The 72089-nt window shown below is 39.5% G+C and overlaps 1 protein-coding gene across 1 annotated transcript; it reads left to right on the top strand.

Moving 5' to 3' along the window:
* Positions 1-39842: 39842 nt before the first annotated feature.
* Positions 39843-47648, top strand: hand2 (heart and neural crest derivatives expressed 2). Its single transcript, XM_035947554.2, has 2 exons — positions 39843-40979; positions 46475-47648. Exons 1-2 carry the CDS (start codon positions 40353-40355, stop codon positions 46604-46606), a joined length of 759 nt encoding a protein of 252 aa, XP_035803447.1. The 5' UTR covers positions 39843-40352; the 3' UTR covers positions 46607-47648.
* The last annotated feature ends 24441 nt before the right edge of the window (positions 47649-72089 follow it).

Below are 72089 nucleotides of genomic sequence, written 5' to 3'. Positions count from 1 at the left end.
ATTTTTTTTTTTATGTTGGGAGAATTGCAAAGCTGTGAGCCAAAATGGCTCAATAGCGCCACCTGGAAAATTTCAACCAGGAACTACAGCCACTACATGTCACCTACAGCTATGAAATTTGGTTGGCATACGTAACTTGTCAAGATGCACAGAAATGTACTGACAGCTATACCTAAAACACAACAAGAAGTCAGCCATTTTGAATTGTGAGTAATATTTTGGACGATTTTGGATCAATTTTTGCACATATTCAAAAGCTATAAACTCAAATGGGGTAACCTTGACAGAGGTCAGGATGTTCACCAGACATGGGTGATCAAAAGTTATCAAAATGCTCCACAAAAGTCTGAAGGCATGGAAATGGCGGCCGGCAGAATTTCAATGTCAACAGGAAATGCTGTGTATCTTGCCTGTATATGCTACAATCTGCAGATGGGTATTGTACAGATCTTTGAGATGAAATTAAATTTCTCATTACTGTGTCCAGAAAAAATGGCGATCAGCAGACCTTCAACTCATCCTGAAAAATGATTTTGAATTAAAAAATACTCTCATCTACATCTGCTCTTGTGACATTAGAATTATGTGACTTTAAAAAACGACAGGAGAACAATAAATTATCTCTAAAATTGAAAAGGATTGATAAACTGTCAGTGCATGATGACTTGGAATGAAAGCAGTGAATGCAACCAGATTTCTGAGTTCACAAAAATGATGTAACCTCAGAGTCAAAGAATCTACACAGACATATTTAGAGTAAAATATGTTTTTAATTTATTTTTCTTGAAATGATCTGTGGCAGCACTGTGCTGCCATGGTTTGTACTGTTGCCTCCCAGCAAGAATGGAATTAAAGCTGCTGGTTACCTGTAAACTGTGTAGAGTTAAATGGTCTCCCTGGACCTGTATGGGTTCTCACCAGGTGCTCCAGCTTCCTTCCACAGTCCAAAGACATACAGCATAAATTTATTACTGATTCTAAAATGGCAGTAGGCGTAAGCATGAATGTGCATGGTTGTTTGTCTCTTTGTGTTAGTGCTGTGATGAACTACTCTTGCCAAATGTCAGCAGGAATAAGCTCCAGCCCTCCGCAACCTTCTACAGGATAAAGCATGTATATGTAAAGGATGGATAGATGAAATGTTCTGACATTAATCTGTAATAAATTACGAGTTTTTCCAGAACCTATCATGGTGTGTGCTACAGATGTTTGTTCACCATACCTGCACCATAGCTCTAACATGCTGCCATGTATAAAGGACCTTTCAGTGTGAGAGAAACGTGGAAGTTGCTATAGGTAGAGTTGCATAGTTTTCACCTGGAAACAATGAAATATGAAGTGTAACTGAAATAACAACTGACCTGCAACTAAGAAACTACACTCAGAACACTCAAATATCTTCATTCCCCACTCTGTCTTTAGAAACAGCTGTCTTTCTGATGTTTCAGCAACCAATAAAACTACTTTCCTCTCTCCAAAATACACCTCTCACTTCACGTGTGTGTGTGTGTGTGTGTGTGTGTGTGTGTGTGCGTGTGTGTGTGTGTGTGTGTGTGTGTGTGTGTGTGTGTGTGTGTGTGTGTGTGTGTGTGTGTGTGTGTGTGTGTGTGTGTGTGTGTGTGTGTACGCAATAAATCACCACCTGGATTTGGTATCCAGAGTTGTCAGACTCCCTTATGACAAGGACTTCCTGCTACTAAAACAACTGATACTCTCCCCATCTTTCTACACACACACACACACACACACACACATACATGCACTTAAGCCATAAAGAAACACACATTTACATGAAAGCAGTGTAATGCTGGCTTGTGTTTTTATCTCCGTGCCTCAGTAGGAGGGAGAGAACTAGCTAGCATGGCACACACACACACAAACTCTCCCAGTGTAGTTGACGAGTTGTGTGGCAGATATATGGGCTGGAATGTGGCCATAAAAAATAGTGCGAAATCACCCTGAGCTTTTCCACGCACAGAAACAAGATTGGGGTTAGGGCGAGTGGGGGCAGAAAAGTGGGAAATAGGCTGTATGGGGTGAGCAGATGTGGCTGGGGAGGTGGCATTGTAGAGCTGTTAGGGTGGTCTGTGGGTATCTGCTGAAACCCAACAATTCTGTGTAGTTGAAGCTCCTCAGAGACTTGCTTTTTTTGTCATCAGCATTTGTTGTTGGGATATTAATGTAATAAAGTCAGTGTCATCTTAAAGCAGATGTCAAATTCACATTTTGATGTAATTCATCTTAACATTTCCACATTATTTCATCTCCTGGGTTTAGTCAATAGAGCATTTTTGGATGCCTTGGTTATACTCTGGTGCAGACACAAACATGGACAGCTGTGGACATCTATAGCTGCATAGCTATTGTTCATATATTGCTTTTCTAATATGTTGGAATCGTCTTCTTAACTCTGTCTCATACATGCACAGTAGATCATATGTATGTTTTCCACACATTCAGGTGACTGCACAATATCCCTTGTAGTATAGCATCAATGCAAATTTTGGACTTCATGTGGACATGAGCAAATCGTCCATGTGGATCCTCACAGACTTGGGTGGAAGACAAAATTTACATTGCATGCAAGGCATGATAACAGCTAAACCACTGGTCTTTACAATCTTAAAATAACCCACATTGCCCAATTGTATGAACATACAATGATGAGGTAGTTTTTTTTAATGAAAAAACAAAACACACCTACAATACTGCATACTGAAATCTCTACAAGCAGATTTTTGTTACATCATCTTATCTCATTATTTAGAATCTATAAATTGTCTATGAGTTGTAGTAATAACAGTAAAATAATTTATTAAGGCTAAATAATGCTTTCCATGTCCATGCTTTTGCAAGGGTACTTCTTCAGTTTGAAGAAAGCCAGAATTGTGAAAGTTTCTTGGATAGGAAATGAAATGTTTTCAAGAGCCAAAAAAGTCAAATTGCCTTCTACTAATGCACTTAAACTGACCGCGACCTGGATGACTGAGGATCTACACAGACAAAGAAGAAGCATTTTGCACCAATATATTACCATCACAGCAAAGGTGTAGAAATGACTTTTGACATGAGTTCAATGAAGAAACACTTAGGAAGCCTACTTAAAGTTACAACTACAAACACAACACACTTCATGTGCTGATTTTCCTATATAACAGCTAATATCATACTTGGCTGGAACAAAAACTGAAAAGGACAGTGCCGTCTGTAGGTACAGTTTTGACAGAGCAAACAAGCCTGGTTTGGCTTCATGCATTGCAGTTGTACTGGGTAAGAAGTGTTTTCTGTTTTGTAGTGCTTACACAGCACCTCATTGTTAAAATGTCTAAAATGCTGCTACTTCAGAGGATCATGGACCAGAGTTTCTGCAAGTCAAATAATAGTAACCAAACAACTCACTGCCTGTCTAGCTGCTCTTTGCTATGCTATCAAGCTGTGCCTCCCCAGAAGAAATCACTCACAGTCCAGTTGTCCATCTTTGTCATCAAGTTGGGTTGCCTACGCTGTTATTTTTGTTGAGAAGACATGAAAAATACAACCAGGGCAGACATGTGTTCAATATAGTAGTAAACAAAGGAAAAAATATTCTGAATTTAAATAAAAAACAAGAAAAGCACTTAGAGAGCGCAGTACTCTGCCAAGGCTGCTCAGTCGTTGTATGATTTCCAATGGATGAGTTCTGATAAGTCCACAGTGATCGATTTGTAGTAGGATCACAATCATGTGATCATCATCAGGCAGCTGACGTAGTGTTCACTTGTTGTCATAGTTACAGTGACACCGTGCCGCTATCTCACAATGATACAGAAATCTGTAACAAATCTGTGGATCCAGACTATAAGCTGCATCACTGCCAAAATCTAGTCACTTGATCCTTGTGTCATTTCTGACCTTCCCTGAAAATTTCATCCAAATCCATTTATCCGTTTTTGAGTAGTTTTGCGAACAGACAGACAAACCAACCCCGATCGTCACATAACTCCACCGCGTTCCTTGGCAGAGTAAAGAAAAGTAAATAATGAGTTCACCATGAAGTTTGACAGTCTACTTCTACTTGTTTTTTTTGTTTGTTTGTTTTAGTTTGTACTTTATAAGTTTGAGAGTCATTATATTTAAATTTACAAACTGGATGTAACCGCTTGTTTTGCATTTATGTTTAAATTGTCTGTATTGAAGGATAAATAGGTTTACAATAAATTTAGTGTTAATCCTGTTTAAAATGTGCTCACAATTAAACCTTTCCACTCAAATATTAACATAATGATTTGTTTAAAATAATATAGCCTGTTTAAAAGTCACCTGAATGTAGATAAAGGTATAATACATTTGTTTCAGATTTCAAGTTTATGTTCAGGTTCATATCGCAGAAAAAATGCAGTCATATACAATGTACTTTTAAAATCTTATTGGAAATACAGAATTTATATGGTAATAACACTGACTGTAGATGGAACTAATGTCTGAAAAGTGGAGACATCATGAAAGTGCCTTAAACCTGCATTCTTTCAAACAGCCAACAGAGGGTGACTTCTCTGGTTGCAAAAGAAGTCTAGCTGTATAGAAGTCAATGAGAAAACGATCCTCTTCTACCTTGATTTATTACCTCAGTAAACATTTTCCTAACGAGATTTTGGTCTCAAATGCTACTTTCAATACTCCGTCATTACAGCATGTTATTCATTTTTGTAAACTATGGTCCCATTTAGGAGAAAATAATAAGACATAGAGTTCTCTGTCAGATCCACAGCTCACTCGCTGCTTTAAAAAAAGATGTCAAATACCAATCTCAAGGCTTCAAAGCCCATGGGTGGCGTTATAGTGGCTACTTCCACCCTATAACCCTTTGATGTGCAACATGGGTCAAAAGTGACCCAAATCCAATGGAAAATGGGTATCTCCTGACCCACACTGCGCATCAAAGGGTTAAATGCTCTGAGTTATACCTGTGGCCTCTGTCATTTGGTACCTGAACAACCGTTCTCTCAAAAATGTTTTACTTTTTTTTTCTTTAGTAGAATGCTTTGTGTATAATATGTTTATTCTTATATTTTGCATTCATATTGTCTTTTTTTCTATTTTAGTCAGTAAGTTTTAATTATCAAATAAATCTGTTCATTTTATCCAACTTGTCTGTACTTTACATTTTGATGTCAGTTTAGTGTGATCCCAACATACAGTATATATATATATATATATATATATATATATATATATATATATATATATATATATATATATATATATATATATATATATATATGTATATATATATATACACACACACACACATATATATATATATATGTATATATATATATATATATATATATATATATATATATATATATATATATATATATATATATATATATATATGCCACCCCCTACAATGTATCTGTCACCCCTTTACCACCGCATTAATTTTTCTCTAGCTCCGCCCCTGAGGACAGGCAACCAACTCTATGACAACTAATGATAATTTAATAATCAACTTCACAGTTATTAAGTCCACCATGTTCCTGGAAAAACTCAAAGCTTTAGAAAAGTTTGTGTTTTTACAACTTGAAATCTACAATATCACAAGCAGTCAAAGATATTTTACAATCTAATTGCTTGCACAAACTCTTGAGATTCATGGTATTTAGCCAATATATGTTAATAAGTAATACCATGACTTTTCTGGTACATACAATTAGTCATTATTACATAAAATGATCTCTTTATTATCCAACTAGCGCCATCATCAGACCAGTATTTTCAATACTTTGTTTTAAAGGCAACTACTAGTGAAACTATTAATTTCCCTCAGTCTCAGTGTTATATCTACCTTGTAATTTTGACCATTTTAGTATATATTAGCATGCTAATATGATAAACTAATATTGTAAAATTTATACATCAGGGTAGATAGATAGATAGATAGATAGATAGATAGATAGATAGATAGATAGATAGATAGATAGATAGATAGATAGATAGATAGATAGATAGACAGATAGACAGACAGACAGACAGACAGACAGACAGACAGACAGACAGACAGACAGACAGACAGACAGACAGACAGACAGACAGACAGACAGATAGAATTAAATTCCTCCTGTTTGGGGAGGGAGCACTTGCGTTATTTATTAATACTAAATACATTCGCCATTAAAGTGAATTAATGTGGATAAATAATTGGCATCTTGAAGACTAAATGCACCGCTGTACCAGCTTTAATCAGACTTGCACAAGGAAGATTTGACCTGCAGTGCCAAATCAGACATTACAAACCAACTGGTCATGGAACAGCAGTAAAACTCCCGGGGGAAAAAAACTGCCGTCTGTCTCACATTCATCTTCCCCTCCTCTATCATTCCACCATCTTAGCAGTCAGAGAAGGGTCACTGTAGGTCACTGTGAGGATGAGTCACCCCTGCTGGAAGACAGCAGTAACTAACTGAAACAGGGCGTGCATGTGTGTACCTTTGTCATTGAATTGTCATTGAAAGCTGCAATTTTAGATGAAATGGAAACTAACCTATCAATAAATAATTTACATTATTTTGAATGACTGTCCATTTTACTGCTTTTTTGTGATAACTGACATCACATTAGCTGTTAGGCAGCTATGCTAAACATTTTATGTTACTGCCTCATTAAAAAGAAGAGGAGAAGCAGTCAACGTTTGATAATAATGGTGTAGTATCAACACTAAGGACAAAGGCTTGCACAAAAGTGAAAATGCATGAATGTGAACACACATCTGCCTTACTGTTTCTCATGTTATTTTTTCTCACGCAGACAGTTGGGAGGAGAATGAGGACAGTAGGAGGAGAGGCTTATAGTATTAATCATATAAATGAATGTCCTCCCTCATACACAGAGATCCCAAAAGAGAATAAAGAAACATGGGAAATGGAAGCTGAAGAGAAGACAAATAGCCAGAGTTGCTGATAAAAGCAAATATCTGTGATGCAATGTGTGATTCAGATGAATTCCAGGAAAAGTCAACTTGTTCAAATATTCCGATCCTCTGTGAGCAGAAGACAGACACATACAGTACAGCATGTTTCTGCTCTGGAAGAGATTTTGTTTATTTTAACTGCACATGTGTAGCTGTGGCATAAATAACCGTCATCCAGCACGGAACTGTCACTTTTCTGCATGGGCAGTTCAAATCCTGGAAGCAACTACAGCACTAATGTACTGGTAGCAGAGAATGGCTTCAGTTATCTGTGATTTCTCTCCATATGCAAAAAATACAGAAAACACAGAAAAGCTGATTTGCAAAATGATTTTTTAAAAAAAAGAATAAATCTGAATAACAAACATGTTACTTCTTAGACACTACTGAGAGTGAAAGGATGGATGATTTTTAATTTGTAGTTTAATTTTATAAAAACAACAAATAGAATGTTACATAGCTGTTCAAAAACAAGGGCTGCACAGTGGCTTGGTGGTTAGCACTTTTGCCTTGCAGCTAGAAGATCCCCGGTTCATGTTCCAGCCTTCCCTGGATCTTTCTGAATGAAGTTTGCATGTTCTCTGTGTGCATGTGTGAGTTTTCTCCAGTTACTCCAGCTTCCTCCCACAGTCCAAAAACATGCTGAGGTTAACTGGTAACTCTGAATTATCCATAGGTATGAAGGTGAATGCGACTGTTTGTCTAGACTCCAGCCCCCCATGACCCTACAGAGGATAAAGTGGTGTATAGATAACAGATGGATGGATGAACGTTTAAAAACAGGTATATGTAATATGTAAATTCCAAAAGAAAGAAATCTAAAAATAGAAATTAATCTTTTCAGAAATTGTCTTTGAAGATGTTAGCAAAATAACTTTTCAATGCATGACTGTTTCTGAGTGTACTATCCTTTCTTGCCCCGAAGACTGCTGGTCAGCAGATCAGGGAAATAATGTGACACCTATTGGATGAACACTGGAAAGGGGACCAAATGAAATATAATTTGAGTGAGGTGCTGATGGACAAAAGCGTTCCTCGGTGTAATGTGAGAATGACATGCTGCTGCGCTTGAAAAAAGTCGAACAAATTGCAGACAGGGGTGAGACAGTTTCAGGAACATCTCAGGAAGCCAAAATTGGACTTTTCCTGTGTTATGTTTCCAGACTGGAAAGTGACTTTTCATGCCATGGTCCTCTAGTAGTAATACAAACCAAGAAAGTACATACAGTTTTTTATATAATAGTTTTCAAAAGGAGTATACAACAGCACGTAATATATATTTTATTGATTCAGTACATAGCAGTTAACTACAACAGACTGATTCACTTTATGGCAGAAAAACAGAAAAAAAAACATGAAGGAAAATGAAGATGTTTGAATTTTGACCAAAGGGAAAAAATAAAAAGTAAATTTAAGGTGGGACGCATGGGACGTTATTTTAAAGAAAACGTGCATGGTGACAACATGATTTAGGCCACACATCCACAAAGGTGACCCCTACCTAACCCATTTACTAATACCAGCTGACACTAACGCTGCCTATTTCTGTGTCCTAATTGGCTGTTCAAACACTTTCTTGTCCAGTCAGATTTAGGGACGGGATGAGGGTGACACACAGACAAACTGGCAGCGCAATTACAATAATAACACTACTACTACTACTACCCTACTACCGCTCATTATGTATCTCTGTGTGTGTGTGTGTGTGTGTGCGTGTGTGTGTGTGTGTGTGTGTGTGTGTGATAGAGAGAGAGAGAGAGAGAGAAAGAAGGCAGCTTTAAGCAATTACCAGGCTTTTGGGGATCTATTTTTCTCTCTCGGTGAGACCCTGACCTGAGTGGTGTCTCCACACTGACACACATCCTGTGTTTCTGCAAGTAACTGCAGCAGCACCTATAGAACAGAAAACTGTTTAAATACAGTGACAGCAACCTGGTAGTCGGTAGTGTGTAATGATGATTCTGCTCTATTCCTCTCTAAATTTGATCCCTTTGCCTACACCTCTTACTACACTGTCCACCTGCTTTCATCAGTTTCTTTAATAGTACATAAATATATGCTGTGTTCTTTTTGTGTTCTCTATTTTTTCATAATAACATAATACACTTGAGAAAACAGTAATGCAATTCTGTTGATTCATGAATTTCCATATCACCCTCCTGTCTGTAATGTTTCCCAAGTTCTGTTTGTTGCCCAGTCTTATCTGCTGATTGTCAGAAGGATGTTAGATGACACTAATGCAGAGTTCTCTATGAAGCCCACCTCTTTATAGTTTAGTCTTATTCTTTTTTCTATTAAGCATGCTATTGTTTTCCTGTAAACATATCAGCTTATCTTTTTGATTCATTTTGCACTCATGTAAATGCTTGAATTAGAATTAACAATCAGAAGAGGTTCCATTTGAACATAAATGACACTGATTCATGTCGGCACAGTGAGGGAGGTCGCTGGTGGAAACAGGGCTCTAACACCATAATGACCTGCTAAGACTCTGCTCATTGCACATCATCCTTCTCTCTTTCTATAAGGGGGATCTGGGCGTTTGTGAGTCTGTCTGGGTGAGGGAGTCTTGTGTGTGAGTGACAAATATGAACACTGATATCTGCCTTCAGTACAATCTCTCAGATACGGGGACAGTAGAGGAGTTCGTGAACAAAGGAAGGATGATTTTTAAAAGACTGTTGCCTCTGTCCAATGTGTGCCTTTTAAAATGTTTTTAGTTGTACTTCAGGTTTGACAAAATTTCATGATACACTGTGTGACAATAAAGATTAAATCATTATTTTATTTACAAAAATTAAAAAATCTGGAATCAAGAAGTATGACAACAATACTGGTGTTACCAGTACTGTGAAAAATATGAAACTAATTACCATAGATATATTGCGACTTATATTTTACGTACTTTTCCATTGTTATGCAGATGACACCCAGCTTTCTATGTAACCAGATGAAACAAATCAGTTTGTCAAACTTCAAACTTGTCTTCAGGACACAAAAGCCTGAATGACTTGTAATTTCCTTCTCCCAAAATTCAGACAAAATAAAAGTAACTACTGTGACAAGCTTTGAAGATATTTTTGATGAGGACATAAAGCAGATTGGTAGGACAGCCTTCTTTTGGAACATCTTGTTTCAGAGTGATGCTGAAAAACAAGTGTGTGCATTTGTTACTTCCTGGCTGGACTACTGTAAGTCCTTCCATTCAGGATGTTCCAAAAACATTCAATTGATTACTCTGCCAAGGAACGCAGCAGTTATGTGACGATCATCATGTGTTTGTCTGTCTGTTCACAACATTACTCGCAAATCGACAAACGGATTTGGATGAAACTTTCAGGGAAGGTCAGAAATGACACAAGGACCAAGTGATTAGATTTTGGCAGTCATGTAGCTTATAGTCTGGATCCATGGATTTGCTACAGATTTCTGTATCATTGTGAGATAGTGGCACAGCGTCACTGTAATTATGACTACAAATGAACACTACGTCAGCTGCCTGCTGATGATCACATGTAGGGTTGCCACCCGTCCCTTAAAATACGGAATCGTCCTTTATTTGACAATTAACTGTTGCGTCCCGTATTGAATCGATACGGGACGCAAGTTGTTCCGTATTTTCATAAACGTCCCGTACACGTCTGTCACACACTCATCAAAACTGTATAAGGAACAAAATAAAACACAGGAAATACTAAGGGCAGCCAATTTAAACTTCGTAGGACCCATGTAGCGAGGACCCAATGCCAGGTCCAGCAGATCACGCTGCACCCATGTGTTTAAAAAGGTTTACACCCGAAACTCTACCATGTCCAAAGAAGCAAAAACGTTTGCAAATGTACAGACGTGAGTGGAAAGAGTGGAACCCCTGGCAATGAGAACAAGGCAAACTGTGTTTTTTGTTGTTCATGGACTGGCTGAAGTAAGGCAGCATCAGGGGACCAACATGTAAAAAGCATGAGAATAGAGAGAACCCAACCAGCAGGTCACAGTTTATCATCATCTAATCATCTCCTGAAGTAGATCTAGTAAGGGACATCACTATATGGTTGTGAATTTACTAGAGGATGCTTATAATCATGCTGATGTGGTCATGGACTCTAGAGTATTTTAGTGACTCAATAAATGCTTAAGTTGTTTAGTATTTTTTAATGCCTTTTAGTTTTTAATAAACATTTATATAATAGCCAATATGTAATCAATAAATGGCCTTTGCCTATCTAAAGAAAAACTCATTCAGAACTCTGATATGCTAACAGTACTAAATAAATCAATAAATACATGCATACACACATAAATAAGTTAACACATTAACTGTGTTAAGATAAGATTTACATTTAGATTTTAAAAATGTCTGTAGAGAATTTCTTTGTCCAGTATTCTGCATTCAGTTGTTTATGTTTTTGCACACTGGTTGCTCATTACATTTTATTTCATTAGAATGGTTTCACTGTTTAAAATGATGCCACTTCTGTTCAGGCAGAACCTGTGATCATAAAACAATACAAAACTCTTAGTTTCATGTTAATAAAGCACTTAAAGCTTTAAGTATGGCTAAATGCTTTTTCAAAATTAAATATATCACTCCTTAGGTGGTAGTGGCCCCGAGTTCGGTAAAGTTGGAAAGATATTCACAGATTTGGACTTCTGACATCAATAACTTGTTAGAAATAGGTTATCAAATCATAAACGATGCCTCTTTCCCATCGTTGTAAGGTAGACAATGTGCTACAAGCCCAGTTTTATCAAAAGTAGCTGTCTTTCAAGCTGCACCAATAACATTGATGTGTATGTGCAGCCAGCTGAGTGACGAATGCACACTGTCTGCAAAACCACTGCAACAGCGAAGAGACACACAAATATTCAATAACTTCAATCTTGTTCTCTGTAGGTACACAATGTGCTACAAGCCCAGTTTTATCAAGTAGTACATTGTGTACCTTATAATGATGGAAAAGAGGCATAGTTTATGTTTTCACAACATATATCTAATGAGTTATTGATGCTGGAAGTGTGAATCTGTGAATATCTTTTCAACTTTACTGAACTGTGGCCCCGAGGAGCCGTGGTGGGCATCATTTATTTTCATTTCTGAAAGGTGGCAACCCTAATCTCAGGATTGCTATCTTACAACGAATCCCCTGCTGCGGACTTATCCGTTGGAAATCATACAACAATTGAGCAGCCTTGGCAGAGTACAGCACTCTCTGAGTGCTCTTCTTGTTAAAAATACTGCAGCCAGTTTTGACAGGAACCAGAGTGAGGGATCATATTTATCTCATATATTTAACCTCTGCCCTCTGATTTGTCATTCACAACCAGAAACATTCTGTACACAAGAGTCAAAAAATAATTCTGCTACAACTATTAGACCATGCTAGCATTCTAAAATACATCAAATCTTCAAAAGAAGTTGTTGTTAACGCTTGTCAGTTATTTTAACTTGACCTGTCCTCTGCTTCAGTCCTGTCTGCTCTGCAATGTGGAGACACATATGATGAAAACAAGTGCAGACAAAAGCCCTGCAAAGGTGGCCGAAGACTGTCACACTGAGCTGAATAAAAATGAGTGCAAATAAATGATGTCAATTGCATGTATGAATTTTTTTTTTTTTTTTTCTAATTCTTTGGGTATTTGGGACACCAAGTAAACCTTCTGGACTGCAATCCCAACTGCACTGCTATTTCACTTCTCCAATGCAGTGTGGGAAGTCACCCACTGAACAGAACAGTGCACAGCAGAAGCTCAGTTAGATTTAGAGCAACAGACACTAGAACAGAGCTGAGACCAGAGGTATTCTACACTTAGCAGAATTATTTTGTACTGAAACTTCAAATATACATTCTGGGGACATTTGAGAATTGCATTAACTTGTTAAAAAGGGGAGGAATATGGGACGTTCAAAGAGCGTGGTGAGGTCCAATCACATGATGCTTAGCGGTACAAACATCGGACTAATATTTGAACGATGTTCATTTTGTCGTTGACTATCATAGGATAACGTTATTTCTTTTTCACCGACAAATCAAAGATAAGATGGTTTTTACCTTAGCTGACATGTTTCAACTGCAACCACAGTCTTCTTCAGAGCTTCTTCAGAGGTGACCGGTCTGACAGATCTGTCAGAATCTGTCAGACAGGCCACGCCCCCCGCCGCCCGGTGGTCTCTGGAGGATGGAATCCCAGGTATTAGAGGGTGTAGGCCCGCTCGTCCCGGTTCATGGAGCAGCTCGCCCGCTTCCTGATCTCGATGACCTCCTTGATCCATCGTTTATGCTTGTTGGTCTCTGATGTTACAATCCTCCCCCTGTCCCAGTCCATGATATGATTATTTCTTTTGCAGTGATCCCTGATGGCTGATTTTTTGTTTTCTTGTTCGCCTTTTTCTTTTTGTGCTCTTGTGAGTCGTCCGATTGTTTCCTTTTCGCATTCTGTCTAGTGTTCTTTTCGTCTTGTGTTGAATGTTCTGCCTGTTTCTCCAATGTATGTTTTCTCGCAAGATTTGCAGGGAATTTCATAAATGATGTTGCATTTCTTGTCCGGTTCTGTTTTGTCTTTGGGATGGACTAATAGCTGCCGGAGTTTTGTATGTGGTTTTACTGCTGTATTGATGTTGTGTTTTTTCATTATGCGCTGTATGGGTTCTTTTATCCCACGGATATATGGGATGGTGATTAGGTGTCTTTGTTTTTATTGTCCGGTTGTTGTGTGCGTTTTGTTTGTGTTTCCTTTTGTTTATTTACTTTGTTTTTAGCTTGTTGTTTTCCTTTGTTGATGGCCCATGTCGGGTATTGGCAGTGTGTGAGTGCGTTCTTCATGTGTTTTTCCTCCTCCTGTTTGTTTTTATCGTCTGTTATGATACTGGTCCGTTCATAGAGTGTTCTAACTACTGATAGTTTGTAAACTGTGGGATGTTCTGATGTCCAGAGGAGGTTCTGGTCTGTATGTGTAGGTTTCCTGTAAACTGTGATCTTAATGCTGCCGTCTTCTCTGTGGTGTACGTTTAAGTCCAAAAATGAAATGGTCCTGTTTATTTCTTCTTCATGCGTGAATTTTGTTTCTTGCTTGGTGATGTTACTGTGCGGAAGTTTTGCCGATTTTAAAATGCCTGCTATTGTGTTTCGGAGTTCCGATTTGTGTCCCTGATCCTGTAATTTCTGGCATGCTAATTCTGTTGCTAGTATGAAATCTTCGTGAGGTATTGTGGTGGGTGTGATGGCGAAATTGAGGCCTCTTGTCAAAACTGTTCATGTTCCGTGAGTGTGCGTTGTGATAAGTTTCGTACCCATTTGTTCTTGAATTGTGTGTGTGCGTGTGTGTTTGTTTCTGTTTTTTCTTTCTCTTAGTTTGCTCAGTTTTTGGATGTGGCGATTTTTCGTTGTAATGAATTCTTCTTCGTGTGTGCGTTTTAAATGTGAACTTATTTCTTTGTGTGTCTGGCTCCGAAGTGAGGCGTTCTTTGAGTTCGTTTGAATAATCTTGTATGAGTGTGTTGATTTTTTCCAGTTTATTTACCGTAGTCCTTATCCTCTCTCTGATGAGAGCCTTCTTTGCTTTGTTTATTATGTTTTCTGCATTTTTTGTGGGGATGGGGTTCCTGATGTTGAGGCTTTTCGGTGTTATGTCCTCGTCTCTGCATCGGAGATTGAATGTGAGGTGGTTTCTGTGGCATGCTCGCTTCTTTTCCAGCTTTTCCAAACGGCGGAATATTACGACACAGTCTTTATCCAGTCTTCCTCGTAATATTTGGATGATGCTCATTTTGTCGTTGACTATCATAGGATAACGTTATTTCTTTAACACCGACAAATCAAAGATAAGATGGTTTTTACCTTAGCTGACATGTTTCAACTGCAACTGCAGTCTTCTTCAGAGCGTCATCTGACGTGTGCTGACGTGTCCTTTTTATCATGTGACCTGTCTGACAGACCTGTCAGAATCTGTCAGATAGGCCACGGTCAGGTGACACGGTCAGACAGGTCACCTGATAAAAAGGACACGTCAGCACACGTCAGATGACGCTCTGAAGAAGACTGCAGTTGCAGTTGAAACATGTCAGCTAAGGTAAAACCATCTTATCTTTGATTTGTCGGTGTAAAAGAAATAACGTTATCCACAGGACTAATACATTGTTTGTATAACAAACAAAATAGTGTCTAGTTTAACTACTTATTTACACAATAATATGGTGGACAGCACTCCATGCTGTGGACTTTTATCAGTATGCTTGGTTATAGAGGCTGTGTGACTACATGTTTTGCAGGTTTGAATCAGTGTCTACAGTGATCAAAAGAGCTCCATCTAGACTCAATACACTCAAAAGGAAAGACGTGCTGTTTGGCTAAGTTACGATTGGTACTGGGCTGTGAGGAAGATGGTCTTTGTCACCTTTTTCCTGTTCGTGACATTCATGGATAGGATATCAATGTAAGCCAAGGCCTGGACGCTATCTGGTTTGATTACAATAGACCGGCATGCCTGTTGTTTAAAGAAAATGGCTTTATCGAAACACGAACAGTCTCAAACGGAAGAGGGTCTGTACCTCCTGGGAGTCAATTGTAAAAGTTCAGTTTACTGGTAAGAATGCCACCTTGGTGTTTCCTGTATAGATATAAGTGAATAGATTACATTTTTGATCTTGTTAGATGGACCACGTGGAAGAAATTGCTGGCAATAATAGAGATTTGCAAATTTACCATGACCTTACATACAGTAAGGATGTTGATGCATGACTGGCTTGGATGACGGAGTACAATTCTTCTACCATATTTTTGCTTTCTGTGGCCATGGCTAGATGACTTTGATTTACAAGCCTGAATTGAAGATTTTGCTCTTCCAGAAGCCACAGAATTGTGTGCTGTGAGTCTCCACTGGTGGAGCTAACTTGCCATAATGCACTGTTCTATTCTCCCTGGGGACAAGGTCACGTACAGCGAGTACTTGTGTGTCTTTTTGTGTCTGCAGGCTACATGTTAATAACGAACACTAACGAAGAGAAATGATCCTTTTTAGCTTCAAGCACTCTCTATGGGCTACACAAAGACACACACACACACTTGACATGTAGCTTGTCAGTGTAAATGGCTTCCCAGTGACATTTTAGGTCTTTCTCTGTCAAAGACATAAGAGACTCAGACGCTAATCACTGCAATGGTGCTGCCACACAGCACAATAGGCTGCACTGTGTGTGTGTGTGTGTGTGTGTGTGTGTGTGTGTGTGTGTGTGTGTGTGTGTGTGTGTGTGTGTGTGTGTGATGGTGGTCTGGCGATTCTTTCATAGCTTAATGAGGTAAGCAACAACATGCCTCAGGGCATGCTGGAGACAGGACACACACACACATGACCACAGAAGCTGGTGGGCTAAAGATAGTTGCTATTTCAGTTGTCAAACTTCAGTGGAGTGAATCATAGGGTCAAACAGAGTTAACCTTACTGGCTCAGAGTGGTGAGACTGTGATCAGTAATGTTCTTTTTTACTTGTTTCTTTCACTATAATCTGCTCTATGACACAGAGCATCTGATGACAACTACACATCATGTTGTGTTATAAGGCAGAGTTCATGCAAGCCGGTTTTCTGGCACATCAGTAACTACCACAGAGCCAAAGCAAGCCAAGATAAAAAAATTGGAGCTCCTCGTTTAAAAAACGTATTGCTTTATCGTCCTGTTCGTCTTTTTATGACTTCATAGTCACAGTTTATTGCATGAGCCTGCTGTATGTGGTGTCCTCATTATTGGTCTCACAAACTTGCAGGTTGCCATTCATTTTTCATATCAATACATTTTCTGCCTGATGTGATAATGGGCTGTGTTGACTCCAGGCTGAGAAAGGTAATCCAGATGTTCCTCTCCCAGAAACATTTTCCACCTCCTTCTGGGGGATCCTGAGGTGTCTGTAGGCCAGGCTGGAATAATCTCTCCAGTGTGCTCCAGGTCTACCCCAAACCTCCAGTGGAAGTTGCCCAGCAGGCTTCCTGATCAGATGCCCAACTCACTCTTGGTTACAAAGGAGCAGAAACTCAACTTTGAACTCCCTCCAGATGTCTGAGTTCCTTACCCTGACCAGCCCAGTCCTTCTACAGAGAAAGGTCATTTCAGCTGCCTGTATTTGCAGTCTTATTCTTTCAGCCACTACCCAAAGCACATAGTGACGGGTGGCTGGAACGCACTGTAGATCGGCTCATGAAGACTCAGTCAGTTGGGCAGCACCCCACTCCCAACCTGGAGGGAGTATTCAACCATCTTCCAGCCAACAGAACCTCATCATATCTATTTCTGGAGGTCCTTTGGCTGTGGCTTTAATCCCCTTCTGATGTCAATTTTCATTTCATTTTATTTACATATTGATATATTGTAATTTTGTATTGTTTCTATAGAGCTGCCTCTCCAAAAAAAAAAAAAAAAAAGTCACACACTCTGATATATCGTTAGACTGCCTTTAGCTTTGAATATGGCACTCATTTGCTGTGGCATCGTTTCAGTAAGCTTCTGCAACATCACAGCAATTATTTCTGTCCAAGATCTTATATTGATGATGGGAGAGTCAGACCGCTACACAAAGTGTTCTCCAGCACATCCCAAAGATTCTCAATGGGGCTGAGATCTGGACTCTGAGGAGGACAATCCATGTGTGAAAATGATGTCTTATGCTCCCTGAGCAGCTCATTCAAAATGTGAACCCCATGAATCCTGGAATCGTCATCTTATATATGTGGAATATGTGAGTGCCATCAAGGAAGAAAAACTCCACTGATGGAAAGACCTGGTCATTCAGTATCTTCAGGTAGTCAGCTGACCTCATTCTTTGGGAACATAACGTTCCTGAACCTGATCAACCATAGATCATAACCCTAACCCCCACAGGCTTGTAGGAACAAGGCATGATGAGTGCATCACTTCATCCCTAACCCTAACCCCCTGACTTTTTTTTTGGCCAGGCAGTGTATTTTGTAAATTTATTTGTAAATTGTTATATCAGCTGGTCTATGTCCATGATGTAACAATGGATTTGTCATGTGTAGCCAATGCTGACACAAGGTGCAATTGGATATGATCTGTTTTATATGTGCAGTTAAACAAAATCAAACAAAACCTCTGCACTGTTCAACGCACCGAGGAAATTCCTGAAGTATCCTCTATCAGTGACTGGTATAAAATTCATAGCTGCCCTGTGATCTGATTTTTAGTAGTACACAATATTTTAAATGTAACTCTTGACTGACTCAACTTTATCAAGATCATCTTCTCTTCTGACAGTTTCTTTCAAAATGATGTTTTGCATTTGAACGTTGACCCATTGTTTAACTGAACTGAGCTGGAAAGGTCTGCTTCATTTCCTCATCGTGTTGCAGGCTGAATGGTGTGTCTCCACTTGCTGAGCGGTTGTGGTTACTGCACCTGCACTTTACAGCTGCTCACAGGCCACTCAGCATGAGTTATGTGTGGTGTTTTTTTTCTGAATGTAGATTTGACATATCAGATCAGCAGATTTATCATGCTTGTGTAATCTGTTTTATACTGACCTAAGCAGCTTGTACTTACAGTACCTCATTAGTGCTAAATTTTACAAGGTAGTGGCTTATTGTATATAATGTATGTACTGTAGTACAGTGGTTGCCTGCACATGTACAACAGAAAATGGCTTTATGTGCCTATGCTGGCACACATGTCATAGGTTTCAGAGCTCTAGGCTAGTAATGTAGTCATAGTTTTGATTTACTGCAACAAAAATGTATTCATTCATCAATGAAACATGGTATTTGATATTCAAACAAACAAAAGGATATATTTAATATCAGAGAGGGCAAATGCTTGCTATATTCTGATGGTTCATTACTTTATTGATGTGAAAAATCAGTAGAATGTAAACACACTTCTTATGTTCCTGCTCCTCTTGGGAATTCTGACTACATACTAAATATGAAAGCTTCCCAAATCCTTCCATTACCGACAGAAAACATCTCTGATAAACGCTGGGGAGGCCGTGCTGGTTAAACAACACACACATGCACACACTTACAGGGGTTTGTGAGGTCACTGGGGGTCATTGGCAGTGCTGGCGCTGTCCTGTGCCACAAGGTCACTGCTAATTACATTGGCCTTAAGATGAGACAGTACAACACACACACAAGCCCCATACAGTAGCGCTATACAGCAGGGTAGAATGGATAATGTGATTGTGCTAATGGCTGGACATCAAACATGAAACATGATTCAATAGATGGGACCACCAAGGAAGAGACGGAAAGAAAGAAAGAAAGAAAGAAAGAAAGAAAGAAGTGTACAGACTGCATATAGTGCTGGGAGATACTGTACTTTGTGTGTGTGTGTGTGTGTGTGTGTGCTAGTAACGAAAAACAACTTATTTGTACTGTTGCAGCTGTGTCTGTTGAAAGTCTGCATGGGAATCTTTGACCACATCAGATTAAGATTTTATTTTTAATGTAATCTGTTAGAACATTTCTCATATTTTATGAAACTGAATAGACCCATGGTTTGTTCTGAGAACATGCTATTGTATGACCTGCCACATATATGCTGAAGATCTGGTTAAGTTCACGCAACTATAACTATTTGAGTAAAGTTAGAGAAAAATAGCTGAATAGTTCTTTCTAATAGGTGGGAGTTCAAAATGCTAAGATAGTGCCACAAAAAATGTGCAAGCAGAACAGTATTAAAAAGAAACACAACCAGTAACAGGAAATATGGTTAAAAAACATCAACTCGGGTGTGGCATCACTCAGACTTTGAATGATACCACAGCCGTCACCAGCTGCTTTACTATAGCAAAGTCCAATGACTTTCCAGAGGAAAAGCTTTGGCTCTTCAGTTCTGAGAGGAGGTGAGTTTTTTTTCTTGAAAAACAACAACAGCAACAAAGGTTACACTTTTGTGATGGAAGTGATCTGCCCACCTTGCTGACATTTTCAGGAGTTCTGTGTAACAAAACATAGCATGGATCAGAAATCAGTTGCTGTAGTCAGTTTTAGAGGCTACATTTGAAAAGTAGCCCACCTCTACACCTAGAGGTCACATAAGTATATGTATATGACTGCAATCCACTTTGGGCTAATAATGCTCCCATACGGTTTTAATTTAGTAGTCTTCAGGCCAACCTCTCTACCGAGGGCACCCAGATCATTGTCTGTGTTTAAGGAGATTGTCGTGGATGTGTGGTAGGCCTTTCTCACCCTCCAAAGAGAGGGTTGTATTTGAAGGCCTGCTGCAGGGCTCTATAGCTCACCCAGGCTGTGGCAGCGTTGTCTTCACTCTCCCATCCCCCAGAGCAGAGAAGTTTCAGAAGCATGGCCAGCTTATTGGGGCCCAGAAGATGTTTATTGTGATGCTAGCTGTTTCTCCAGCATCCTCCCAGAATTGGTGCAAATGTGTGATATCTTTGTATAATTAACACTGTAAGCACGACAGCAAATAGCTCTGTGATTGCCATGTTACAGCTGACAACTAGCCCATTAATAAACACTTTGACCATTAGTCAGTGGAATCCTGTCACAGTGCATCCTTGATGCAATGTTACTGATTTTTGTCTGTTTAAATATTCAGCTAAAAAGCTTCAGATACTTTCGAACACTATTCCAAATGAGGATACAACTATTTTCCTGGTGCTTCAGTGTGAAAATCTGAAGTTTTTATAGAACCAAATCTGCATTTTTGTTCAGTGCTAGTGTGTATGAGAAGTAGAAGCACTGCTATCCAAAGATAGAGAAGGAGACAAGAGCAATGTTAACGAACTGTGTTGGACTGCAGCAATTTATCAGAGTGTCAGGCTGTTTATTGAAAAGGCTGCTGCTGGAACAAGAATTATAAACAGTGTCTGTACTGTGTGTTAACCACAAGGAAATCAATCTATTCTATTCTGCTCTATTCTGTTATTCTCCATAGGCAGGCAATATAAGCGGTATGGTTTTACAATAAACAAACATTTGACAGTAAAAGTTGAGCCCTAGTTTTTTGGCAGTAAGCCCAAGTAAAGCCATGACCTGCTACTAATAATGATAGAAGTCCTGCTCCAGGGACACCTAGAGATCCTAGTTCACAGCTTTATTATTTCATGTGAATTCATCTTTTTTGCCGTTTCACATCAAATCAAACAATCTGGTGTATCTGATTTCCTTAAGCTGAATATTTCAATTGAAGCAATAGGCAGACCAATTCTGTCCAAAGCAAGATTGACCAGATCAAAAGTGAGCACACCATTAGATTATCAGTACATGCAACTGCACATCCTTCAGCAGAGGGACGCAGTTTTCTAAATAATGAACACAAGTTTCCAATCGGCAGAAGTCTGGTAGAGTCTCAGGGAATGAGGGTTGTCTCTCAACCATTTCTCTATTTACTGATGAATCCCAGTTAGAAAATAGTGGGAGTAACACAGTGGTGTGGTTAGTAGATAAACAGGAAAGTTGATTCCATAATTGATCAAACCTACAGAGAAACATATTGCTGAGAGCATTTAGGTTTTGATATTGTTAGCATATTTCCTGCTCTGAAGTTGGACGCCTTGAATCAGCGCCACCCTAAACAAGGAGAATGAGCACTCCCTTCTGGGTCACATGTTACAGGTCTGATCTACATGTAGTCACATTATTGGATATGTTGGATAGACATGTGCAAGAGTGCAAAGTTGTAATTGTCAAATCAAATCATACAGGAATGACAAATACCATGGGGTTACTGTCACTGTTGTGGGTAAACTGTGCAAACTTTAGGTGGACTCATTATACATAATCCCATTAATATTTTATGCACTAATTCAATCTTCTTTATTTCAGTTTGTGTTTTTTTCAAATTACCTTGCAACAAATTATTTGCCAGTCAATATCTTCATATTCATAGGTTAAAAACATGCAACATAAGACATAAAGATACCAACAATTGCAAAGAAATCTGTAGAGAAAAGTGAGAAATGAGAATTTAAAAATGGGTTTTATGTGTATAAAGGTGACTGACATCATCAGAGAGAATAAGGGCATACAAGGGTACTTCCAGAGGTTCTTGGTCTCAGCTGGAAACAAGGGCTGCAACTACCATTTTGGGGCATAACTGTATACTACAAAGTCTTATATCACCGCCACCTGTACTGTGTGGGCGGACGCCTAGTCCTGCAGCAACGCCAGCCCAAAGCTTTCCTCTACGGTTTTCTTTGATTGTTTTAAACATTTGAGTTTTGGTAAACAGTCATATTAGGCATTATGCAAAACAGTTTTGCTCCAAAATGGGAGTTAAGCTCCTTGTTTGTGGGTGAGGCAGAGAACTTTTGGAAGTACCCTCGTAGGTCCATGTCAGCCCAAAAATTGTCCTCCGTTTACCGAGTCCAGTGCCACCAAAACCTAATAATGATTACAAGAGCGACCGTGATCTTGACAATTCCTTAATGTGTCAGTTCTGAAGATGTACAGTGTAATCTGTTCCCGTTCTCTTCATTTCCACTGCCTATTCTCACATTTGCAACTCTTTCTCTTCAACAAGCGCTCCTTGCAGGGGGATGAGATTTCCATTTTTTAAAAACTTTGTTTATGGTGAACAGGCTCTCTGCCAGAACCTCTAACAATCACTCACCCACCTACCCACACATGCATATGCACATGCTTCTCTGTCTGTAGCACTGCTTTAAAAATGGCTTCCTGCGGTTTGAGGAGAATGTAAACAGAGGGACAAGAAGGGCAGAGAGACAGTCGGGAGCTCAGAAAATACCAAAGCTGGAGTTTCAGTGGTTGACTCATTCAGTTTATAATCAGTTGATCTCTCTTTGCATTGCTGCTGTTTCACTTACATTAATGTTTAACAGTTCTGTATTGTTATTATTCTGCGTATCATATAAAATGACAGTGTCAAAGTTACATGAAGTGCGAACATAAGTGACACTAACATAGTCAGACACATAATCCTTAACAGTGTGCAATGATACGTTGATGTAAATTGATGGACATATGCAATGGATATAAAATGGAACTATGTAAACATCAGGACAGGCCTGTGAATACAATGGCCTGCGACTACTCCTCGGCTCTTTGGTTCAACTGTGTGAACTCACTGTCAGACCTCTTCAGCTTTAAGGCATGACCTTCGTCCTTTATGAAGACAGTGTGATTTTTATCCTATACTGAAGATCCGCAGATCTTTGACTGACCCTCCTGGTAAAAATTAGCAGGGCGAGAAGATAGCAGCTCAATTGGTAGTTTATTATCCATCCAAAGGTCTTGGTAGATCTTGCTTACTGTAAGTGCACTGCCAAGGTCTTTTAATTGCTGCTTTTACCAGTATTTGTTCTTGGCAAATGCTACACGCTTAAGGTTAGTGAAATGTCCCAGTTAAAGTAAATGAAATATGCTTAAGGTAAAATTTAGAATTATAAAAATGTAAAAATGAATTTCCAGTTGTGAAAGCCCACCGGATCTGGCCTCTGGGATGAAAGTTAGATCTGCCACACATTGATCTGCTGCTCCTACTATCACATACTCTGGCCTCATCTATGACCTAATTTTTTTTCTGCCTCAGTACTGAATGTTGGCGCTGGGAATAAACCGTGACTGCAAAATTCCCGATATGGGAAATATTTCAAGGATGCTCGACCTATACGACCACTAAACTTCCAAGTGCCACAGTACGAATCAGGTAGGACATAAGTTATAAGTGATCTAATGAGGCATCTTCCTGCTACCAGTGTGGGTTTTCTGTTTGAGGCAACTACATTTTTGATTTTGAGTCTAGTTATCCTCTGCTCAGATAGATGTTTCTTAAAAAAAAAAAAAAATAATAATAATAATATAAAGCTTATACAAGTTGGTTTTGGAGTTTGTGTGTTCTCCCTCTGCCTGCATGTGTTGTCTCTAGGTGTTCTGGTAAATTGGCACCTAATTGGAGTCTGCCTTTCACCCAAAGTGAGCTGGGATAGGCTCCTATCCCACGTGACCCTCTAATGCGTAAAGCAGGTCTGGTTGTTGGTTTTGATCAATTTCAGCTCAGGTCCAACATTTTGGACCCTTAAATAGGAGCCATATTGAAGCTACATAATGCACAGTACATGAAAAGGCAGAGATTAGTCTATACTGCAAATTGAAGGCTGTGGAGAACTTTTACATGTGATGATTGTCAAACCTTGAGTCTCTTTGAGACCAGAATTTGCCAGAATCCAAAACACTGGCACCAAAAGTGTTGCCAAGAAATTCTCCACAAGCAAAGTGTTGCAATCTGTCATGCAACACGATGGCAGAAAGTGAGCATTCAGACCAATAAACAGGCAGTGCATTAGGAAAAGCAGGGCGCTGCATCGGTGGAATGTGTGGCGAGAACCATTAGCTTGAAGACTTCACCAAAACACTGCATTGTAGTTTTGAACAATACAAGGAAGCATTTTACTGCTCTGGAAAATTCTCAAGGAAGCAATTACTTTATTTTTCATTGCAACAGTTGAAAGTATCCAGCAGAAGCATCCATTCACATTACAAAGTATCTGCAATATACTACATATGAGACAATGTACTATTGCCTTATCGGATAGCATCATATTGCGCTCGTTTTTTTCCCATTTTTATTTTTCCCGAACAATCTAAGTTGGCACCACCGAGGTGTCCATAAAGTGGCCATTTTTAAATGAATGAGGGTGCTGCATTTTCCAGTGCTGCAGAGCGGTTGTCTGTCTGAATGCAGCCTCACTCTGTTCACAAGTGTTTGCAGAGTGTTTCTGGCTCTCTCTTTGGAAAATCTGCTGTGAAACATAAACATGTTGAAGTGCTTTAGATAGAGCTTTAGGTCAAACACCAGCACATTCACCAAGAAAATGAGAAACATCAAATAACCACAGTTTATTTAATCCTGAATTGGAATATAGACAATTTACAAAGCATAGAAATGATTAGTTGTGCTGTGGCACTGACCAGGAATATTATACACAGCATTTTCTTTTGCTAATGAGTTGTCAGTATACTTCCAGTTTATAAACCACTGTAGATTAGTAGATTAGTGTTTAAATTATTGTACCATACTCAACACTGACTGTGTGGAGGATGTGTGCTAGTTTTATAAGGCTCTGACTCTACTCATCCCTGCACACAGGGATAATTGACAAGCAAGGATTAAAACAATGGAAGTGATAAAACTTCCCACACACACGCACACACACACCAGTTCTATAGGCCTATACTACACTGGCAAACCATCCATCCATTATCTATACGCTGCTGGGTTCAGAATCTATCCCAGCTGAAACAGGAATCTTCTAGCTGCAAGGCGACACCACCGACCCACTGTTCAGCCCATCAAGCCATTGTTTCGAGTTATTGTTCTAATTTGCAACTAATTAATAGTTCAGAAAGCATTGATGGTCTTGTCATTCATAAAATGAATCAATGAAATCAATGGTTGTATATAAATTGTGCAAGGCCTCTCTCTCAGCAGAAGATGGTATCAATCGATCCTTGGCTGTGGGATGCAGCAGGTGTTTAATAAAGTAAAAGAAAATACGGTGAAAGAGAAAATTTGTTTAGTGCCACACAGTCTCTGAAAGTGAATTTCAAGTGTTGTGTATGAGATACTATGATCCTTCAGAAGAGCTGAGCTGGGCTGTGGCAGGGTGCTATTTGGATATCAAGAGAGAGAGAGTGTTCAGCTGGGGAACGCTGTGGTCCAGTTTATCCTCTGGATAAAGCTAATGGATAAATGCATCATTTTTGAATTCGAAGAGTCTCACCCTCACAGAAATATTTCTCAGAAATACATTGAGTACAAATTTGCTGAAAACCATTGAGATTCTAGCAAACCTTCAGCAAAAGCACAATTAAACCTTAACTATTTCTTATGAGATTTCTTCATTCAGGTTTGCCTCTCTTTCTCTGTGGGTTCTTCATGGATTCTTTGAGGTGTCACAGAGTGTTGCATGCACAACTGAAAAGTGTGTATCAGAACAAGTGAATGGAAATGTACTAGCTGTCTCTTCTAGATTAGAGTGGAAACTATGTAAGAGTTTTGCGACCAGGACAGATCAGGACAGATGACCACGGAGGATGTTAGGAGAGTACTGTCAAATACTGGGTGTGTAATTTTCCTGTCCTGCTGCCAAATACCCACTAAAGTCTGGTCATCAATTTCACATTGTTAAACAGATATAAAGCCAGATCAGAGATGAGATTCACAATGAACTGGCTTCCAGTGCAAAGTAAAGTGAGTACAGAATGTTTCATTGGTGTCTGTGAGGTGATCTACACGGTTTTGTGAGTGAAAATCCTCCTCATGATTTGAGAGCTACTAATGACCAAGAACAACATACAGACTGTGGAACTTAATTGATGTGTGTGTGAGAATAAGTAATATATGTTTGTTAGTACCTATCCCAAGTGCCTTTTCCAATAAATCTTATTTTACATCTTGTAGATCCTTGCCAAACCCAATTAACCCTTTGCACCTGCTTTGTTAGAAAGAAATTGCTTTATTTGATCTTGCTGCTTCCCCCTGCATGCATCTGATCCTCTGCCAGCTGACTCTTTCATAGTTAGTGTTTAGAGGTAGTTTAGGAATTAAATTAGTCGCCGGTTTTGGATTGGATAAGATTTCTCAGAGAAGAAACACGATTCCCTGTATATTGTATTTTAAATGAAACCTGGTTAACAGAGTTCATCCAGGCTATCTACAGGACTGTTGAGTGTGTGTCTGTGTGAACATTGAACCAGTGGTGGCAGCATGTTAGGTGGATAAAAAACCTACCAGCTAGATGAAACTTACAACTTGTAGCTGCACACAAATCCTGAATCAGTCTGGTAAAACTATCATTAATTTTCTGAGCACACACACACACACATATACACACAAACAAACATAGATTAAGGTGTGTTGATAGTCCCAGTTCATAAGCACTGCCATATGCAGACACACAAACACAATGATGACCTGTAGAAACACTTATATACTGTGCCTTTCTAAGCCCCTAATGATGTGAAGATGACATCGTTTGTAATGGTCAAATAAGCTACAATCTGTTCAGGTGTGCACATTACGTGAGTGCATGACTGATGAGTGGTATTTAGGTAAATGTGGAAAAAGGCAGTGTGTGTGTGTGTGTGTGTGTGTGTGTGTGTGTGTGTGTGTGTGTGTGTGTGCGCGCGCGCGCGCGCGCGCGTGTGTGTGTGTGTGTGTGTGTGTGTGTGTGTGTGTGCGCGCGTGCGCACGCGCGCACGTGACACACTCAGTAATAGAGCGGGGACCAGACCAGCTTATGGAAACTGAAAGCTTAGTTTGGACTACTTCTTAATGAGCTCCTAATTACCTACACACACACAGCTGATGTGATCCATTAATCATGGTGTTGTTGAAACTTTTCCTAATGGCAGCTCTTTTCTAGCTGTGGTGATTTCAGCATTTCTGTCCAACTGTTATTGTTGCGAAGCCTCAATAATATTCCACCACAGCAGTAAGAATAATAAATGGAATCATCTTAATCTTATGACTTAAACATACCATCAGTGCATCTACGAGCAAGGTGCTTCTTCAGGTGGGCATTAGGTAGGCACGCTGTGCCCATGTGTGTTGTAATGGAGATGTTATCTTTACAGTCCCTTGTAAAGTCATGTCTCAGTTGGGTCAATATATAATTGCGGGACTTTTTGTAACATAGTTGACAGGTATCGCAGTTGACATTTTTACTGTTTTCAGGCCTAAAATCAACATGGCCGCCTATAACCAAACACCACATGGCATTTTTAGAGAAAGATTCTTCTAAATATTATATATACAATTGAGTAAAACTGAAATTGAAAGTTATTTATAAAGATATTGTAGTAAACCTATTGACTACTTTATATTAAATAACTCAGAAAGCCTTGGAGTCTTGCCAGTCTTTTCTTCAGGAGGAAATGACATCATGTGGAGCAGGTCATGTGATCTGGAATTAACACACTTCCTTGAGAGGTGTTTTTGTAATGGATAACTGAAAGTGATTTCTCGGACACAGATACAATTTGTTTTCCATATAAAATTTGATATATTGCCAAAAAGAAATATCTGTCATGATTATCTCAACTTAATAAAAAGAACACAATCAAAATAATTTTTGAATCAGCTCATTTTATTATTGCTTAGCTAATTAGAAGGTGACTGTTGTTAAATTTGGACATTTATTTAGTCGACATTTTAGTGCTATCCAGTCATTTTTTATTAACAAATGATTGTTTCCATAAGAAATAATTATGGAATTTGTAATGACATGATCATAATGAACATTAAAAAAACATTATTTTTGTTTTACTTGTAAGAAAAATGTATGCAAGATATGGACTTCAAAAGTCCCTCAATTATATAATAATAATAATATTAAGATTGGAAGCCAGTGAAGCTGTTGGAGAACTGGGGTGATGTGGTGGAGAGAGGGTGTCCTGGTGATGATCCGGGCTGCTGCATTCTGGACTAGTTGGAGTTTATGGAGGGACTTGAGGGGGAGACCAGAGAGAAGGGAGTTGCAATAGTCTAGGCGGGAGGTGATCAGAGAGTATAGACCAGGATGGCGGTGCTGACAGGGGTTAGGGAGGGACGGAGGCAGTTAATATTACGGAGATGGAAGTATGCAGACCGAGTGATGTTATTGATGTGAGTTTGAAATGACAGAGTGCCGTCAAGGACGACACCCAGACTCTTGACCTGCGGGGAAGGGGAAAAAGAGGAGTTGTCGATGGTGATGGTGAAACTGTTGGTTTTAGTGAGAACTGATTTGGAGCCAATGAGGAGAACCTCAGTTTTGTCACTGTTCAATTTGAGGAAGTTGGAAGAGAACCAGGATTTGATTTCCTGGAGGCAGACAGGGTGGAAGTGGGTTTGGTGGAGAGGTAGAGCTGGGTCCGCATAGCAATGAAACTGTATGTTATATTTCCAGAATATGTGGCCAAGGGGGAGAAGATAAATGATGAAGAGGATGGGACCGAGAACAGAGCCTTGCGGAACGCCAGAGGAGAGGGGAGATGGATGGGATGTGAATGTTTTTAACTGAATGAACTGAGTGCGGCCAGAGAGATATGATGTGAACCAGTCCAGGGGTGTGCCAGATAAACCAATGGATGCCAGTTTGTGGAGGAGGATGGAATGGGAGATGGTGTCAAAAGCTGCACTCAGGTCGAGAAGGATGAGGATGGATAGAAGTCCGGAGTCTGCTGCCATCGGGAGGTCGTTGGTTATTTTAAGTAGAGCTGTTTCTGTGCTGTGGTGGGGATGAAAACCAGACTGGAATTGCTCAAAGAGGTTTTGAGGAGGCGGAGTTGGGGTGTAAACCAGGGAGCAGAGTGAGTGAAGGATACAGTCCGAGTTTTTTGGGGGGCAAGTGAGTCCAACAGAGTATGGAGACTGTTATTGTAGTGGGAAACCAGTTCATCTGTAGTGGAGGTGAAGCTGATAGTGGGGAGTGCTTTGATGTCCGTGGTGAGAGATGTCGGGTTAATGTCCTTGATGTTACGAAATGACATTGTACGTGATGGTTTGGTTGTGGAGATGATCAGATTTAGACTGAATGATATAAACAGATGGTCAGAGATGGGGAGATGTGTTGAAGAGCAGTTAGAGGGGGATACACCAGAGGAGCAGACCAGGTCAAGGATATGACCCTTGGAATGGGTGGGGAAATGTATATGTTGTTGAAAACCGAAACTGTCCAGGCAGGATGAGAAATCCATAGTGAGAAAATGATTCATATTGTCCATGTGAATGTTGAAATCACCAAGCAGAATGACATTGGAGGAGAGGGTGCAGAGGTGGGTGAGAAGGGAGGAGAATTCATCAATGAAGTCCTTGTTGTGTTTGGGTGGACGGTAAACAGTGGCTATTAGGGTCGGTTTTGGTCCAATCAACTGTAACATCACTGATTCAAATGATGAGTATGTCGGGGCTGAGAGAGGCAAGACTCTCCACTTCTCTCGATGAATTATCGCGAGACCTCCTCCCCGACCGGTGAGACGAGGCTGACAGAGGTAAACAAACCCAGGTGGTGTAGACTCGTTCAACTGGGAAAAGTCGTTGGGTTGCTGCCATGTCTCTGTTAAGCACAGAAAATCCAGTTTACGGTCGAGGAGGAGGTTCCGAAGAAGAAGAGCTTTGCCGGTGAGGGAGCGGATGTTAAATAGTCCGACGCTGACATCGCTGCGGTCGGAGGTTGTGCCAACGTTAGCCGACATGGCAAGATTGGCCAACGCACCGCGGTCCGCTTTCCTGTCAGAGCTTCTCCGAGGACGACGACGTGTGGACCAGATGGAGTTGATGGCCGACGAGTTGTTGACATGGAAGCTCCGGCGAGACCCACGGTGGATGTACCTCCGACGCGGGAGGCCAGCGATGCCTAGGGAGAGGTGCAGCACCAGAGGTGGAGCAGGTAGATGGAACCGCAGCAGGAGGAGCTCAGCAGCCGTGTACTGGAGAAACGCTGCCGATGGACTGAGTAAGATGGAAAGTACAGTCCCAGCGAAGATAAACCATACAACCAGCCTGTTTATCCACATGATGGATGGGCGGAGGTGGTAGCCGCCAGGTAGGAGCAACCAGGTGAGGAGTGGGAGACCGCCGATACGCCACAGGTAAGGAGATCAAACACTCACTGCGAACGATCTGAACGTCTGTCTGTTAGTCAGGTTATTAACAATACGACATCGGCATAGCTAAAAGTTTAAGAAAAGTTTAAAAAAGTACCAGCGAGCAGCGGCAGCAAGTCGCGCCAGCGTTCACTCAACCGGATGTCCACCAAACGAATGAACAAACTACAGCCCAAAGCCGTATCACATTGTTCCAGGTGACTGAACCTGTGTTCAGTGGGTGCTGGGCAGGTGCTTTTTCAGTGGGGGTGGCACTTAAAAAATAGCCCATGCTACACACTGCTTCACATTTAAAGGTCCAGGCTTCGGGTGACATAGTAAACTAGTTAAAGTGAAATATTATTTGACATCACCACAGCTCTATCACTGCAGCTCAAAAAACACAAGCAAGTGACCTTTACTATAGTGCTATGCATGCTGGGAAGTACATGGGAACAAGGTAGCAATATTCTTAAATAACAGACTGATAGCAGTGGTGATGTGACACTGAGGGAAATAAACTACAGCATGTGTTTAGAATCAGGGAGCAACATGTTAGAGGTACAACAGTGTGTCACAGGGATGTAGCTTAATCAATTTTTTGGATAATTTTGGAGCTCTGTGGCACAGAGAGATGTGAATTAAGAGGCTTGAAATCATCAGCTGTAACTGGCAGTCAGATCAGTTGACTTATGTAAAGCAGATCATCACACTAATTGTTTTGTATCACTGGGAATATCTCGTGTATCAAACTAGGGTAGAGCTTTCAGAATGTAAAGGACACCTGTAAAAAGACAGTAAGGCTGTCAGCTCTAGCTAACAAATTTGAAATGTCTACATGAAGTGTGTCCGTATAGATAACAGATTATAAATCTGATCAAAATTCAAATCAGTTTGCTGCAACTCGCTGAAATTTCAAAATTTGTTTGTAATGGAAAAGTGCATAATATTCTAAGTAGTTTTTAATATCCACTGAAAATTGTGGCAGTTTTATAGCAAAACAGCAAAATATTTTTTTGTTTTCCATAAGATTGCAAATCATGCTGTCAGTACATTTTAGACTTTGGATGACTACAAACATCGATGTTAACAATATGTTGTTAACTGAACTTGCACAAGTTGGGCTGCATCAGCTTTAAAAATCTTAGTAAAATGAACTCAAACAAGAAAATTTGAAAAAATGATGCAAAGCTCACATGGTCATGTGTTTAAGTCACATAAAAATACAAATTTTCTGTCATTTTGACTGAATATGTGTAGATTCTACACTAAAATCTAGCCTTATGAGTGCATTAGGATTTCCAGTGTTGTAACAAAAATGTATACATTGGTCAAACAGGAAACACATGATAAGAAGATAACAAACAACTGTTCTGGTGTTAAGTATTGTATTGTTCAGTCCGTGGACCACCAATTAAAGACTGTTGCTGTAATGTTATAAATTGTAATTTGTAATTGTAATTGTATCATTTTGTGTCAGAAGGACAGAATTTAACACAATAAATCTTCCCCTAGTGCAACATTTAAATAAATAATACATAAAATCCTTGTACAATTATCCTAGACTGATGAGACATCTATTAGCTCCTTGGTGAGAACACTGACACTTTGGCCCTGTGGGGCTGAAAAGGGGACAATTCCTCCAGACAACAGGGAAATTTTCCCTAAAAGAACCCTGTCATACGAGCAATAGCAGGTTCGTGACAAGAAAAAGAGTTTGAGAATTTAGGTGATAATCCTAATATTTTCCCATGCTGTTTTCACTGCAGTTTAGTGCATCACAACCTTATTTTTTGATACAGTTTTGTTTTTAATCCTAGTCTGACATCCATCATCTCAAACTGTGAAAGTGGTCCTCTTAAACATTAGAAAGTCACAATAACAAAAAAAAAAAACTGAGAAATGGTAATATGATCAATTAACTGTGAAATCCAAATGACCATTTGTGTTTTTTAAAGATACAAAGACAAAAAGTTAACCAACCAGTATTGCTGGTTGATCTGGTGATCCAGCGATTTATCCACTTACCAAACAAATCTCTGTGAAGTGTGTGTTGTGACAATGTGAGTGTGTGACATGTAACTTTTGGTGTGTTTATTGTGTTGTTTTCTCACACGGTGTGCGTTTCCCTTGTCTGCTTTCATATCTCTCAGGTTTCAGCAACAGTAATTCTTAAAGTTTCAGTCTGAGCTCTCAGTTTTGCAAAGACCCTAAATCCCCTGGATCAACAATCCCTTTGGTCTCTAGGAGGGATGGAACTGATCATATGGGGAGGACCTGGGGAAAGCAGTGTGTGTCCCTGCTCTAGCAGAAACACGATCCTGCATTGACATAGGAATACACATCTGAACTAAAGCATTTCATGTTGAAGCCCAGCTTTACTTTAAAAACTCCAAAAACTGTGGTATATATAAAATTTGTTGTAAGAAGTGAATTGTCTGTGAGTGACTATTATAGCTATTTATCAATCATGCATGATACATGGTACGTCTGGCTTATTTTTCAAAAATGTTGTGGTTTCTATAAAACAAGTCTCCTTGTCCCCACCATCAATCTGAAAATGTATTCCTAATCAGTGTTGTAAATTAGAGCCCTAATGCCTGAACCCTTCTTTCATGGCCTCCACCTGCAGCACAAAATTTGTGACTGTGTGAACTGTCGGCAGTGCAAGTGTGCTGACTGTGTATGCACCAGATAAACAATTGGTGCTTAAAAGAAATGCTTGTTAATAGTAGAGATTATATGTGCAGTTTGTCTGTCATCCACACCTTGAAAATTGAATCATTAGAACAATTGGGGTTGTGGCTGCAAGACTGTGGAGGTGCTTTATTTGTACATGTTTTCCATTGATGCTGCCCACAGTGGGAAGATCTAAATTTTCTAGAAAACCTGTGCAATGCCTGGTTTTGTACTATTCAAACCTCAGGAATGACTGTTGGTTTTGCTAACCCCTGCTTTTTAGCCCTCTCCTTTTGATGCCAAACAGTCCACCAGGATTGAGTTGGAAGAGCTGGCAGTAAATCCACTACTAAGTTTGTGCTTGAAGTCCTTTCTAAGTTCTTAGTAATTCATAGCCAGGAAACTAGCAGGTGAAAAAACCATGCTACAGCAGTCAAATGTAAGAGATGTCTTAACTAGTAAAGCTTTTAGTAATGTGTAAATTAGTCACTAAGTAACATCTGTGGCAGCATCAAATCAGCTCACAAGTATTTACATGCACGATCTGCCAATCTGTAATCCTACTCACAGCAGAATCAACATCAGGCAGAATTATATACATCATGATGAAGATCCATGGTTTGGTGGTTAGCACTGTCACCTCACAGCTAAAAGATTCCCCCATTCACAGCCCGGCCTGGACCTGGGATCTTTCTACATGGAGGTTACGTTCTCCCTGCTCAGAGTGGGTTCTCCAGCTTCCTCCCACAGTCCAAGAACATGCTGAGGTTAATTGGTAATTCTAAATTGTCCGTAGGTGTGAATGTGAGTGTGATTGTTTGTCTCTCTGTGTACACAGAGAGACAAACCCCCAACTCCACAAACATGATTCATTCAAGGCAGTTCACCTCACCCGCCAACTAGGAGTTCATAGCCTGTGAAATGCCAATAACTGCGGGGAACTTAGTAGGTTTTCAGTAATTCACAGGGTCGATAATCTGGCTTTTCATGCAGTGTGTAGCCCTGAGATAGACTGGTGACCTGTCCAGGGTGTCCCCTGACTTCACCCTAAGTCAGCTGGGACAGACTCCAGCCTCCCATGACCCTAAAGAGGATTTAAACGGAGTATAGATAATGGATGGATGGATGGATGGATGGATGGATGGATGGATGAAGATCCAGTTGGTGCTGATGGACAACATACTGTTCATTTTCAAGTAACTCACTATGACGTATGTTCCATTTTCATTCTTGTAGCTGGCAGATTGTAATGCTGGTCATCAGCTGTGCAGCAGAACATATTCTGTTGTTATTAACTACCTAACAGCTTGTTTGGTACAACTTGCTGTAATTTATTTAATGTGTAGATGACAACTTAAGTTACACCAATGTTCCATTTAGGCTACATTTTAATTCCTGAACATCTTTTAAGACTGGTTCTGACCAGCAAATATCATTACAGTGATAAAGGATGTTAAGATATCACAAAGCATAATAAGCAGACAAAACAACATTAACTAGTGCTATTGTTGTGAAAAGGGGTGATTGCCTTTTACAGTCTGTGTCCACATGAAATGCCATGTGCACATTCACACTCCCTGGAGCAAGGAAGAAGTCTTTTGGATTTGAATGGATACCCCATAGTCTTACCTTGTGACACACTTTGCTGTAACAGTTCCCAAATTTGTGTTGCACTGTGGGTTGTAATACACATTTCAGCTGCTTTTTGCAGCCATTGTTATGAGCCATGATTTTATTTATTTATTTAATTTATTTTTATTTTATTTTTTTTTATTTTTTATTACAATTTCTTTTCTCTCTCTCTTCTGATGACTGATTTTACATAAGCATATGCAGAAGAAGAATAAGGATTTTTCAAGGAAAAAGGAAAGTTTTTTCTGATTTTTTTTTTTTTTTTTTTAAATAGCAACAGTAGTTTGCCCAATAATCAACATCAGGAGGTTACATTTTTTATTTATCACTGTGAATGAAAAATATGCTGTTAATGTTATGTTTGCAACTCACAGGGTCAACTGAGCTCAGCACATGATGACTGTATAGAGTTGCACCATGGTTGTAATTGAGTCCAGGCAGCAACAACAGCACTTCACTCTGAAAAGAAACTTCCGCTGCTCTGGAATGTACCTGCACGTCATCACACACACACATATATACACACACATACACACACACACACACACACACACTCGCACACACACACCTATCCCCCCATGTGCCCTCTCCTCTGATCTCAGCCATTCCTCCCCTGTATAAATAAACCTGACAGGGAAATGTGTGTGTGTGAGAGAGAGAGAGAGAGAATGAGAGAGAGAAAGTAACGGTGCATGTGTGTGAGTGTGTGTGTGTGTGTGTGCATGCGTGTATATGTGTGTGTGAGAGAGACAGAGAGAGAGGGAGAAAGAGAGGGAGGGAGAGAGAGATCAGGAGTCTGACCGACTGACCTACAGTCTAATTATGTATCATTATCAGGAGACACAAACCGATCTAAATTACTGCAACGGCTCCCATTCACATAGATGGATTACACAGAACAGGCCAGCACACACACACACCTACACACACACACACACACACACACACACACACACACAGAATGCAGCTCCCCATTCAACACTTAAACAAATATAAATCATATGCCTTAGACACAGAGAATTCCTCCGCACATTCTCTACAACCCAAAATTCCCTTCTCAGGTCTGTCTTCCACACTTCTCAGGAGAAATCCTACCAGGACTACAAACATTTTATAATTTATAGCAATCATTTATAACCAATTAGAGCCTCCAAACGTGGTGTAAAACTATGTTTTGGCTGCAGCTCACACTTAAAACTAGTCATAGTCTTCAAATATCACTTGTTTTGGGCCTATAGCTAACCATTTTACCTGCGGTTTACACTTTTTGTTATTACCACATATATAAATTTATAATCTCATAGGCTTAAAAGGCATACTTATTTCTACACATATGTAACATTATGCTGATAGGATGGTAGTCACAATTTACCAAAGTGTGCATATTCTTTCAGCATGAAAAGATTCCCCATTTGAGACCGTTCATTGCATTTCAAAAAATTTGCTCCACACACACCCTTGTGTAAATGCACAAATTATAAACAGGTTAATTAAATCCCAAAAATCCTTAGTGACACAACAACGCTGATGCCAGATAACATGACCCTCAAACACAGTAAACCGTCCTGACTTGCACAAGCTGAAAGTAAATTTCACACACACACACACACACGCGCACACATGGAAGTCTGTTTATGTGTGTGCTTGTGATGCTGACAAATAATTTTCTTTGTAATAGACACCTTCACAATGGATGTGGATAGTGCATGACAATAGACACATAAACAGTAAATGTACCAAATTTAGATTGAAGTCCTGATGGATCAATTTCAGTGTTTTAAGGTGTATTTAGTCAAATTATCTATATTTAAAACTGCACAAAATAATATTGTGACTATATGACAATAGTGCCACAGAGTTATATCTCTCACCTGTCCACTCTGCAGCTCTGCAGAGCTTTCTAGCCTCTTTCAGCTAATTGTTTCTGGTTCGACAATTAGATTCTCAGATGCAATGAGAAGCTATTTCCAGCAAAACGGTTCTGGTGAGGAGTTTGCAGACATTAAAACAAAACAAAAAGAACAGTGAGTGTTGGATTTACACTCAGCAGGAGGACACAAAGCAAATATGGCGTCTTATTTGCTGGATTTGCTGGTCTTTGGTTGAACCACTTGCCTCTTGTTGTTAACATGCTTTCCCAAAGCGTATATTTAAGTTTCACTACTTTAACTGTAAGAACAGCAGGTACTGTCAGTAATAGAGATATTGTCCTTGCTTGTGAGGTTTCAGTGGTGTGACTGGTCATGGCAGTCCACAGAGGTGCTGCTGTCTTTTCCAGGACCCCATTGTTTCGTTGAAATTGCTAATTAAGCTTTGCCGCCATCTGGCCTCTGCTGAGTTCTTCATATTCCATGCTTGCCTGGGACCAGTGACCTTCTGCACTCCAGTATCAAATCACCACTGTGCACGATTCTAAGCAAAGAACTGTATTTTTCTGGTTGTTGCTCTGCTGTGCTGAATGCATGTGTGTTCCTTGTTCTGTATCTTCTCTGTCCACTGCTTTAGTCCTTCCCTGTACCCCCATTACAACATCCTGTTCCATCTGTCCAGGCTGCTGACATTTTTTTTTACTGTAGGAAGTGTAGCAGTTGTATTTTGCTTCAGTCTCACATGCATTACCTCTTCCTCAGCTCCAAATAAACAGTCGGGCGGTGGAGCTACATTATTTTGCATGCAAGCAGACATTCAAGGTGCAAAGTCACTCCAGTGGTTTGAATTTCAGCAGTGCTTGTTGGTTTTCCAGTTCCATGGATCCTGGAAGTGTCTGCTTCAGGTGAGCTGCCAGAGGTCCTGGAAAGTCTTCAGGGGTCCTTGAATGGTGTTTAGGTGCCTCCAGAGGGTTACACAGGTCAGCAAGACAAACCTGCTGGTTTCCTGACAAATTTCTATCCCATTCAGTCATTTGATTTGGTAGTGATAAGCAAAATACAAAGCTGATATGGTTTCCTTCCACATTTAATTTCTATTTAGAACATTTTTTTTTCTGTTTTGAAATAATTATGCAAAGGCAGTGTAATGACTTAACTAGTCTATTTATTTCATACATTATGACAGAAGGCAAGCACGGCCCTGGGTTATATCTAGGGGATGTCATTTGATCTGTGCCTCTCTTTCTCCCAGAAATACAGCTGCGAACATCGACTTTTATGCTCAGAGATCTTTAGATTTGTTGCGTGAGGCTCTTCTATGAAATGGTTTAAATACGGCGAATGTGTCCGATGATGAATGTGGACATGAGTGCCCGGATAACGGGAGCAGAGAAGGATTGTGGCCTTTAATATTGGTAGTTGGAAAATAGGAACACATCGAAAATCTCCGCTGCTAAGGAAACGCAGCGGAGTTTGCGTCTTGCGGAAGCCGAAGGAAGCGGTCAAGGGGTCGGTCACAGTCGGCTCGGAACCAGCCTCTCTCCTACTGTCTGCTGCTCATGGATATTTTAGGTTTTCCCGACAAAGCTACACGGCAGCGAACCATTTTATATCGGACTTGAATGTCATCTGGAGGCAAGATAGCATCTATATTATATGATTAATTTACATCAAGATTTTTTAAAATATTTGTTAATGGATAAATAAAATCAAAAGGGTCTATTATTATTATTATTATTATTATTATTATTATTATTATTATTATTATTATTATTATTATTATTATTATTACTATTGCATGTAAGGTTTTGGTATTTGGACACTTGGCGTGACATATGAATAGGTTAAAACTTCTTTAGGGCTAGTGCTATAGTGTAATTATTTTGGGTCGTCTCCGTCAGTTTCTTCTGGTTGTATTTGGCCTCACGAGTTATTCCTTTGGAAATTAAATCTTAAAAGCGGCAATTAACTATTTTAGAAGGACTGTAAATAGCAGCTGAAACGCGTAATATAGCCACATTGTAACGCAGCTTAAAATACATACACGCTAATATCTCTATCTATCTATCTATCTATCTATCTATCTCTCTATCTCTCTATCTCTATCTCTATCTCTATCTCTATATCTATATATATATATATATATATATATATATATATATATATATATGTATATATAGCCTATAGCAATTTTGATTACTGTAAGTGAAAATTTTAAAGTACAACCAACGGTGATTAACCTTTGGATGCAATAGTTTTATTATATAGAGAATATATAGACCCTGATAGGAAAATCTCTCTCTCTCTGTGTGTGTGTGTGTGTGTGTGTGTGTGTGTGTGTGTGTGTGTGTGTGTGTGTGTACGTGTGTGTGTGTTTACTATATTTTATTTTATTAACTGGTATGTCGCGTGGTTCCAGGGCTGAGTGTTTGTTGGAAATATTGAAATCAACCACTAGCTCCTGCTACATCAAGATAACATTAAGGAAAACACGTCCTAAATAAGACCCATCAGAAAAGCCCATCTAACGTTTGCTGAAGAAATAATAAATTAAAGAAAAAACTCACTTCAATCAGCCAGGCTTAACCTGCTTGAATATGGAGGATATGCACAGTTGCAACATAAACACAGTTTTAAGTCAAAATGTGGTGTACAAATTATTTCCAAATACATTTAAAGTGTTCCCTCCAGATAAAAAACTGTTTCATTTTCTTAATCTAGTGCCTATAATAATATAAACCATTCATTCATTCATTCATTCATTCATTAATAATAAGTGCAGATTTTGAAAATGCAGCTCAAAATGAGTGGTAGCTATTTTTGGTTAAAAACAATTTAAAATCCATACCTCCCTAACTAAACTATATCCTCTATGCCGCTGACCTTGTGGTACATCGTGTGTAGGCTGCTATAGCGTTCAATGAAACTAGAACAGATCCTCGCGCTTCATTCTTCTCTGCTAATAGTTCCTGTACGCGTAAACGAAGCCAGCCCGCGCGCGCGCCAACGGGTCTACTTAGCGGGCCCATTGACATTAAGGACAAGTAAACAGAGCTGCAGGCGGGCCACGATTGGCTGATGCACACTTTGAGGTCACTGTCTCCTCCCCGGTAGTAAAGATGACGTCGTGAGTGAAGCTCTCTCTCCCTGTCTCTCTCTCTCACACAGTCTAGCAGGATTTCCAATAGCTCAGTATGAGCAGCCAGTAGTGACCCGGTGTCTGGCCGGACTGGTCCTGCCCTGCCGCACGGCTCCGAAGCTGACATCTACCTGACTCCCGGAGGAGGACGGCATGAGGAGCAGCGGGGAGAAAAAGAAGTAATACCGCGAGTGAGTTTCTACAAGAGGAAGAGGAGGAATAGGCTCCATTGTGACTTTATACCCAGAACAACAATGTCCCAGGAGGAGGAGTGGTTTGGACAGAAGTGAGCGGACCACTACAGACGGGTTTAGGCCGGGTCCAGCCTGCTGCTGCAGGATTACCGACCCTGACGGTCGGAAGCCGCTGGATGCAGCATTCAAGATGCAAACATTTGCTCTGAGCAGCAGCTAAACAGCCAAGACCAGTCTACAGCTGCAGCATCCCAGCAGGACCTGCGTGTGCGTGCGTGTGAGTGGCTGAGTGTGTATGTGTATGTGCGCGTGCCTCGGTGTGTGTCTGTGTGTGTCACTATGAGTCTGGTCTCGGGCTTCCCTCACCACCCGGTCATGCACCACCACGACAGCCACCACTACTCCTTACACGCCGCGGCGGCCGGTCGGTGTCACGAGGACACCGGTGCGCCTCCGTACTTCACGAGCTGGCTTATAAGCCACGCGGATATGTCTCCCACCGAGTACAGCCTCGCGCCCGGCTACAGTCCAGAGTACCATAGCAACAGCGGCGGAGGGTCCACCGGCGGCCTGGACCCCCACCATCATCACCACCACCACCACTACGGCCCCGGCGGCCTGGTTCCGGGGCCCGGCACAATCTCGGTAAACGGAAACACGGTCGGTATGCACCACCACCACCACCACACACACCCTCGGCCCGTGAAGCGGAGACCCACGGCCAACCGTAAGGAGAGACGGCGGACCCAGAGCATAAACTCGGCCTTTGCGGAGTTGCGGGAGTGTATCCCGAACGTCCCGGCGGACACCAAGCTGTCCAAGATCAAGACGCTGCGGCTGGCCACCAGCTACATCTCCTACCTGATGGACATCCTGGACAAGGACGGACAGCACGGAGACACGCAGGCTTTTAAGGCCGAGCTAAAGAAGACGGAGGCTCGGGAGGAGCGGAGGAAGAGAGAAGCGGTAAGATAAACACCACGGCGGTCCTGAACGGCTGTTTATTAAGAGGAGAGCAGACTGATAGGCACATATTAACCTGCACATGCTAGCTTCATTTAGTATAACTTATCACTTAAATAGCCTAAACTTTAGCTAAACGCAGGCTACACCTACAGCCTACACTTTAAGCTGAAAAGATCCATAATAGTCCCTATTTTTTCTGGCTCGCTGCATGAACCCAATAATAAAGAAACACTGTAGCTAACAGTCCCGCTGCAGATGTAGAACAAATCCGTCCAATTGTTGTTCAGGAGAAAATATGTAGCAGAAAAAAATACTTAATATTATTGTTATTAAAGGCCTTTTTCGTATTTTCAATTTGACAAAAAAAACTTCAGTGGATTTATATAGGTAGATTTTAGGGAGAAATTTTAGCCTTGCTCTGATATGCACGGATATAAATGTATACTCATATAAATATAAATTCATATAAATTCAGTTTCTTTTTTTAGTTAACTAATTTTCCCCCTGACACAAATCATGGCCTTGTGTCACCAGCAGTCTTCATACTGAGAAGACGCGAGTTGGTTTTCGGAATTCGAGTTATTCCTTGTTCTTTAATGGTTTATCTCACGAAGATTAATGACTAAAGGTCACTTGGGCATCCAAACACCTTGTCTCATAAGGTCTGCTGTTAACAGAGAGGCAGCGACCGAGAGGAGACACAGCACAGACTCAACACCAGCATTCATTTAGTGCACTGTCTCCTGGAGGAAATGAAGCCATGGAGTTCTGTTCGAGGCTGACGGTCACTCTGCTGCCTTATAGGAAAAGATTAAGCCCAAGATCCACACACACACCTGATTTGGTGTAGTATCAACCTACGGGTTGGCACAACGTAAAGTCTGGAATTTAGATATATATATATATATATATATATATATATATATATATATATATATATATATATATATATATATATATATATATATATATATACATATATTTTTTTTTTTTTTTTTTTTTTTTTTTTAGTCTTCCAAACTTGTGAATAAAAAATAAAGCAAATTTAGTTTCTACCTACAACAAATAGGCTGTCTATAGCGGCAAATCAGCGCCGCTTTGTATTACTATACATCTAATAATTAGCTCGTTGAATTTATAACTCTGTGATAAATTCAACTCATCAGCCCGGGGGTTGTAAATACGTCCTGCACAATGGCAAGAGCGGCACAAAATATGGAATTCAGCATTAGTTTGGTGGCTTTTATTTGACTCAGATTCACTAATAAGCCGGCAGGAATATTGTGCCGATTGGCTGTGGACGGATCTAGCCTGATTAACTGAGGGACAGACTGGATATGGCAACCCAACCCGCTCTCTGTATAGTGATCTTTGTAGAGTCAGAGCCAAATTAACACACACAACACAAATTAGTTAACAGTTCCTTTATATTTTCGTGATGATTTAGGGCTTGCTCTGGGGGTTCAGGCCATATGGGTTCTGTAAAGAGACTATCTGAATTGTAGTTGGCGCTATATAAATAAAATTGAATTGAATTTTATATTTTCGTGTTTATTTTATAATAATCTCTCATGGAATTATTTTCTTCATCCACGCAGACACACGGTCACTGTAGAAATGTGCAGACTATAGCTCCAAAAGCAGCTAACTCCACCATGTTTTTGTTTTTTTTAACTGAGAGAGCTGAGAGAGCCTAGAGAACTAGCAGAAACCAAGCAGCCATGCTATACAGTAGAGAGAGAGAAAAAAAGAAACAGCAGCACAGGGTTTCCTGCGCAGGAATTACACTCACATATACACAAATGGAGGGTAATCTTATAGCCTCATTTACTTGGGAGACCAATTTAAAAAGCCAGTGAAGAGAGAGTAAACAGTAAAATGTAAGTATGTTTGCATATTGGTCACTTGACCCCTTAACTGTCAATCACTAAATGAAGAAACTTAGTTCCTCCCTGTACCATTGAACCATACAACAAAAAAGATTGCACACAAAACTGGCATATAGTACAAATGATCGAGCCTATATAAGAGTGGAGCCAGAAAATTGGTTGCCATTCTCAGACAGCTTGGAGCCAGGAGGGGCCAGGTTCAGCCATACAGACCCACCACTATTATTCCTTGCAACACTTTCTGATGGTTTTATCCTCACAGCCTGCTATATTATCCACATAGTTTTGATCCCAGCTCTGCCTCTGCTGCCCATATCCTATAGCTACAGATATATAAGGACCTGCATTTGCTGGGGATTTATTTGTTTAGCACATCCAAGAGATTTAAGGTCCCAACTGTCTTTATTATGTGCCTTTTGCACTCAGAGGAGCTCAGCTGATCCCCAAACACACAATCCAAACACAGCAGCCAGGACTATCAAATTCCTGTTGTTTTATTTATATGTGACTAACATATCCTCTTTCTGATGATATCTATATTTACTGCAAACAGAACTAAGCATCTTGCCACTGTTTCTGTATACTTGGACAAGATTAGCTGCCTGTTGCTTTGACACTTATTTATCTCAGGATAAATCATCACCACCACATCTTCTCCTACCCAGAGTTAACATGGAGTTTTGTCCAGTAGTGACATGATGTGTCGAAACAAACAATACCATATCGGAACAGCACAGAAGAGAATACAAGAGAATAATTGCTTCCTGTCCGTTGTCCAACTTGCTGCCTATAGGAAGTATGGCACAGAGGCCTAATTGAAGCCAGAAAGAATTTTTTCCTCACATTTCAAACTGCAGTTGCTAACAGAAGAATCTAGTCCTGTTCATAACTCATGTCAACTCTTTCATGAAACCCCAGTTCTGGACTGAAATACACACTCCCCTGCTATACCAATAAAACTCTGTGAACACAATTCTTTAATTAGTTTAAAAAATCCCATGAACGCGTTGTTAGGATGAAACATGGATCAGAGAGATAAACTAAGGTAAGCCCTTAATGTTGCTGATCCTCCCAAGTCTGCTCTTATATTAATGATCCGGTGCTGAACCCAGAAGTGAATCTAAGAGGAAGAATCTCTAATCTTGAAAATAAGGGGGTTGGGGGAGGGTGGGCTTCAAGTAATTCAAACTGGTTTGATGTGTATTTATTTAGTTTGTTGCACTACGATTAAATATTTCAGTACAATTTGTGCAAAATACACATTTGGCTTCATGAGCCTGACAAAATTTAAACTCTACTTTTAATTCATGAATCCATTATTATAAAGATGTGCATATTCATATCTAGCATTTTAATTACACAACTTACATCATTATCTGAAATCATTTCAGACGTTTAAAATTGTTATTATTATAAATTAATATAGCCAGTCTTTTGATTTTGTTGCAGTTTTATTTTCAATAATTGATTTTTTTGTTATTATTTTTCTTGATGTTTGATGTTATTTTGGTACTAAATGAAATTTAGTACCATTTGTAAAATGAGCTTTAATTTGAGCAGTGTGACTGAGAGACGCCCTGCTGACTAATACAGATAATAATAGAGTCTGGACCTCTGGAAACTGACAAATGGCTCCGACTGGAAACTGATGTCAAGTGTTTGTTGCAAGACTCTTTACAAATCCTCCTGTTTAGTATCATGAAGAATAAAGTGCTGGGGGAAAAAAGGACCTCATCTGGGGTAAGAGACGTCACACATTAGAAGCTGTACATGAAAGGTCTAAACACTTTTTAAATTAGTGATTGCAAAAATATGTAGTTAAAACTGATATTTTAGAACTTTATATAAAAAAAATATTGGCGTGAAACAATGCTATGTTCATACAATCTGCTTGTACCGCACAACAGTGACGTGTGGAATAAAAACATCATGTCGTGGAGGCCCATTACTAAGTCTATATGTACAAGTGTTAAATTATGATCGCAGTTGATCCACACCTTTTTATTGTTATTGTTATTATTATTATTATTATTATTATTATTATTATTATTATTATTATTATTATTATTATTATTATTATTGCAGATGGAGTGAATGATGATGAATTTATTTGGATATCTGCCGTATATTTCGGTTTATTCTAATGCAAACACTTCGCTCTCTTGCAGGCTTTGCAGACACGTTCTGCAGGAAACACTCGCATTTTACTGGACCTCGTGGCATCGGGAAATACAGAAATAATATATTTACCAATCAAGTCTATTTTTACACTTTTACACTTTAATTTTTTCGCAAATAGTCACCCCTGGATTCAAAGATTTGACACTTTAATGCAAACTGATCTTTTATGAGTACCTAGCATTCAGTTTACTTCCCTTTTATTAAGGTATTTTTCTTTCGTTCTATCGTTTCTGTAAATTTAAATTGCTAAAAGTACAGCTTAAAAGCTGAAACTGAAAAATCTAATTGCTCAGTGGTAATAAAATATGAAAATTCGTTAGGCGGTGTTAAGGAGCCCTGTAGCAAGAAACGCATTTATTTAAGAAGAATATGAGCTTTGAAACCGATCAAGAATAAAAATAAAATTACTCAATGTACTTGGAAGCGTTCCTGTTTTATATTTTAAACGTAATAATGAAACAGGCCCAACTCCCACGCCACTGTTTCACGGACTCTCTCTAGGTTAGATGTCCTCCCTGGTGCTGGGATGGAAGCTGCATTAAATGTGTGCTGAACTGAAGAGTGGTTTACCGCTGCACAATTGATGCAGGCTGTTTATGAAGGTCGGTGCCATGCACGACGAAAATATGATTCGGGACTAGATCCGGAAGATGCCGGTGATTCGTTTGAACATAGCCCGAATAAAGCATCGGGACACATCAGGATCCAGGGTTTGCACTGATTCTGTCTCCGCTCACATTCACAATCCGTCGCTGCACTGTAAATCAGTTTGTAATGAGCAGATCGGTTAATTCCAGCTGTTTTCTGCAGCTCTGTTATTATTATTATTATTATTATTATTATTAATAATAATAATAAAATTATTAAGAAACAATCGCCGATCAGAACTCTGTAATCCTTTAAAATGATTAACAAATACACTGAAACTGTGCGTCCGGCTGTGGCTTATACGTGTATTTGTGCAAAAGGAAAAGGGAGTAGCCTGTTTGTATGAATGAAAATGAAATGGAACAGAGGTGATTTTACTGCTACATTGCGCTTCTATATTATTTTAATATGTAGCGCTCAGCGGCTGGCAAAAAATAATAATTATTAAACATAAAGCGTGCTAAATATAAAACGTTCCACAGTAGCTGGAGGGGAAATGTTTTGTCTGTGAGACAGATTTAATGTTCTGTTCAGGTATCTCAATGTCATGTCTGTCGCATCAAACACCCAACGCATTGTTGGGCGCACTCTTTCTTTCTTTCTTTCTTTTTTCTTTATTTTTTTGCTCCTTATTGAGCGTAGATTTGTGGTCAGTGTTTTAATCCTGCGTGATTTTCTATTTCTGACTGAATGTAAATACTTTGCCCACACAAAGCAGATTATAGCGGGTCAGTGGCATCAGGATGGATAATAAGAATAACTGTCATGTTCCTGCAGGTGGAGATCCCGAAGACTACTTCATCATCATCCTCATCCTCGTCGTCGTCCTCCTCGTCAGCGGGCGATAAGAAGAGTAAAGGTCGGACGGGGTGGCCTCAGCATGTCTGGGCTCTGGAACTCAAACAGTAGCGCCTCCCTGCCTCCCCGCTGCAGGTTGACAGCCCTCTGTTCCTCCCCCGGTCCCGGTCCCGGTCTCGGCCTCGCAGAGAGCGCTCTGAACAGCTTTGACAGTCGTGGTCGTGTCTCCGGACCCCGAGGCTTCCCACGGCGGTGTGTACAGAGGACGCCGTGCAGCCCGGAGCTCCGTTCGCCTCACCGTGGAGGGCAGTGACAGCTGACAGAACATAACTTGGGATTTAGAACTCATCCACCTTTAATCGGAAATAAAAATCCTATTCATACAGCCTATTTTACGCCCAGAATTACTTTGCTACTTAAAAACATTAATTAGAAAAAGAGTTGTTTTGTTATCTGACAGTGTAAATCCAAGTACAGCTGTGGGCTCAAATAACAGGCCACCTTATCAATAAATGAATAGAATCCGCTGTTCCACTCCCCTCCCAGGCCTGTGTGAGAGTGCTACTAGGTGGTCGGGGTGTTTTCCTGAATGCTCCGTGGCTCTTGAGTTATGTTCTAGCAGACTGTGCCACTGAGCAGAGCTTCATACCATACGGAGAGCGGTCGGTCGACTCTCCCTTTCTTTCTGCCCAGGAAACGAGCTGGTAGCTGGGGATAGGCGGAGCCATTTTTATGTTTCTCTCCTCGATAACACCCCCCCCCCCCCCCCCCCCCCCCCCCCCCCCACACACACACACACACACACACACACACACACACACACAGAGTGTTGAGGTGCTCTCGGCTTTATTTAATGGAATATATTTATGTGCAATTTGCCCGTTAGAAGGATTCAAACAGCCGCTGTGGCTGACTGATAACGGACATACTGAGTATCTTTGATTACAGTACAAAGGTGTATGTGAAGATCTCTCTCTCTCTCTCTCTCTCACTCTCTTTTCTCGCAGTTTTGAGTTGTAAATGTAGTGACGTCACGGCGATGACGAAGTGTCCATGTTGTGGTGTGAAAATGTGGTGGGAGTCTAAATAATGCTTCATGTAGGATGTAAACAGTGTCATGAACTGAATAAACCACCAGCTGGTGACATGGTAACTGCTGCAAACTGCTGATTTCTCTCTGTCAGTTGGTCTCTGGTAAACCGTCTCATTTTTATTTATTTTCTCTCTCTCCTCAAGATTGTCATACCCCTATTTTTTTAAATATTTATGTTAAATTAAGCTATAGTCACAAATAAATTTCAGTAGGGTAAATCTTTGTCTTAATGGCAAAGATACATTCTAATACCTATTTTTCCCAAACTGATTAAAATTAAAACGGGGGAGTTTAACTCTGTGTTTACGGTGTGGATTTTGAATTACAGATTGGGCCTTTTACAATTTTATTTGCAGCTTCTGGCTGGAAACATAAAATGATGTTTAAAGAAACATTCAGATTTTTAAAATTATTTTTTTAATCCAATGGATGCCCTGCGAGATACAGCTTGCAGTGGCGTGGACAGGGCAACCGGAAAAGTGATGAGGCTTTGACACAGTATTCGTGATTACATCATGGTTTTCACATTTAATTTATAATAACATAAAATAAACAGTTTAGATTCAGCTGGAAATTTAAACCGAAGATTTGTAAGAAACCTGCTGAAACCTCTAATTGCCCCATTGGATTTCTGGTTTAATTTGCTCTTCAGTGCTCTTTACAGTGTAGCTTCAAGAAATTAATGAGGTGAAAACATGTATGCTAAATGGTAATGACACAAAACAATAATGGGATAAATAGTTGGTTTATCTGCATGATTTGGTTAACTGCAAATTGGTCAGAAATTTATTCAATTGACGTAGAATCTTCAATTCTTGTGTTGGGTACTCCATTCTCAAACTCTAGTTTTCAGACCTGAATGGCTTTAGTTTACATTGAGCTTATTTGTTGTATATTTACATTTGATTAAATTGGTCTACAGTATTTTGTTTCACTGTCAATTAATTAACTCAGGAAAATCTGCAAAAATACATTAATATTTCATCACAGAAGAAACTTTTAAACTGTATTCATCCAACTCACAGCTTGTTTTCTTTCACTTAATTCACTTAATTGCAAAGTATGTAAAATATTTTTTAAAAATAGGAGAAAATCTTTATAATTATCCCGTAATTCAAGATTTTGTGTTCTGATATCTTTTTTTCTCTGAGCAACAGTCATCAACCCCAGAGATGTTCAGTTTACCATCAGACAAAACTGGAAAAACTGGCACCAAAAAAAACAAAAAAAACAAAAAAAAAAACGCACATTTTGGAAGCTGATGCTGGGTTTTGCTTAAAAATGACACAAACATTTGATCAGTTTTATAACAATAACAGTAATAATAATCATAATAATAATAACAACAATAATAATACATTTTATTTGTATAGCATTTTTCAAAACACTCAAAGACACTGTGCATATGAAATCAACAAACATTGAAACTGAGGAGCATCATAAAAGCTAGTCATAAAATACATCATAAAAATAAGTTTGTATTATGTATTAAAAGCAGTTCTGAACAGGTGGGTTTTGAGGAGTGATTTGAAGGTGGTCAGGTCAGTGCAGTCACAGATGTGTTGTTATAACAATAACAATGGTTTTTTTTTGCAAACAAATTGACTGAAAACTGCATATTTTCAGATCTTAAGCTCTGGCTTTCTGGAGTAGTAATGAAACTACCATGTATATTGAGGCTCACTTGGGACCAAGCAACAAATTCTTGCCCCGGTGCCCTGTGGAAGGTTACTACGGCCATGAATGTCCATGCTGCATGCAGTGAGTGGTGAAGAGGGACTGATGTTCAATAAACCAGCTACAGACAGTGTGTTTAGTCCAGTTTGGGGAAATTCGCTGGCATAAATGACTTCCTTCGAGGCATATGTGATGAGGTAGCGTTATAATGGATAAAGTGATGGAAAACATACATAAAAGACTTCAGATTTTGGTACATTGACACAATTTTCAAAGCCATTCCTAGAAAAGCAGATCACTATCTCCAGTATCCAAGAAGGTTCATGATGAATTCAGTGAATGATCTTCAGCAGACATCGCTGTCATTTTGGGAGCTGCGTTGGCTGTATTTGTGTGACTGCCTCGTTACTTTGGGAAGTGGGTTGATTTGTTGTTGTGGTCTGTGCTTGCAGTGATTCACTTCTGTGATGTGTGACACCAACAAGGAAAAAGTGAAGATTCTCTTAGCCTGCTTTAAATTCCAAGGCAACAAACCAGTAATATTTGAAGTTGGACAATTGAACTTAGGAGGTTTGATCAGGCATGGTAACCTCAATACATGAAACTTGCAAATGAAGAATGAGATAAGTAATCAATCCATTTGAAATTTGGTCAATCAAACTAAATATTTTATGTTTTATGTTGGATTTTACAGTGCAAAGGATGAGTAATAGTAGTACTGGTAGCAGCTTTATTGTCATTCTGTTGAGGTCAGACAACAATATAAAGACATTTGAATAGTGCTCCTGAGGCATAAAAACATTTAGGACAATTTAAAGCTATTTAGAGAAGCAAAGCATTAGATTTAATTAAAGTGTAATATACACATATAATATAAAAACAGAACAGAACAGTGAAAACTGTTTGCCAACAGAACTTCCTCTCTTTGTAATGAATCACATATGAAGAATTATTTCTAATCTTTCAGTTTGATTAAAACAAGAGACAAGCTTGATATGTTGACACAGTACTTCAAATCCTGATCATTTCTGAATCTAACAACTTGCAACTGTAATTTCTACCTATAAATCTAAGTTTTTACTTTGTTGCTCATTTTCTGCTGGTTGGCATTAAACATTCAACCGTCTTTACCGGTCATGTTTGCTGCTGCACCTGCTGGGAGTGATAATATGCTGAGATTCCTGTCAGTCAAGCGAACCCAGAAACACTCTTCCCTGCAAAGGTCTAATCATGTTCCTTTGGCAAACTGATGTGGTCCCTTTGCTGCGGTAGAACGAGCATCCTACTGCGGCTCATGTGCATCTCCTCAACTATGTTAAATGTCATGTGGAGGGTGGAGATTGGTCAAACTGAGCTTCTTTATGTTTTCTGTTACATTTTGTGGGTAGTGTTTGTTGTTGTGCCGACCTTCAAGAAGCAGACTGGGGACATTTGCATTCTTTGACTTGAACCTTATTCTTGCTGTGCTGGAGAAGGATCGTTTCCATCACACAGTGAACTTTGGGGCACAAAAACAATCGCCATTTTCTAATTAACTATGGATCTACCGCAACACTCCAGTTAGGAAGACTTACCAGTTCCTTGATTTAAAGATTCTAACCAATATTACATGTTGTAAAGAAGTGGTCCACCAGTGCAAGCATGATAACAACATTCTCTAGTGAGAAACAGAAGCTCTTTATTAGGCAGGATTTATGGATTCAATATGAGTTTAAGAGCCACAGCAATTCAGTGGTCTGAATATTCTTGTGGCTTATTAATAATTTCAAATGTGTAGACGTCAAACACAACAACAAATACATTCTTGTGTTCACAGCTAAAACGCTAACAACCCCATATATCAGTTTGTATCATGCATCCCAGTCTTCACATTGCCACAATATCAGATGGAGCTGTCAGTCAGCAATCCATTGATAAGGCTTTATTTGGCATCCCAGTCGGTATGTTGATGGCGGGAGAAAAAAAAAAGAAGAAGAACAACAACAGCAACAAAAAAAGATTCTTGAGAGGATTTTTCTCGTCCTGACAGAGACTAACGCGAGAAGTAATGGCCTGAGTCTGGCCTCGGGTGAAGACAGGAGAGCAGATAATTAGTGAGAGAGCTGGCGTCAGACAGAGATGACCCCACAATGACTGGGGCACACACACACATAAACACACACACACACGCACACGCACGCACACACGCACATACGCACGCACACGCACGCACACACGCACGCACACACACACACACACACGCGCGCACACACACACACACGCACACACACACGAAGAAAGCTGTATGTCTTTGGTTTAGCTTAAGAGAAAAATAAAGCAGCTCAACAGCTCAAAAAAACATACAGAAATACCAAAATCACAACAATTATTGATACCAGTTTCTGATGAGACATCATTTATAAATTATTTTAATCTTAGATTAATTTTGGGTCTTGTGATCTGCAGAAAGTATTGTTCATCAAATCATTAAGGGTAAATCAATGATTCTCACAATAACCTAGTGGAAATGCTCATAATCAGTTTGTAAATGGATTTTTGTGCACATGTCCAGCAGCACTTGGACAGGTCTCCCTAATAAGTAAAAAGCTTATTTGTGATGGTATCTTTTGACCTCCTGACCATTATAATCATCCGTAATGTAATTTGGGATCATTTTCATACTTGATTTTCAATAAGGGTAATTCCTTACAGCCTGTATTGAGGATAAGATGTTCAGTGTAGTGTTGGTGATTGCCCTATACAGCCTCCACAAAAATCTGCCATGTTTTAAACCCTCAGCTAACGTAGTTACAATCCAAGCTTCCATCCTCACCTTCTTCCGCACAAAGTCCTCCTCAAGTACTCCAAAGGGCCTAAACTGCAAAAGAAGTGTCTGGTGCACCTTGCATGTTTTTGCAATCTTATGGATTTTTGTCATTAAGGCAATCTATTGAAAGCATGTCACTGCGCATTGGGTAAAACTCAACAGTAAAAAAATCAGCACCAAACGTGATGCAGTGAAATTGTGCATATCACTTTCTCTTCCCATTATTATTCCACCAAGTAGGCAGAGGCTCGGTGGAAATATGTGACAATCAGCGTATGTTTGTCTGACTGTCTGTCAGCAACATTACTCAAAAACGGACTAACGGATTTAGCTGAAATTTTCAGGGAAGGTAAGAAATAACACAAGAATCAACTGATTAGATTTTGGCAGTGATGCAGCTTATAGTCTGGATCCACGGATTTGTTAAAGATTTCTGCATCATTGCGAGATAACAGCATGGCGACACTGTAACTATGACAACAAGTGAACGCTACGTCATCTACTGGCTGACGATCACATGATTGCGATCCTACTACAAGTCAACCGCTGCGGACTTATCGGGACGTATCCGTCAGAATGATACAAGGAACAGTTGATTAAATTGTGGGGGTGTTTCCGAGTCCCATCAGTTCTCGCCACCTGCTGCTTATTTAGGTGACACGAATTGGTATCCGTACATAATGTACGCATGCATAACACATGCCTGCGCTCAGCGCAAGGTCATTTTGTTTGTGGGTACATCTACGTTTAATGGCCACGTTCTATGTTGCAGTGATATCTGGCACAAATTTTTTCAAGATTTCAACCATCAGAAATGATACGACTGAGCAGCCTTGGCGGAGCTCTGCACTCCCTGAGTGCTTTTTTCGTTTCCACTTGCCTCGGTGCTTCATCTTCAGTACTGTCATCTGTGGCTGCTGTCGCTTTGCTTTGGACCAATGATTATTACAGCCTTTTCTTAGTGCTGCTGTTCTGATAGATTGTATCAACCTTGACTTCATAGTCCAACACAATTAATGTCCTCAGTAGATATACAGAATTTGACATGATAACATTGACCTATAGTTTAAAGCGCAAAAAAAATTGACCCCCGACCCACTAAATGTGACACAACACTTTAGGACAATCACTGACAATGACACGATGCGACTCTTTGGTTGTGTAGTCACTACAGAATGACTATTTGCCTGAGGTTGGTCTATGAGTGGCCTGCCCAGTGGTTTGGTGATTAGCACTGTTGCCTTGCAGCTAGTAGATCCTGATCAGGGCCTGGGATCTTTCTGCATGGAGTTTGCACATTCTTCCTGTGTCTGCAGGGGTCCTCACCGGGTATTCCGGCTTCCTCCCACAGTCCAAAAACATCCTGAGGTTAATTGGCGATTCTAAATTGTCCATAGTTGTGAATGTGAGTGTGATTGTTTGTCTCTATATGTAGCCCTGTGGTAGTCTGGTGACCTGTCCAGGTGTCCCCTGCCTTAACTCTAGGTCAGCTGGAATAGACTCCAGCCCCCTGCGACCCTAATGAGGATTAAGCAGTGTATAGATAATGGATGGATGGATGGCCTACGAGTCTCTAAACCTATAAGTCATCCGTTAGGGGAAATTTCTCCTGAGTGTTTAAGCATTATGGCTATGTCAGCCATTCAAAATTGCCTGTCCAGGAAAGAAATGTCATCTTTGGCTGTCTTTAATATGCAAATAAGTCAAACATTTTCCGCTGCAGGAACTTGAGGGCTGCTGAAAGGCAACACAAACCTTTGTAAATGTTCCAACCACAAATCCATCCACTGTAGAACCACTTTCTCTTTCTAGGGGAGAAGAAGTACCTACTCCAGTTAGGAACTTATTAGCAGCCCGGGGAAAAAAGGGAAACTCAGAGAGGATTACAGCTTCATTTTCCTGCCCTCTCAATGTCCTTGTCAAGGAGCAATCTTTTCTTCTTTAATATAACCACCAATGATGTAAAATTCATAATATATGCTAGCATCACAAATCTCCATTGTTCTATTTCCTATGTGCTCATACAACTGGAGTTACATCCAGTTACTACATTTTGTCATTTTGGTGCAGAGTTGACGTCACGGTGGAACCTGTCAGATCCCACACAGCAATGCAAACAGAAAGGCTGAAAGAGCTGATTAGGTGGTTGTTCCTGTAAGTGTTTGTGCCACATTGCCCCTGCCACAAATTCCTGCAATGAAAAGGCACTGCTTGACTGTTTATCAAATACATTTTTTTAAAAAATCATTCAACTGTATGTCAATAGAGGACAAAAACTCTTCAATCTTGAAAAGCAGCTTCGTTCAGAATAATTTCCTAGACAGTGCCTGTTGAAAGCACAGTTATGTTCTATATTAGATCAAAAATTTTAAATTTTTGAAAAATTTACAAGTGAGGCCGATTTTAGAAGACTGATATTATACTAAATGATTTTGGTGTGGGGGCCCCTAGGAGCTTCTTGGACCTCCGAAGATAAACTGGAAGTTCTTGGCCAGCTTCTAAATTTTATGTATTTGCACAGAGGTGAGCTTAAGATTTTGATGATGCATATTTCTGTACGTGTCCTCCTGTTGTCACAATCTATGTTGTAAAGTTTGGATTCTTTTAACGGCGTTAAACGATGATCAGCGTTGCTCCACTATCAGACACTGGCCATGTCCATTCCCTAAAACTGCAGTCCAAACACAGTGAGACATTACATGAAGTATGCAACAGTGCATGCTGATATCTAGTTTTATAATAACCTTAAACACACACACACACATGCACGCACACACACTTATCTCTCGTCTTGTCTCCTGTCTGTCTATCTGCTGGCCTCTAAGTGCAGTGGACTGGCGAGCATGATAGATGACTACGGCTGGAATAGAATTTTTCCCTGCAATAATACCAAAACATCTGGCAGCCATTACTTCATACAGACCCCTCCCTTTCCCCTCACTCCTCCTCCTTCTTCCTCTCCCACCACCCCTCTATATGCTGCTCTGTTTCCTTTCCACCAGAGGGCCTTGTTTCCACTAACTGACCCAGACTTTTCCTTTCTTTAAGCATTGCCTTCACAGAACTAAGCAGGACGCATACTGACTGCTAAATAAAGTCAGTAGCTGTGTGTCCCTGTAGGTAACCTGTCCCTGTAGATATCCAAGCATCAGTGGCAACAGTGAGTGCATGTGGGACTACACAAGTCATTTGGTCTCCAGAGGTAGTGTTTTCACTGGCTATAGCAATGAGCACAGATTCAGACGTAGTGGTTATAATGAGCTGGCAGCACAAACAATAATTAGAAAAGTGTGTGACGGTGTTTGTAATGTATAAAACAGTATGATGAGGGTGGAATGGAAAAGGACAAAGAGGCAGGGAAGAAGAAGAAAGGAAAGGTGGAGGGAGACGAAAGCAGAGAAGAGGTTGGGCCCTTGGCAGACTTTGAAAGAAACCCCCGAGTCGCCCTATTCACCCCGTAACTGCTGTGTTGCTATGACACAGTGCTTACACACTTACACTACACACACACAGGCATGCATGCACACCACATACAGACAGATAGGGCTTTCCATCAAAAGAGAGTATGACAAAATGTGCTTTTTTTCTCCTCTAATCAGCTCTTGCCATAAGGGGGAAATATTGGATTCATTAGCAGCCAAACCAAAGACAGCCTGCCCATTGTTCACTTTTTATAGACAGTTTTAAAAAAATGAAAAAGAGAAAAAGAAAGAACCAGGAAATAGAGAAAAAAAATTGATCTGGACAATTTATAGCTTCTTACCATATGGAGCCTTCTTTCAATTAGGCCTGTGGAGAGCAATCAACAGCACAGCATGTTTTCAGCCCTTGACTAGGGACACAACATGGGTCACGCTGCTTTTCCCAGCTCAGTGCCAACACAATAAAAAACAAAGTAACGCAGTCTTTTGCTGTTGTTTTTGCTGCGTTTCATCCATTTTCATCCTTAACTGTGTTCGAAGTGGGGAGTTTTATTAGAAATTAGATGGATTTTGCCAAGCTGCCACAGGCTACTCGCATTTCTTATGCTTGTTGCTTCATCGTCATTAAGATATAGAAATAAAATATTCAAGGTGAAGCTATTAGATATAAAATATTCAAGGTGAAGCTACTAACCTGAATTAAATCTACATCCTTTTATCTTGCAGACTGATGTTTCTCTTGTAACTAGCAGTGAAGGACTTTGTCATGTTAAAAAAAATTGTTAGTGTATTTTAAAATAAAATGTTTTATCTTAACAAAATCAGAAATAAACAATTGACACAACGCTTTTTGAGTTGTGACTGCAGCTTTAGAAGTCACGCTGAGTCAACAGAAGAAATCAAGTGATCTTTTTGTCTACATTCAAGAAAATTTGATTTACAACATATCACATAAAAATGAAACAGTTTTTTTTTTACATTACAAAAACAACATTGCAAAATTCGTAGGAACACACTATTTTGATTCAAGTTTATTTGCACATCTATTATTGATACACCATTTTATCATGGGGGCCTGGAGTCTATCCCAGCTGACTTAGGGTGAAATCAGGGGACACCTGGACAGGTCACCAGACTATCACATGTAGAAACGATCACTCACATTCACACCTACGGACACTTTAGAATCACTATTAACCTCTGCATGTCTTTGGACTGTGGCAGGAGGCCGGAGAAAACGCAGGGACAACATGCAGTGCATGTGCTGGTATGACAATAAAGAATCCTGAATCCAGACTCCACACAGAAAGACACTCGGACAAGATTTAACCCAGTTCTCTGTAGCTGTGAGTGCCAGCCACCGTCACCACCAACCACTGTCCAAATGTCATTGTTACACCAAAAACATTTTTCTCACAATTATTCCAAGTTGCTGAAATAAGTTTCTGCCAAAGGGTAGCTGTGCTCAGCCGTAAAAAGAAAATGAGGAGCATCTGCACGGAGTTCGAAGTAGAGTCGCTTCTCCTTTACATCGAATAGAGCCAGCTGATGAGGTTCTGCCATCTGATTAGGATGCCTCCAGGGCACCTTCCTTTGGAGGATTTTCCGGGTACATCTAACTGGGAGGAAACCCTGGGGTAGACCCAGAACTCGCTGGAGGATTATTTCTCTGTTCTGCTGCCACCTCAACTCAACCCCGGATAAACAGAACAAAATGGAACTGACTGCCTATTTACTATCTAATACTTTACTATCTGGACCTTCAACAATTCAGAATCTTCATAAAATACTGCACTTAAGACAGACTTTGTTTAGGTTTCCACTAAGTTACAAAAAATAGGTTTTAATGTATTTTGGTACCGTGAGATAGCTGTAATCCAGAGTCAAAAGGCAACACCATGGGACTTCGTTTCCCTCAGACTGGGTGGTTGCACTCCTAGAGGAACTCATCAGTGATGGCTCGTTTCATCATTGTTCAGGTCTTCCCTCAAACTGTGTCACTAATGTGTATCTTTTTTGAGTCTTAATTGGTCCAAAAAAAAGCTGCATATATTATGCATGACACAAAATAATTGCAATCACTTTTAAAAAGGTCATTTTATTTTACTATTGTACCAAACCAAATATGCCTATAAAGGGACGGCGCATCTTCTCCTCTGCATGTCACGAACTGGAAGAGATGCATTCAGAAACGCCAAATGTGTTCATATTATTTCTGTTCTAAAAGTAACTCAAACTCATATTAGTAAACATTTAGAATGAGAAAAATGAAGTCTTTAGACCAGTTTCTGAGAGCTACAGCTTAAATTTTGGGTTAATATATAATTGAGTCTTTACAAATTCCATAGTTATTTATTATGGAAACCATCACTTATTAATAAAAAATGACTGGATATCACTAAAATGTCAACTAAATAACCATCCAAATTTAACAGCAACCACCTTCTATTTAGCTAAACAATAATATAATGAGCTTTTTCAGAAATTGTTTTGATTGTGTTCTTTTTATTAAATTGAGATAATCATGACAGATATTTCTTTTTTGGCAATATATGAAATTTTATATGGAAAATAACTAATTGTATCTGTGTTCGAGAAATCACTTTCCTCCTGAAGAAAAGACTGGCAAGACTCCAAGGCTTTCTTAGTTATTTAATATAAAGTAGTGTGTGAGTCAAGTGTGGATTTATCACATGTCAACAGGTTTACTAGAATATCTTTATAAATAACTTTCAATTTCAATTTTACTCAATTGTATATATAATATTTAGAAGAATCTTTCTGTAAAAATGCCATGTGGCGTTTGGTTATAGGCGGCCATGTTGATTTTAGGCCTGAAAACAGCAAAAATGTCAACTATGATACCTGTCAACTATATTACAAAAAGTCCTGCAATGATATATTGACCCTTTTACTTATTTGAAATAGATGAACAATAGAAATAATAATGATCGTTTTAAAATTCAAAAAAAATTGATGAAATCATTGATTTCCAATTAGTAGCGACACAGTGGGTTAGTAGTGTGTTAGCAGTGTTGCCCCACTCTTCCTGGTGTGGCGTTTGCATGTTCTCCCAGTGCCTGTGTGGGTGGTGAGGTGTGGATATGAGCTGATTGTCTGTCTCAATGTGTAGCCCCACGGCCCTACAGAGGATTAAGAGATGTCTAGAACTCCCTATACACCCTGCAACAGGAATGCATTTAATGAAAGTAATGACTTAGAAAAACCTGACTTTAATTCTCTGTATTTGACACATTAGAAGGTAACTTTAAGCAGAGTTTAACAGTCTTTTAACTACATTCGTCAACAAGCTCCTGTTCAAAGAGGTGACAAAAAATACACACAGAAATAAACACACTTGTAAAAGTAGGTGTTAAAGATTGCTTTACTTTCTTTAAAAATCCTCTTGTTAAAACACATTTTTATTTCAATGTAATTAGTGAAATAAAGGAGCTTACAGAGTCCATGGGGAGACAGTTTGACTGGGTCCAACTGTGCTGACTGAGTGATGATGTGTTTATTTGTTCATAGAAATGTCTGACATCACCACCCTTCCAGATCAGCTTGTGTCACTGTTTTTTAGTAAATCCACCGAAGGTCTACAATCACAAACCCACACTGTATTCACAGACGGCTTCCTTATCAAGCTTTTTGTTGTGAAATGATTTTTTCGCACCAATTTTAATTTTGTAACAGAATTTTGATGTATTCTCAAAAACGCAGCAAGAATGAAGAGCTCCTTCTGGAGCCATGTGAAACTCTTATTAGGTCAGTTTCTCAACTGATTTCATTTTCTGTTGAAAATAAAACTATCTGAGGTCAAGTATGAAGACATATGTTTGTAACAAGAGCAAAAGTGCAGAAGAATGAGCTGAAATGAAAGATAAGTCCAGATTTGCTTTAATCTTAACTCAGGCTCTGAATGGAAGACCTGATGCCGGACCCTATAGGAGTCTGAGATGTGTGATGCCACAATCTTGTGTGTAAAATAAGTAGCAGAATAGAATAAAAGTACTTGCATTAATTCGAAGTGCATGCTCTACAAGAAATATATATTTTACGGTAAAATTCCGGCAGCTGCGGTTGCCAGAACACAGCCGTAAAATTACAGTAAAACATTTTCTTCAATTATGGTATTGTTGATTTTATGGTTAAAAAGTGCTTCATTCCAAATTTGACTGAAAAAAAACTTTTACCCTTTAAAAAGATTTCAGTTTTACTTGAAAATTTATCTGAAAATACCAGTAAACTAAAGTTTGTGTGACCTATTATAAATATCGCAGCATTTTTCCATTGTCAGCACAACAGTCGGTGTATTTAACATTTATTATGGGTATTTTTAGCAATGAATACTATATAATATTACAAAAATTGCAGTTCTAGCTGTCATAAATAATAAAGCATAGGTCTATTATTAACACAAAACTACATCAATTTGACTGGTAAAAACTGCATTTTTTTTACATGAAATAAGTGCAACAACTGCCATGTTACTTGTTATAAATATTACGGCATATTTCTGTTATCAGTTCGTGCATTCAACTGTGAAAAATTTTATTCTTTCCATGAAATAAATGCAAAAAAGATAGTATTATGGCATTTTTCCATTAAAAAACTTTGCAAAGCAGTGTATTTTTTCAAGAGAAAATTGCTAAAATATATATATATATATATATATATATATATATATATATATATATATATATATATATATATATATATATATATATATATATATATATTTTTTTTTTTTTTTTTCTCTCCTGATTACCTTGCTTGTTGAGTGTTATATAAACTGTATCAAACTGTTTTAGAGTTCACAGATTTTTACTGTCATGGTTTGATAGTTTTTCACTGTAAGATTTACGAACATTTTTTTCAGTGTACGGCATTGATCCTACATTTCATTTGTGTGTCTGTGAGCACTATTACTCATAACGCTCATACTGTGGGGATGTGAATCTGTTAGTAATGTCATCTGAAGCGATAAAAGTACGTCCATACCAGGCCTGGTGTCAGATGTGATGTTCACCAGAAAGCAGGCGCTATCGTTCTCTAACCAGGCAGACTCACATCACAGCTCTGTAGTTGCTGCTCACAGATCAAAGAACAACTCAAATGTGAATTTGTGCTACATCTTTACACTTACCCATAGTAGTGAGTTAGTTTTATTTCATTCATTAACAAAAGAAAATTCAATACAATAACAAAAGTTTTCAACTTCTGAATGAAAGGGAAGAAAGAAGAATAAACTCATGTAATCTGCTCCTTTATATCAAACAATCAGCTTACAATGCGCATTATGAACAAATAACAAAGAACAAACAACATGACTATAATGTCTGCACAGCCCCTCTCACTCATATTAGAGTTTTCTCTCATGACAAACACTATGAAACTCCTAATTCCTTTCTTTGTATTTTAAAAATATGCTGGTTGTAATTGCATTTTTGAATTTTTGCGTGTGATTTAGATTCTTTTGATTCGGCGTCTAGATTGTTCCATAGACTGAACCCTTTCACAGAATTCAACGTTCCGTTAATTTGGTCCTAAATCTTGGTTTTATGAAGATTTCTGTTCAGCTTCAAGTCCACCTTTATTGTCATTCAGCAATGTACGTAGTACACAGTTAAATGAAATGATGTTTCTCACATCTATTCGCAGTGCAGAAATAAAAATACACAGTACTGTAAAAAATTAAGAATAAAAATCTGTTCCTTTTACTTACTTTATGTTTTTGCAAATCTGTTTTAGACATTGACTGGTAAAGTTTCTTTATGAGCTTTATACATAATTTGTAGAATACTATAATCTACTATGTCGTGAAATTTCAACAATTTTACCCGAATGAATAAGGGGTTTGCTGGATCTCTATATTTTTTAAACATTAATAGCAGCGGGTCAAGATTCTGTTACCATGTACTCTCCAGCACCTGTCCTTAAACCAAGCTCTACCATATGATGTGTCATATTTCATGAGAGGGATACTGCAACAGGTGTTAAAGGATTTCATGATCTGATACATTTTACAAGTATTAGATAAGTAAATGATTGCCGTGTGTGTGTAAATATGTATATATGTGCATACAGTACATATCAGAACTAATGAGTTGCTCTCCTCTCCCCCTCCACCTCTCTCTCATTATCCTTTGATTTACTGCAGTATGAGCAGGTCAGTCACGCTGGCCATTTATTGGCCATTAGTGGCCATGTTGGCAGGTCTCACACCTCTTTATCCTGGGTGGCATTGTGCCTCCCCAAGAGTCAAAGCCAGGAGTTTGTCCAGGGGCAAACACTTCGCTCCGCTTCATTTCACAGATCAAATCACTATCGTAAATCAGACGTTCTTGGGTTATAACATGAGCCAAAAAAGTGCAATGCCTTATCTGTGTATTCTGTACAAGCTTCATTTCTGTGAAGTGGTGACCTTTTATTTATGAGCAGATTGCTAAGCAGCTTCCATCTCAGTCCTAATTTAAAATTACCTTCCCTTTGTACAATACAACATAGCTGTGTATTTAAGGACATTACTCACATCAGGAGTCCAATTAATTTCCTGTTATTAGCTTTATTACACACTTTTTTTAAAGAAAATTATTACTTTGATGTTTTTGCCTCTTTTTGTAATTTAGTTTTAATGACAAGAGGCTTTGATTGCATAAAAGTGAACGAGAATAAAATTCACAAATGACATCAGATAGACAGAAATAGTGGAAACACGTTCCACCAGAGTAAAGTTCAAACCACAAAGACTAAATATAAACCACAACTGAAATCATGACAAATATCACCACACATTCAGATGACACGACAGAAATAAAATACTAAAACTAATATTTCATTATCAACAATTCAAAAGGGGAATGCCTACTGTTTCCCAAGGGTGCTGATGGCAAAACTGTAGCACCTGAAGTCTTTCCTGGATGTGAGAACAGCAGAGGGTTCCTGTTTGCGGATCCCAGGTAGCCAGATGAATTAAATCCAGGTACTACCCTGTGCAGCACTGAGCTACTTGCTGCAGGCGAACAGTGCTGAACTTAATGTCGGTATGCAGAAACAACGGCGCTGCTGGTGATTCTCTCGCTGTCATGAGTTCACCTGATCTGAAAGGTGATGTGATCATTCTCTAACACCCATGGCTCTGTGACACCCATCTAACACACTTGATCTGGAAATGAGACTGTTGTAAAGAGATACAAATTATTCAACAACAGCGACAACTAACAACACCCCCAGAACATACACACACACACACACACACACATACACACACACACACACACACACACACACACACACACACACACACACCATCTTGCTGTAAATCTTGAGACCACCCGGGTCAGGGCAGACCACCAGGCCGACTGGTCCACCACTGCATGTTTTTGATCAGCAGGTCTGGAAACACACATAAAACCTGGTAAAAGGTGGACACACACACCTATGTGTGGCTATAACACTGTCACACACACAGCTACACACAGGCACACACATGGACAATAATGGAGGCCTGTGTTTTATGGTTTTAGTTATGTCCGGCTGTGAGTGCTTGTGTGTGTGTGTGTGTGTGTGTGTGTGTGTGTGTGTGTGTGTGTGTGTGTGTGTGTGTGTGTGTGTGTGTGTGTGTGTGTGTGTGTGTGTGTGTGCGTGCCCCTAACACCATTAGGGCTGTGTGTGACATGATGAGAACTAATGGGCTGACTGATAGAGGCACACACAGTGGGGGAGTGAGTGTGTGGATGGGGAACACCAGAGTACGTCCTCGACTTTTTCATTAGAGTTCACTTGGAAACAGCTTCAGGCCAATGAGATATTTTTGCACCAAAACTGCTACTGAAACTGTCACTGATGTAGTGCAATAATGAGATCTCTCTCTTCTGTTTATAAGAAGTTAGAAGTTGGTTCTCTCAGGCTCCGTCTTGATGTTGTTTGCTTGTGTGTTAGTTTGTCACCACAGATGTAGAGATTCCTCCTTGGCCACTGCTGCTAAGTGCAGTGATACTTCAGTGTGGCTCCATATTGAGAGCTCAAGTCTAATACATGGTAGTGTATCAGGACAGGCGCTCCATCCACACTTAAATTCAATACATCTCTGTAAATTTTCCACAGATGTTCCACATTTTTGCTTTGGTTTAGATGTTATTACACCAATTATTATATATGTATCAAGCACACAGGACACCTGGTTAAATTAAAGGTACAGGTTTTTACACAGAATCATCATTGCAGATGGTAACAATAATATTTCTACTATAAAATAGTTACAGAATGTAGTCCAGGGGTGTCAAACATACAGCCCACAGGCCAAAGAAGACATTAACTGTAAATGTGTAAAACTGTAAATTTTAAATAATTTCTAGATCTAGACCAATTGTTTTGATCATAAAGTAAAATCCTAGATTGTTCAGCTCCAGATAGCTGAGACTGAATGTGTGTGCCTTTGTAGACACTGTTTGATCAGTCAGTTGCAATGCAAGTGTAAATGATCAACTGAGGCATAATATTGTTGAAATTGAAATTATTTTTCTTAAGAAATTTCAGGGTGATCATAATGTTTTGTAAAAAGGATAATTCATTAAATGTGATCATTTTCAGAATGTACATTTTTGAACTAAAACAAAGGGAAAAAGTTGACGTTGTTATTATTTATAGGTTATTTTGCTCTTATTTTTCTGGTGCGGCCCACTGGAGATCAAATTGGGCTTTATGTGGCCCCTGGACTTAAATGAGTTTGACACCTCTGATGTAGTCCCTATGTAATTCAAGTACGTTCTATTTTCAGTGCATGGTAGACTGTCTTCTATTATTTTACTCTGTTTTTATTTACTGGAAATAAAGATTTGTTTAACTCTATGACTCCTCGTCTGTTTTTAGAGTAATTTTATTATCTTTTCTCTTGGTCATTATGAGGGCCTTGCCATATATGTTATTTCTGTCTTCTTCTTTTTTTATTGACATGTGCATCATAGTTTATTTGCAAAGGCACATCATATGGCTCTTTGCTTGACCCCCTACCCAAACCATGAACCTGCATGCAAAGTGCATCCATCTTAGTCTAAGATTTAATAAACAAACAAAACCTGCATTTTTACAACGCTGAAGTTCAAAGACTCCACACACTTTCAACATGCATCCCAATTCTGTTGCATTTCTAGTCAGATATTTCCCTGAATAACACATTCCACGTTTCACAGTCACATTTGTGAAAACTTTACAGCCAGTCAGCAGGCCTGTGCACAGGTTAAGTGCATCAGTTACAAATCCTGAGAGAATTTCACCAACCTTAGGCTAGTCAGCTAGTTTTTTTACTACGCTAATTAAGTTATTTGTTCAATGAACATATTAACATGTATTTTAGGCTTATTTAACTTAGAAATCACCAGCCCTATCAAATGATCAGTTTCTGTTACTTGAAAGGTTGAGGCTGACAGAAAAAACTATTCTATGCAGAGCCTTACAAGCAATCCCCAAAACAACCCTGCAGGCCTGCCTTTTTGCACAATCCAAATCTTCATCCAAACTTGCCACTGTGTGTAGACTGATGCCTGGAGGAGTTTTAAAACAGTAGCATGTATACAGTGGAGGGAGAGGAGAATGCTGCATGAAATACTTGACCAATGGCAGACTTGTGACACAGTCTACGTCCGGTGAGTCAGACCAGGTTTGCAACAGTCCCCCCTCCCAGTGGTGCTTTTTGACCCTTGCCAGCCCTGTTGGTGGAGCTGTTGGTTGATGTGTCTCCTTCACTAATAAGACAAAGCACAACAATGCATGCTAATAGTACGAACCCACTATATTAAATTAGCATTAGCTTCTGACAACTGTTAACTCGTTTCAACCAATAAAAGAGGTTTGTAACTAGAAATATTAGCTCCTACTGGAAAATGTGAATGAAAATAAATAATAAAGCCTTGATTATACTCCGGTGTGGGCCTGCACACGGATAGCTGAGGTGTAATATCCTATTTTTCTAGTTCACGTCAAAGAGTTTAATCCACACACACAATAGGTTGCATCTTTGTATTCTGTGAATGTCATGCACACAAGTGAAATTATGTGCACTATTGCGTCTGTAGCCTTGTCGGACACAACTTTTAGGCTGCACATGGACGTGTGTGGAGAGGTCCATGTTGACTCTTGTCCACCTTGGAGAGGTGGTGAAATGTATGCCAAAGAGAAGAGGAAAATATGACATAAGGCATGATAAACTTTGACAGTGTCATGAGAGGATGTGTCTTATTTAAAAGTGAAAAGAGGGTAAATAATTTAACTTTACATACCGTTTGTGCCAAATATACTGATCTAGTTACATACATAATTGACTTGTGTAGGAAAACAGTAATATTTGCAACAACATGGTTAAAGCTGCAGACAAACAATATGAGGGCCATCTTGTCTGGTTTTCCCTGAACAACATTCTCTGTTTAAAAAAAAAAAAAAGGCAGCTGTTACAGTGACAGTTCTGCTACAAATTGGTGGAAATGCTGGCTAGTTTGCAATTTGGCACCCTAGATGTATAGTTCCTGGATGGAACTGATTCCACAAATAGAACTTTGTGGTGGAAAAGCAGTAATAGAGACTATTGTGATGGTGTTGATAGCCCTGAGGGAGAAACAGGAAACCCAGACACACACCAGCCACAGATCCTGAGAGTTAAACCTCCATCTCCTAACTGTCTCTGATCCAGTGCAAAGTCACAGAGAGATCCAGAGGGTTCACTGTTGGCTGCCTCATTTCTGGAGTGAGCAGGGTTTGTTTTCAGCAGAATACATGAAGTTATTGAGGCTTCATTTACGATATAGCCAAAGATGTAAACACGCAGATAGGAAAGTTGGATAAGATGAAGGATAAAAATATAAATAAAATAAAAATAGTAAATAAATAAAAAATACTGTTTAAATTTATAGAAACAGAATGACTAAAATAAAGCAAAATTAAAACATTTATTGTCCCTTTTAATCTATCTTTAAAAAAATGTAAATTTCCCCACTGTAGGATCAATAAAGGCTTAATCTATCTATCTATCTATCTATCTATCTATCTATCTATCTATCTATCTATCTATCTATCTATCTATCTATCTATCTATCTATCTATCTATCTATCTATCTATCTATCTATCTATCTATCTATCTATCTATCTATCTATCTATCTATCTATCTATCTAAAGACTAAAAAAGTTCAGTTTCAGATTGTTTTGCATGTTAGGCAGGTTGCACAGAGAATTCAACTGTATTTTTCAAGCTCAGTTAAAACAGCCTGATAGGTTTGTTGTGTATTTGGTAAATGCATGCAGCAGACTTTTAGTACTGCTTTCAGTGCTGTACCAGTTAAACTGATTAAATGAGATTGTCTGCACTATATGAACTCTTAGAATCTATATCTAGTAACAGATGGGCCACATCACCAGCAGAGAGCAGCTGTAACATGGAGCAGAGCCTCTGCTGTACCTGGCTATCAGGATCAGCAGTGGACAGAGGTGGACCTTCAAAAGATTTTCTGAATCAGGTAACAGGTTAACAGCTGCAAAATGACTGTTTGAAACTACACAGATCCCTTTCTGGTCTGATATTAAATGTGCATCAACTGTGGCCAGAAGAGGAAAGGAGAGCGAGGACTCTTTCTTTCAAAAATTTGCAAGACCCAATTAGAATTTTGTAATCAAGCACAAATAATAATTAAATTTTGCTCCAAAATGGTCTTCTTCCTATTGGAATAGGTGCTTCTCTTTTATCTAACACTATAGACAAGTGATCACATCAGGCTTGATAATAAGGAATTAACCCCCAGGTTGTAGGTGACTAGAGCACATGCTTGGTTAACCTAGCAGTACATATATCTTAGCTACATGAGCATGTGATATTCTTTACCAAGTGATTAAAGTGGTCAAATTAGAAAATAACAAGACTTTTAAGCCGACACGAACACAATAGTAATTCACCATTTGATATGGACACCAATGTCCTTACTCATGCACTCAAAAAATGTATACAGTGGGTTTCAAAAAACGATTGAGTGTTGATGATTGAGTGTGGATCCGGGAAAAGTTTCGAAATTTAAGTGCATCCATATATAAGCAGCTTATGAGCTAATGCTATAAAGACCATGTTAACTTTTTCAAAAAAATAGCCTTTTTTCCTTATGTGCACAAAATCATGTTCACTGTAGTTTGGAAAGTGGCTGCAGAGCAGGAGAGAGTGGGAGTTTATGATGCAACACTGACCCCCAGAGGCACTGTCGTGCTACTACACCAAGACATGAGGCTATGTGTCAGGATTGCATCATATCATTCATTGCATCTGCAATGATACTTGTTACTAAGTATTCAGCATAACAAAAGAAAGCTGCCACAGAGGCCCATAGTCCCTTTGTGGTTATGATATATAACAGAAGTGAGTACAGAATATCACTTTTTTAATTTGATTATATTTTTTTAGTCTTAAACTTGAGAAATCCACCTTGAATTACTTTGAATAAACACAGCAGTAGTGCATCGTTTCACTGCCTAAACTGCCGAGACTGAATTTCAACCATGCCCTTGGCTAATCTTCTAAATCCTTAATCAAGTCAGACTTCTGTATTTTCCAAAATAATAGAGAAACTGAAGAAACTGTGTGAACACTTCCTCTCATCTCTTATTTACTGACACTGCTTGACAGCAACCTGCATTTACTGCATCAGTTTTCTTTTGAAAGATTGATCTTAAAATTTAAGTTTCTCATTCTCTGTCCACTTATGTTTGTCTTTAAAACAAGATATTTTATTTATCACATCTTTATAACACCAGCAAAAAAGAAGCTTTCGATTGCAAACAAAATTTGGTTAAGGAGGTACGATTCTATTGTGAAAACTTTGCCACATTTCTCTCACACTGGGAGAAATCAAGTCATTTTTTCCCTATTTAAGCAAACCTTACACAAGAGTACTTTAATCAGTCACGTTCCAAGCTTTGCTAAGTAGGTCTCAAAAGTGTCACTTGTGGCTGTTTTTTTTTACAGGCAGGCAGATAAATCATCTTTTATGGTTGGCCATCCCTGTTGAAACTGGTAGCTGCATCTGGAGTTTGGTCTCGGTATATGATGCCTCTTTGCTATTTAAATTCAGAAATATGTTTAATGGATTTCTTCATTTTTAATTGCAGAATAAATAAAGACTATAAATAATCTACAACCACAGAAATCAGCGCAGTGCAGCACATGATAACACTGAAGGTGTGTACAAACACTGATGTTTGTCTTTATGAAACATAAAGTGGACTCATAATTTTACTTTTTTGCTGATGTCTGCAAATTTCATGAGGAAAATATTGACATTATCTAGTGAATCTACAAGTTATTAAAAGCCTTTTAATCAGGAAAAAGTTAAATGGGGCTGGTCCTCAGAAAAACAACACTATTTTCTGTTTTCATGACTGCCATAGATACATATAGCTGCAAGAGTTTGAGTAGCCGTGGGAAAATGAAAAGACAGACAGACAGCATTAAACTGTTACTGTGACATGTGCATAATGTTAGTACTTAGGAATAAGTTTTTCAATTCTTGATTGAGAAGTTTTTAACCAGTCTCTCCTTTAAAATCATTTCAAGTTGTGGGATATTTTGTTAGGTTGTCAGTGATGTTCTTAGCAGGCTGAGGAACACTCCAAAAGGTCCAGCTTGTGTTTCGTGATGTACTTGAGAGTGTGTTTTAAAGTCAGCTGTGAAGGAGATCGTAGATCAAAATGGCCAGGAAGGCATGCTGGCTTGCAATCTGTAAAATAGCACCAAATATAGCAGGAAATTATGGAATTTTTTGACATACTGCCCTTGACAGACTATGTACTGTAGAACATGCAGCGCTACATAGATGTGTTCAACAAAGACACAAAAGATTCAAATTGTTTCCATGCAGTTAACTCAAAACAGAATTCTGTTGCACAAAACAGCTTTTGACCAGTGTTTAGTGAGACAGCATGAGCTCTCTGGAGCTTTCCAATGAAAGATCATTTTTAAATGAATCATTGAGAATGTTTGTTTTCAGTTTGAACAAAGACCAAGGAGCTGATTGTGGACTCCAGCAAGAAGCAGCAGAGGGCATACCATCCACTCAGGATCAGCTGGACAGAGGTGGAGAGAGTGGAGAGCTTCAAGTACCTAGGTGTTCACATCACGCAGGACCTGGCGTGGTCCTGTCACATCACCACTCAATAGCTCGACAGCGTCTCCACCACCTCAGATGCCTGAGAGACTTTAAGCTTCCTCTCAAGGTGCTCAGGAACTTCTACACATGCACCATTCAGGGGTATTTTGGCTGGGAGTATCACCACCTGGATGGGCAGCAGCACCCAGCAGGACTTCTTGGCCCCGAGGAGGGTGCTTTGCTCGGCTGCCCGCACCATCAGTACCACCCTCCGCAACCTGCAGGACATTTCCAACAAATGGTGCAGGTTAAAGGCCAGGAAGATTGCGAGTGAGCCCACCCACCCCATCCACAGACTGTTCTCTCTGCTGCCGTCAGGGTGGTGTTACCACTGCCTGAAGGCAAACACAGAGAGGATGAGGAGGAACTTCTTCCCACAGGCTGTCCACCTGCTGAACCTGGAAAAATAGACTCAGCAATCTACATGCAACCTCTTTTCAATATCCCGTCCACTTTCTCCTTGTACATATACATTTCACTACTTCATTTTGATTTTTATATTTATTTTGTTCATCTCTATCTATGTATATGTATATGAGTATATATATGTATAGGTGTATGTATATATGCATATATATGTGTGTATGTATGTATATATATATATATTTCTTGTGTGTTTTATTTCATTATTCTTATTGTTTCAGTTTTGGAACAGGTGCACAGTGCATTTCACTATATAATTATACTATGTATAATTGTGTTTGTGACAAATAAATGTCTTGAATCAAAGATGAACACTGAAAGTTGCTGTAAGGGACACTTTACCAACTGCATTGGGAACCTAAACCTGGAGATGTTTCTGGCAGACCTAATCACCAGTATCTGGACATGCTGGTCTGTTTACATGTGTAAAGCTTCATTGTGGGGATGGAGGCTCTAAGACAACATGACCAGCCTGAAAGACAATGTGCCTGTGGGAACTGGTGCTGGTCTGTCACTCACTGCTCTGCTGCTGTGTCTACAAGAGTATGCATGACCTCAATTTTGCCAAGTCCTTGAGGGTCCAGACTGTCCGCACTACAAGTGTCCCAGGAAAACGTGTATTGCTTAAACAAATGCAGTATTTGGCTTATGGAGAGCCTGTACAAGGAGTCTCTCAGCCATTCACACACATACAATTCATTATTATCAGAGTTGTAATTGAAACAGCTGCTGTTGGGCTTTAAAGGAACTTTGTTTATACTAGAGCCCTTGAAAGAGAGCGTCATGTCATCTCCATTCACTCCATTGGGCCATTTTTTTCACCGTATTGGCGGATCATGGAGCCCCTCAACAGTTCCTGGAAGTTAGCAGGAAGTACAAGCAGCACAGTGGACTTACAGCTGAGGAGACGCTTTATTCACAAGGTGAGACACTTAAAGAGTATGATTTAAGAATATGATTTTATGGGCACCAAGATAGCTCAACTGGTTGAGCAGGCGACCGATGAACGGGGGCTATAGTCCCCAACACAGCGGCATGGGCTCAATTCCAGCTCATGACCCCTTACTGCATGTCTTCTCCCTACTTTCTTGTCTATGTCTATCTAATAAAGCCAAAAAAACCAATAAAAAAGAATATGGTTTTATATCATTTGCTTGCATTCTGACTTGAGTTCAGTTCCTCCACCCAACCACTTAGTTTTGTCAATAAACATACATAATGCATAGTGGTTGAATGCAGTATTTGGGGACACTTTGTACTGCTAATTACTGGAAATGTATACACTCTGTTAGGATCCTGCTCTAGCCCCTGCCTTTCTTTCCCTTCTTCCTCTTTTTCCTCCTTTCTCCCTTGAGTCCTGATTTGTTTCTGTGTTGACCTGTCTCTCTCTCTGGTTCCCTCTGTCTGTCACCTCTCCTTCATGTCTCTCTCTCTCTCCCTGTGTCTTGCCCTCCTGCTTCACCTGCTTCACCTGCTTCACCTGCCTGCACTCTGGTTTGCTGATTGCTACAATGAGTTTCAGCTGCAGCAATCAGGTCACACCATTCACCTGTTCTCCACCTCACCTCCACTATTTAAACCCTGCTCATTCATTCACTCCCTGCCGGATCATCGAGCCACATGCCCTCAAAGATTCACATCCTACTTTGATTCTGTTTCCCCCCACCAAGCCTGCCACCTTCGTACTGCTTTAGCCCCATGGACTCTGTTGCTTTCCCCCCTCCTGGATTTCCCCTTCTTGGACTCTATTTTGCTCCAACCTGTTCATGGATTTTCCCCAGCCTGTGTTTCCTGTCATGTCTCAGTCTGCCCCCTGGATTCCCTAAGCTTGTCTTCCCCCCCCCGTTGTTCGTTCCTCCATCTTATGAGTACCCCTCTTAGCCTAGTTTGTTAATTCACTTTAGTTTTGTAGACTTCCGTTTTGTAATCTTAGTGTTGGTTTTAGTACTGTGGCTTATTTAGCATGGATTTGGTTTAGTTTCCCCCCTGTTCGG

This window comes from Amphiprion ocellaris, chromosome 4 (assembly GCF_022539595.1).
Source record: "Amphiprion ocellaris isolate individual 3 ecotype Okinawa chromosome 4, ASM2253959v1, whole genome shotgun sequence".
In the NCBI taxonomy this organism is placed as follows: Eukaryota; Metazoa; Chordata; class Actinopteri; family Pomacentridae; genus Amphiprion; species Amphiprion ocellaris.
Note: the sequence above shows the minus strand (reverse complement) of the source record. Positions and strands in the feature narration are given on the sequence as shown.

Excerpts from the sequence above, each read along its gene's own strand:
- hand2 (XM_035947554.2), top strand. The coding sequence starts at position 40,353 with ATGAGTCTGGTCTCGGGCTTCCCTCACCACCCGGTCATGCACCACCAC. Across the intron at positions 40,980-46,474 it reads AGCGGAGGAAGAGAGAAGCG|GTGGAGATCCCGAAGACTAC; the intron begins GTAAGATAAACA and ends ATGTTCCTGCAG.